This window comes from Heterocephalus glaber, unplaced genomic scaffold (genome assembly GCF_053883595.1).
Source record: "Heterocephalus glaber isolate CG9 unplaced genomic scaffold, H.glaber_assembly_v1.0 deba00001606, whole genome shotgun sequence".
Classification (NCBI taxonomy): Eukaryota; Metazoa; Chordata; class Mammalia; order Rodentia; family Bathyergidae; genus Heterocephalus; species Heterocephalus glaber.
In genome coordinates, this window is record NW_028258377.1 from 6,346,872 (window position 1) to 6,418,960 (window position 72,089).

A 72,089-nucleotide genomic window follows, 5' to 3' on the forward strand; every position below is an offset into this window, starting at 1 on the left:
TGAAGTTTTGTTCATAAAATCTTTTCCTACACTGATGTCTTCAAGGGTTCTACCTAACCTCTGTTCCAACTGGTTCAGAGTTTCTATTTCAATATTTAGATCTTTAATCTATTTTGATTTTAGTTTAGTGCATGGTGAGAGATACAGGTCTAGTTTTAATCTTTGGTAAGTTGAAGCCCAATTTTTCCAGCACCATTTATTAAAGAGACTATCTTTCCTCCAGTGAGGGTGCTTGGCTCCTTTATTGAAGATGAGATAGCTGAGTGTGTCTGGTGTTGTTTCTGCATCTTCTAATCTGTTCCACTGGTCCTCAGGTATGTTTCTTTGCCAGTACCATGCTGTTTTACCACAGTAGCTTTGTAGTAGAGTTGCAGGCTGGGGATTGTGATACCCCCTGCCATGTCTCTGTTACCTAGAATTGCTATGGCTATTCCGGGTCTCTTCTTGTTCCAAATGAATTTTTGGATTGTTTTCTCAAGGTCTATGAAGTATGCTGCTGGGATCTCAATTGGAATTGCATTAAATCTATATAGCAGTTTTGGAAGTATGGCCATTTTCACTATATTAATCCTTCCTACCCAGGAGCAGGGGATGTCTGTCCATTTTCTGATAGCATCTTCAATCTCTCTTTTCAGAGTGCCATAGTTTTCAGAGAAGAGGTATTTGATTTCTTTCATTAGGTTGATTCCTAGGTATTTCAGTTTTTTGGATGCTATTGTAAAAGGAATTACTTGCCCTATTTCTCTTTCAGTGAGTCTGTCATTCGTGTAGAGGAAAGCTATTGATTTTTGTGTGTTGACCTTGTAACCAGTTACTTGACTGAATTTGGTTATTAAGTCCAGAAGACTTTTGGTGGAGTTTTTGGGGTCTTCTATATAGAGTATCATGTCATCTGCAAAGAATGACAATTTGATTTCTTCATTTCCTATCTTTATTTCTTTTATTTACTTCTCTTTTCTAATTGTTGTGGCTAATGTTTCCAGAACTATATTGAACAAGAGTGGTGATCGTGGACATCCTTGTCTTTTTCCTGATTTTAGTGTGAAAGATTTCAGTTTTTGACCATTTAGTATGATATTGGCTGTTGGTTTTTCATAGATGGCTTCTATCAGTTTGAGGTAGAGACCATCTATTCCAATTTTTTATAGGGTTTTTATCATAAATGCATGTTGGATTTTGTCAAATGCTTTTTCTGCATCTATGGAGATAATCATATGGTTTTTGTCCTTGGCTCTATTGATATAGTGTATTACATTGATTGATTTGTGTATGTTGAACCATCCCTGCATCTCTGGGATGAATCCCACTTGATCAGGGTGTATGATCTTCTTGATGATTTTCTGCATTCTGTTTGCCAGTATCTTATTAAGGATTTTTGCATCTATGTTCATTAGTGAATTGGGCTATACTTCTCTTTTTCAGTTGGATCTTTCTCTGCTTTGGGGATCAAGGGGATGCTTGCTTCCGGGAATGAATTTGGGAGTATTGCTTCCCTTTCAATTTCATTGAAGAGTTTAAACAGTAGTGGCAGCAGTTCCTCTCTAAATGTTTTGTAGAATTCACCAGTGAAGCCATCAGGGCCTGGGCTTTTCTTAGCTGATAAGTTTTTAATTACATTTTCAATTTCATTGGTTGATATTGGGTTGTTCAGAATTTTTAGGTCTTCTTCGTTCAACTTTGGTAATTCATATGTATCTAGGAATCTGTCCATTTCTTCTGTGTTGTCCATCTTATTGGCGTATAGGTTCTGGAAGTAGGTATTGATGATCCTCTGGATTTCTGCTGGGTCTGTTGTAATTTCACCCTTTTCATTCCTAATTGCATGGATTTGGGCCTTTTGCTTCCTTTTTCTGACAAGGTTGGCTAAAGGTTTGTCAATTTTGTTGATTCTTTCAAAGAACCAACTCTTGGCTTCATTGATTTTTTTCTATCATTCTCTTAGTCTCCATTGCATTGATTTCTCCTCTGATCTTTATAATTTCCTCCCTTGTATGAGCTTTGGGGTTGTCCTGCTCTTCTTTTTCTAGAAGCTTGAGATTCAGCATCAGGTTGTTTAATTGGGCTCATTCTGTTTTCCTAATATGCATATTCACTGCTCTGAATTTCCCTCATAAGACTACTTTCATTGTGTCCCATAGATTCTGATATGTTGTATTGTCATTGTCGTTTAATTGAAGGAACTGTCTGATTTCTTCTTTAATTTCCTCTGTGACCCATTGGTTATTCAGAAGTGTGTTGTTCAATTTCCATGTGTTTATAACATTTTTTGAGTTTCTTTTGCTATGGATCTCCAATTTCATCACACTATGGTCTGATAATATACAGGGGATAACTTCAATTCCTTTGCACTTACTTAAACATGTTCTATGTGTGAGTATGTGGTCTATTTTTGAGAATGACCCATGTGCATCTGAGAAGAATGTGTATTATAATTTTGTGGGGTGGAAGACTCTGTAAACATCTGTGAAGTTCATTAGTTCAAGAGTTCGATTGAGTTCTAGTATTTCATTACTTATTTATAGTCTAGTTGATCTATCTATTTGTGACAATGGGGTGTTGAGGTCCCCCACTACAATTGTATTAGTGTGTACATGACTTTTCATGTCTGTTAGTATTTGTTTTATATAGTTGAGTGTACTAGTGTTTGGTGCATAGATATTTATGATTGTCAGCTCTTCCTCTTGGAATCTTCCCTTTACCAGGACCTAGTGTCCTTCTTTGTCTCTCTTAATCAGTGTTGGTTTGAAATCTACTTGATCTGCCAAGAGGATAGCTACTCCTGCTTTTTTTCGGGTTCCTGTCACATGGAGTATTGTTTTCCACCATTTAACTTTCAGTCTATGAGTTTCCTTTTGAATTAAGTGTGTTTCTTGTATGCAGCATATTGTTGGATTTTGCTTCTTGACCCATTCTGCCAGTCTATTTCTTTTGATTGGTGAATTGAGACCATTAACATTGATGGTTATAACTGAAACGTTACCATGACTTTTTCTTTTTGTTGGGTTCTTCCCCTTTACATTTCATTTCTTGTCATGCCAGATGGGTTCATTCTGCTTTGCTTCCTGGGGTTGTGATCCTCAATGTCTGTTCCTAGGATATTGTGTCAAATTCTTTGGAGTGCTGGTTTGGTATTCACGAAGTTCCTAAGGTGCTCTTTGTCATGAAAGTATCTTATTTCTCCATCCATTTTGAAAGATAGTTTTGCAGGGTATATCAATCTGTGTTCGAGGCTGTTTTCTTTTAGGGCTTGGAATATGTTACTCCAAGCTCTTCTTGCCTTGATGGTTTGTGTTGAGAAGTCTTCTTTGATTCTGATGGGCTTTCCTTTGTGTGTGATTTGTTTCTTTTCTCTAACTGCTTGTAGAACTTTGTTCTTCTGTTGAGTTTCTGGAATCTTAACAATTATATGCCTATGTGTAGATTTTTTTGATCAAGGCTATTTTGAGTCCTATATGCCTCACTTATTTGTATGTCAAGCTCTTTTCCCCTGCTTGGGAAGTTTCCTGCCATTATTTCTGTGAAGAGATTTTTTATGTCATCTGCACTCTCTCCTGTTTCTTCATTGAGCCCAATCAGTCTTATGTTATTCTTCTTCGCATCATCTAGCAGCTGCTGGATTGATTTCTCATGTTCCCTTATAATTTTGAAGCAATTTTTCTTTTCCTGGTCACTAATTGCAATCTTATCTTCTATATCTGAAATTCTGTCCTCACATTGGCTCATTCTGCTGTGTAGACATTCAATGGAGTTTTTCATGTCCTGAAAATCTATTTGCATCCGTTTTATGGATTCCATTTGTTTCCTATGTTGGGATTCCATCATGTTCCTCAGATCCTCTCTAGATTTATTAATCATGTCTTGCACTAGGGGCACAATTTCTCCTGTTATCTGAGAAATTATTTCTGATTTTATTTTTTTCAGATCCCCTTTTGTTGCCAGTTCAGTGGGTCCAGGTGGTTGAGTATCAGAGTGTTCCATCTCATTTCCCTTTGGGGTTGCTGTAGGTGATCTGGAAGTCTGGTTTTGAGACTTATTTATGTGTTTTCTCAGTTGGACTGGGCCAGGGGGCTGTTAGCGCCTGCACAGATTACCTCCTCTGAGCTGGGAGAGGTGGGACAGGGGCTGGGAGCAGCGGTAGTGATGGTGGCCCAAAAGCCCTTTCCTGTGGGCTGGGAGCAGCAGGAGGGATAGTGACCAGGAAGCCCCTTCTTCTGGACCAGGAACAGTAGGATGGCGGCTCAGAAGCCCCTACCTCTGGGCCGGCAGCAGCGGGACTCAGTACCTTGTTCTGGTGGTCTGGTGTCCTCTGCGTCTTTGTAGTGTGCAACCAGGTGGCTGCCTGTCTGCAGTGTGATGATTCAGCCTCTTCCGTGTGACTTGGGACCTTGGTACGGCATGGGCAGACCTGCCTGTCTGCAGCAGGGCATTAACATTTCTTACATATAAATTATTTGTTTTTAAACTTATTAAAACTTTAAAAGCTTTTTCTAAAGCACATGAATCCTCAAACATCACAAGGTTATTTTCTTATAAAAAATCCAGAAATGCAAAACATTCTTATAAGTGCTTGTCCAGACTTTATTAGCTTCAAAAGTTATAATTGTATAAACTGTATGTCTTATTTTAAAATGGGTAACAAATAATGTTTAGAAATGTATTATATTATTATGAAGTGTATTCTGATATTCTCAACAGCTCATTAAAAATCAGGCATGTTTTTTATGAGATCATTATTAAATGGCTTCTTATTAATTCTCTGGAGAGTCACATGAAGAGCTCTCACATAGGAGTCAGGAGAACGGATGCCCCTGTCCTCTATTGTTGCCTCAGCCCACAGACAAAGCCAGTGGAGTTCCCCACCCCACTGTACACACACATATCCACCCACACACCTAGGTCTATCCTTTAGAGACTTTCTCCTTGCAGACCACGCTTGATGTTCATCTTGGTCAGATTTTCTCTCCAGTGATGGAGGAAGAGTATGAATATGTCATGGGATTACACCAGCCCCACCATCCCTATAACTCTTGCCAAATTTCAACCCTATCAGCAACCTGAGATTTACAAATATATGTACTTGCTTGAGCATGGTAGACTAGAAAATACCTAAAATGGAATGTTTCAGTTTTTCCTAGCAGTCTGGTTGCTATTGAATGTATGGTCACTGTCATTCAGGTCCTTATCTTTGAAAGAAAACTGTCAGGCAAATAACAAACACTATGATGACACATGGACTCATGCAAATATGAGGAAGTTATTGAGGAGCCAATGCTCTATTTTAGGACTTAATGGGAGGTGCTAACAGAACCTCTGAACACACTGCTAGCTCACACACCTTAAAGATATGGACCTGCCCAGGGCCAGCTGTCCCTGTGAAGAGTTCTGAGTATACACACAGTGAGTCAGTAGATAAATATCATCCTGTGAGCAAGGTTAAAAGCTCCACCTCTTCTAGTGCTTCTTCTGGCTGCTGGGTAGCAGGAAGTAGTCTGAATAATGTTGATGCTTCCTAAGCATACTAGTTGGAAAAAATAAAGGTATCAGGTAGTCTAAGGCTTTTCTAAAAGTAAAAGATCCTACATAAAATGGTGCTGGATTTACAGGAAGTTTTGCTTTGGAGATTGAGGTGAAGTCTGATTTCTGCAGTCTAACTATAACTCAGCAAAGCAGGGGACTAAATCAAAGGAAGGCATACCTAGCTGTGCATCAAAGTCACAAGTGGAAAGCTGCTCTGTGCAAATTCACCTGGATGGATCGCAGCAGTGGCAGAGGAACCAGGTTGATGTCAGAACCTGGGCCAGGGCCCAGGGTAACTTTTCTAGGAAATGGCTACTATGCCAGCAACTTTTCAGGACCAAATGTAGGAACAGCTAATACACTGTCAAACTCCATCTGGGATATCTATATCTATATCTATATCTATATCTATATCTATATCTGTATCTATATCTATATCTATATCTAAGCTATCTATATCTGTATCTATATGATTGTTCTGTTATTGAAAAAAGAGAGATTTTCTTTCTTCACAGCAAGCAAGGGGAGGCTGCTGGATTCCTAAAGGTCCTCTAATAGAGTCTTAGAATTCTTCACATTCGTGTCTGTAGGACAGAGAAAAGTCAATGTACTGTATAGAAACTTTCAAAGCCATGATCCTCAACTTTCTAACTTTACCACATTCTATATATTTGCCTAGAAGTTAACTTCCTAGAGTATGCAATCTTTTCTTGAGCTGTTTTTAAGGTGAAATTTCAAGGACACCTTTATAAAATTGTTTTCTTTTCTTTTTTTTTTTTTTTTTTTGGTACTGGCGATAGAACTCCGGACCTTGCACTTGCAAGGCAGGCAGCGGAACCACTGAGCTAAATCCCCAGCCCTTATAAAATTGTTTTCTGTATTTCTTCCCATCTACTCAAAATCATTGAGTTGGATCCCAGCCTTGGAAACTGAAAACTGGGAGATGAGAGTAGAAACAGCAATATTGATTTTGGGGTTTTGGAAAATAGACCAATTTGTCCAAACATTCGTTCTTCCAAAATCAGTCTTAGAAATAACCACAAATGATTCTATCATATATCTTTTGCTGCATAATAAATTACCCCAAAGTTTGTGGTTTAAAATAACAGCTATTTATGTAGCTAACAATTTTGTGGCTCAGCAATTTGGACTGAACTTTACCTGGCAGTTCTTCTGGTTTTGGCTAGGCTCAGCCGTGAGTCTTCTAGGTTGACTGGGAACTGGAGGGGCCTCAACACTGTTGGCTTGTTGCCACTTCGCATGGTCTTCTCACCTTCTAGCAGGATGGCCTGGGGTTTTCCCAGGACTGGCTGGGCAGTGACCCTAAAGAAAGGGCCGAAGTATTCAAGGCCAGTCTTGGCACTGGTACCATATCATTTCTACCACTTCCCATTAGCCATGTCCAAGGCCAACCCAGATTCATGGCCAGCTTACCTCTTAATAGGAGGCATTGCAAAGTCATATTGCTAACGACATGAAAACAGAGAGTCAGTGTATTGTAGTCATCTTTACAGTCTGTCACACTGCAGTGAAAGGAAGGTGGATCTAAATAACTTTCTCACAGATAAATTTTCTACAGAAGAAAAATGGGTTAATAAATAAATTATATGGGTTTGTGTCTTATTTGAAGTAGTGATAGACATTTTTGGTAGTACTGATACCATGAAAGCAGTGAATATGGGGTAACTTCTCTATTTATTTTAATCTGTTTTCCTAGATTCTATCATAATAAATGAGATTCCCTCCACTTTATGCAGTAACTTTCATTTTGCAATAGTAGGTGCAGACCCATGGTAAATGCTGGGTTTTCTAGGAGGTAGACTCTGAGATGGAGTCTAGTGTGAAGCATTCTAATAGGGATTGTTCCTGGGATCAACACCTGTGGAAAAGAGAGAGAAGCAGAGTGGGGAGCTGAGTGGTCCACAAGTCCTCAGCCTTTAGAGGACTCCATGGGAACCCTGGAACCACCCTGGCCTATCAGAGTTGGATTGGATTGGGCCAGCATCACTGGTCCCCATAACCAACCCTTCTTCTATTGCCCACTGAAAGTGGGGCTCATCTCTGAAGAAGATAACAATGGGCCAGGTGGCTTTCTGCAGCTGAGCCAATACTTAAAGATGCTGACAGATGACAGCAATCTGTGACAGCAATTGTGGGGCTAAAGCCCTTCTTTCCAGATCCATCCCAATGCTAAGGAAGTTTTGGTGAGATACTAGCTGCATACAGCTGATTAATCTACAGAAGCCGTATGACACATACTGTGAATATATTTATTGGCTCTGTTGTTTTCCTCAGAGGGTTTCAAATAGCTTTATGAAGGGTATCTGACTCATAGCACTGTTAACTTCATTTTGCTACTGGAGCTGAGAAATAAGTAGTGAGCTCACTGAGGAAAATTAATTAGCTGTCTCTACAAGCCTGCTTTGTGCATATTTCAGGCTTCCTCTCCCTCTTCCTCTTCCTCCTTCCACTGATTACTGACATCCTATCCTCTGGCCAACAATTCCTGGCTTGGCAGATGTGAATGTGCAGACTCTTTTCTTTCTTCTGTCTGGATCATAAATTAGCTACATCATCAGAAACACGTGAGTTTGGGCTAAGGGGCAACAGGGCTCAGCAATTGAGCCCAACTCTTAAGTAATCATACATATTAAAATCTGTGTTTACCAAATAGACATGTTGTAACTGATTGCTTTGCTAGCACTTTTTTTTTTTCTCTTTGTCAAGGAATGAAACATGCTCTACTGGTGAATTTAGAATAGATTTGATTTTCAAAACTGTGATTTACATACAGTCTTTCAATCATCTGTTGCACTTGCAGCAGAATAGGAAAGGCTTAGTGGTACTTCTGGTCTGACTTTGGAACTACCTTAGAAAGGGCCTTAAGGTGGTCTTTGCACAAATTTGACCAAATATATGGGAGGCAGTGTTGTTTAGTGGAAAAGAGGCCAGGTAGTAAAGACCTGGATTGGAATCCTATACTTCATGATTTCTGTTTGGATAAATCAGTCAATTTTCCAAAGCCTCAATTTCTCATCTACACAGTGGAGATCAAAACAGATGCTCCTTTTGTAAGGATCCCAGGAGGTGATGCCACAAAGAGGGGCATAGGCCCCAGCTTGGTCTTTTCTTTGGGATGATGATAGCAGTGATGGTGAGGTCTTTGTTCTTTGTCACATCCCCATGAACACTTACTCTTCTTCATAGCCAAATTAACCTGCCAATTCTTAATTTTTCTGATGCAGGAGATCTGATCCAACAGGTGGTGGGTAAATGTAGAGGAATGTAGAGAAAAGAAATGCATTTTGGGGAATATGTCTTAAAAGAGATTCACTATTCCAAATAGCAAGCTGGCAAAGCATGGAAAACTTCAGAGGATTCTATTCTTAAAAGTTGCTGTTTTAGTGATGCCACAAGCAGACACCTAAGAGAAAAGAGGGAAGGGGTTCTAACAGAGTGCCAGCCACCTCAGGAAGGAGTTACTTGATCAGAAAGAGGAGCAGGGAATCAGCAAACAGAGCAGAGGCCCAAGGCTTGTGGACCTGTGGAACAGGCTTTCCTCTGCTAGATCCACAGGTGGTGGCCAGCAATAACTGAGCACAGTGAACAGATTCTAAATATACGGACTTTGGACATCATTCATGAAATCTCAGCTGTTCTATAAAAAGTTTTAACCTTCGTCCACTTTGGAACAAGACTTTGCAAGAGTTTAGTTTACTATTGCTTGGCCTCATGTCACAAGAGTTTGTCACAGTGAGGGATACCACAGAGTTTACAAATTATAAATATAAAGACATTTATTTTGAAAGCGTGGTTTAGGTATCAGCTGAGCCTTCTACAGTGGAAGAGAGATCAGTGTCTTTGGCTGAAGTGTTTTATTAATGCATGACTATATGTGGTGAACTCTTATTTAGCTGTCATGAGGAGGAAGTGGTGTGTTACCATCATTGTCTTATTGTGCTATGAATTGTGGTCATAGCCAGGTTACCAATTTTCAAAGAATTAAAATTCAACAAAATATATCAACAGCAATACTATTACAATTATTTTACCTTTTCTTTAGCAATTTAGAAGAACTATAGGATCTTTGGGATCATTGTATTTTTACTGTGCAGCTGTGCAGAAGCTGTCTCATGACCCTAGGGAGGGGAAATCCCCTTTGCCTGGGACTTCCAGACCCTCACACCATCTCTCTGGGCCTGATGTTTCAGTTTGGCTCTGATAGCTCAATAACAAAGTCATTCTGAAGAATTTCCTTTTAATCCCTCAAACAAAAGAAAATGTCAGTTGCTTTTCAGCTGAACAGTTCTTGACCACATATAAACATAAGCTATATGCTGTAAATTCCTTTGTTATCAAAATATTTTTGTTGTTTTTGTTCCAGCTGTCTTATTTCTCCTTAAAACTAAAAACAAAACAAAACAAAAAAAAACTACTGAGTTCTTAATCTTACAGTGTGTATAGTTTAACTCCAAAGTTACAAAACTGATTTTCTTAGATAGCTGTTAAATGGACTAATGTCAAATGAGAATCCTTAGAGGGTTCTGAGCAACATATAAAGTGTGCAGTTCTACCTTTACAAGGTGAGATTTGCTAAGGCAAGAGCATTAAAGGATTTCACCATCTATCCCTTGGCTGGGCACCCTTAGGCAGCTAGTCAGACTCTTTCCCAGCTAGACAGACAATGGGAGTATATGCCTCAGCTCCCGCCAGGGCGCCCATCTGGTCTTTGAGCATTGTATCTGCCCCATCTGCTGCTCCTCTCCCACCTTCCCTCCTTTCTTCTCTTCTTTCCTTCCTTCCTTTTCTTTCTTTCTTTCTTTCTTTCTTTCTTTCTTTCTTTCTTTCTTTCTTTCTTTCTTCTTTCTTTCTTTCTTTCTTTCTTTCTTCTTTCTTTCTTTCTTTTTCTTTCCTTCCCTTTCTATTTTTCTTTCCTTTCTATCCTTTTTTTCCCTTCTTTCCTTCCTTCCTTTTCTTTCTCTCTTCCTTTCTCTCTTCCTTACTCTCTTTTTCTTTCTTGTACCAGGGACTGAATGTAGGGCCTTTGCACTGAGCTCCATCTCCAGCCCATAATTTTTATTTTAAGACAAGGGCTCACTAAGTCACTAAAGTACCCAAGTCAGCCTCAAACTTTCAGTCCTCCTGCCTCAGCCTCCAAAATTGCTGGGATTATAGGTGTGCACTGTCATGCCTGTCCTCCTCTCCTAGTTCTTAATCTTCTTGGCACCTTAGCTTTTGCATTGCCTGAAGTCTCTGGCCCCAACTTTGCCTGTTAGTTTACTTCTAAGTGCTATTCCCATGATCTGCCCTTGCCACCACCTCCTCAAGGACTTTGTGCTTGTGCCCCTGGGTCACATCAGATCCCTGGCACAACTTCACCCAGCCTTTGCCCAAGGGCCAGTGTGTGTGTGTGTGGAGTACTCTTGACTCAAGAAAAAGATACTGGTAAACTTGTTTCATGACAAATACCTTTAAATGGGTCCAAAACAGCTCTTACTGATTCTGCAGTCAGTTTATTCTTAACTTAATAAGTCCAGCACTTTATGGATCAGTTGGCAAATATCTATTGAGACGTACTAGGTACATTGCTAGGCTTGACATTCAGAAGTTGCTTTATTCCCTTCAATCCTGAAGAGGATGTGCAGGTGGGCTGGCTGTAAGCACTGTCTCCCCACAGGTGGAAGAGCTGTCTGCCATTATCTCGAGGGCTGGCAGATAGACTATTTTCCCTCCCCAGCCCTGAAGCTGTCAAAACAGAGGCGCCTTCCGAAACAGACCATTTCCTCATAAAGTGTGTGCATATGTTTAATGTACTTATGCTCCTTGTGAAGAACTAATGAGAGAATGTAGTGTGTGTGTGCTAGCTTGCGTGCATGCATGAGTGTGTGAAACCTCTGGCTGAACACATGAGAACACTGGTTACGTCTGGACAGGAACTGGGTTTTAGGGAGTCAGAAGAAACATTTCACAGTATATCATTTTTCATCCTTTAAATTTTAAACCATGTAAATAAAATAGCGATTTAAAACATTAAATCTATTTCTAAATGTTAAATCCTCAAAAAGAGACAAGAAAGTGCTGGAATTGGACAAACTGTGACCTTGCTGTGACCTGTAAGCTTAAGAGAATTGATGAGAGAGCCAAGTGTAGGTATAGAAAGTGAATTCCTAAAAATTATAAGACAAAGAAGCAGATCTTGGCCTCAGGAATTATATGAAGGTTTTTTTTCCTGAGAAATTGTATCAGAATCCTGACATGGATGTATATTTGCCCAGTGCCTTTGGCCCACAGCCAACAAGCACAGCAGATGAGCAGACTGCTGACAGCTGGGCTGAAGTGCTGGGAAGGCACCTGGCGAGCCCTGGTGTGCAGAGGGGCTCAGCCCACGGAGAGCAGCCCCATCGGCTTCTGCATGATGGCGTGTGTGGGTTCTGTGAGGGCCACCCATCAGGGAGCTAAAACGCAGAGTGCTACATCTTTGGAGCCTTGTTTAATTTCAGGCAGAAAGATAATTAGGGTTTGTCGAAACTGTCACACTACCTTTCTAAATGAATCTGTTTTCTGAAAATAATAAAGTTGTGTTTTCCGTGCAAATCAACATATACAGAAAGCGCTTTTCAGTATTGGTCATGCCTATATCTATAGGCAGTTGCTGAGGCTCCTCTCACTTTCTCTGGGTGACAAATGAGCCTCATACTGCGAGGAATCTGCACCACAGGCCAGGCTGCTACGGAGGTTTGGTCCCAATTCACCAGATATCAGCTGATGTCAGGTGTCAAGTCAGCCACCACCACCAAAATCCTTCAAAAATAATCAAGAAAGGGTTAAAAATTAAAACATTTTTATTTCTAATGATACATAGTAATTGAACATATATATGGGGTACAGTGTGGCAGGTCAGTGCACAATGTGTAGTGTTGAATTTAGGGTAATTGGTTATCTGTAACTTCAGACATACATCATTTCTTTGTGTTGAAAGCAAATGTTAATCTTCTTAATTTACTTAATAAATAATTAGTGAATGGAGGCACTGAAGTAGCTTCTGTGTACAATTTTTAACATACAGGTTTTTGAGAAAATACAAGATGTGTTCTACTTGTCATTTTTTATTCCAACTCTAAACTGTGGGAAACTGGGGCAAAGGCAAATCTCTGTAGTGGGCATAACTCTCCAGTGAATTTTAACCAAATGAGCCACCTCTTCCAGGACCATAGGCCAAGGCCAGAGACAAGAGCCCTTCATTTTTTGTCTCTCCCTACACACAGGTTGAACCTATTGACTGCCACGTCATCTTAGGTTAACAACCTAAGCAGTTCACATGTATAGTGTCACTAAATTTCCACAACTATCACTGGGCTATAATTATTGTTTTATGGATGAAGAAGCTGAGAAATGGAGAAGATAAATCATAATTTCCAAACCTGTGTTCTGACTGCTGCTTTAAAGAAATATTCTGTCCAATGGGATCATTTTTATGAGTTATGCTTAATGGAAAAGTATTAACTTTCTACTTAAAGAATGTAAGAAAAGGGAACCATAGTATACTCAGCTGCCATGTACAGTTGTACAAATGAGTGCTGCCCAACCCTAGGGTCCTGTCCAAGTTACAGCCACAAAAAGGGCAGCTCTTCAGTCCGTGCAGGGCACAGCATACACCAGCGTGTGCCCTGGCCCCAATAACCCGAGGATTGATGAACTTTATCACAAGATACTGTATTGTTTCCTTAAAATCCTTATAAAGTTGAGAAAGTAGATTATAGAAAAAGAGAAGTAGGGGAGAGCAAGAGATCATATAAACTGTTAAAATTTGGCAGCTTTGTTTTTATCTGTATGCTTCAATTTAACAGACTGTATTAATTCTCTTTGCTATAGAAATGTTGTAGTTAGAATTATGACCTTCCATATCTCTTCCCACTACCTTCTGCTATTTGTTAGGCATACTTTATCTTTCCTTTTTTTTTTTCCTGTTAAATTCTTTTATTGGTACATTCTAGGTATACAACACAATTACATTTCTTAATGGGAATTGCACCTTTACATAATGCATCTTGGTTCTTGTTTTTTCCCCATTCCTAGCCCTCCCTTCACACCCTCCACCCTTCCCTATTTACAAAGACTTTATTTCCATTTTTTCCATTTCTCAGCATTTTTCCTTTCCCTTCTTTCCTTTCCCCTGCCCCTCCCACTACCCCTACCCCTTTGGACCTTTTCTTCTAGTTTTCATTATTGATTATTCATTCTAATCATTGGTACATTTTACGTATACAATATAATGATATTCATCATTGGAAATTTGCAACTTTACCTAATCTCTCTTGGTTCTTATTTTTAACCCTTGCCCAGCCCTCCCTTGAACCTCTCCATTCCTCCCTATTTACAAAGATTTTGTTCCTATTTTTCCATTTTCTCATATTAATCCCATTCATTTCTATCCTTTCACCTAGCCCTCCCACTTCCTTCCCCTTTGCCCCTTTTCTTCTTATTTCACATGACCTATTATACATTTAGTCCTTATTTACACTTTCAGTTTCTCACACCAGAGAAACTATTCAGTATTTATACATGTGTGTCCTATTTATTTCACTTAAGAGTATTGCCTCAATGTGCATCCACTTAGCTATAAATGTCTCTAATTTCTCATTTTTTATGGCTGAGTAATACTCCATTTTATTTTTTAAAAACCACATTTTCTTTATCCAGTCTCCATTTGATGGGCATTTGGGCTGTTTCCAAGTTTTAGCTATCGCAAACTGTGCTGCTATGAACATGGGCACACATATATCACTGTGGTATGATTCTTTTAATTCTTTGGGGAAGATCCCCAGCAGTGGAATCACTATTCAAAATGGGTCAAATGGGACTTCCAGTCCTAGTTCTTTGATGTATCTCCATACTGATTTCCACAGTGGTTCCACCAGTCTACACTCCTACCAGCAGTGGAGCAGGCTTCCTCTTTCCCCACAGCCCCACCAGCATTTCTTATTGGTTGATTTTATGATAGCAGCCATTCTTTCTGGAGTGAGGTGGAATCTCAGCGTTGTTTTCATTTGCGTCTCTCGAATGACCAGTGATGTTGAACATTTTTTCATGTATTTATTTGCTATTTCTACTTTGTCTGAGAAATGTCTGTTCATTTCAGATGCCCATTTATAGATTGGGTCTTTAAATTTGGAGGTCTGATCTTTTTAAGTTATTTATAGATTCTAGATAGTACAACTTTGTCTGAGGAAAACCAGGTGATGATTTTTTCCCACATTGTGGGTTGTCTCTTCACACTGCTGATGGTTTCTCTTGTTGTGCAGAAGCTTTTAATAAGAAGAGATCCCACTTGTTGATTGTTTGTGCTAGTTCATGGGCAACTGAGGTTTTGTTCATAAAATCTTTTCCTACACCAATGTCTTCAAGAGTTCTACCTAGCCTCTGTTCCAACTGGTTCAGAGTTTCTATTTTAATATTTAGATCTTTAATCCATTTTTATTTTAGTTTAGTGCATGGCACGAGATATAGGTCTAGTTTTAATCTTTGGCAAGTTGAAGCCCAATTTTTCCAGCATGATTTGTTAAAGAGGCTATCTTTCCTCCAGTGAGGGTATTTGGCTCCTTTATTGAAGATGAGATGGCTGAGTGTGTCTGGTGTTGTTTCTGCATCTTCTAATCTGTTCCACTGGTCCTCAGGTATGTTTTTTGCCAGTACCATGCTGTTTTTATCACAGTAGCTTTGTAGTATAGTTGCAGGCTGGGGATTGTGATACCCCCTGCCATGTCTCTGTTACCTAGAATTGCTTTTGCTATTCTGGGTCTCTTCTTGTTCCAAATGAATTTTTGGATTGTTTTCTCAAGGTCCGTGAAGTATGCTGCTTGGATCTCCATTGGAATTGCATTGAATCTATATAGCAGTTTTCGAAGTATGGACATTTTCACTATATTAATCTTTCCTACCCAGGAGCAGGGGATGTCTGTCCCTTTTCTGATATCATCTTTAATCTCTGTTTTTAGAGTGCCATAGTTTTCAGAGAAGAGGTCTTTGATTTCTTTCGTTAGGTTGATTCCTAGGTATTTCAGTTTTTTGGATGCTCTTGTGAAAGGAATTATTTGCCCTATTTCTCTGTCAGTGAGTCTGTCATTGGTGTAGAGGAAAGCTATTGATTTTGTGTGTTGACCTTGTCACCAGATACTTGACTGAATTTGGTTATTAAGTCCAGAAGACTTTTGGTGGAGTTCTTGGGGTCTTCTATATAGAGTATCATGTCATCTGCAAAGAATGACAATTTGACTTCTTCATTTCCTATCTTTATTCTTTTTATTTCTTTCTCTTGTCTAATTGCCATGGCTAATGTTTCCAGAACTATATTGAACAAGAGTGGTGATCGTGGACATCCTTGTCTTGTTCCTGATTTGAGTGTGAAGGATTTCAGTTTTTGACCATTTAGTATGATATTGGCTGTTGGCTTTTCATAGACAGCTTTTATCAGTTTGAGGTAGAGACCATCTATTCCAGTGTTGTGTAGGGTTTTTATCATAAATGCATGTTGGATTTTGTCAAATAATTTTTCTGCGTCTATGGAGATAATCATATGGTTTTTGTCCTTGGCTCTATGGATATAGTGTATTACATTGATTGATTTGCGTATGTTGAACCATCCTTGCATCCCTGGGATGAATCCCACTTGATCAGGGTGTATGATCTTCTTGGTGATCTTCTGCATTCTATTTGCCAGTACCTTATTAAGAATTTTTGCATCTATGTTCATTAGTGAGATTTAATATAGTTTCTTTTTCAGTTGGGTCCTTCTCTGCTTTGGGGATCAAGGGGATGCTTGCTTCCAGGAATGAATTTGGGAGTATTGCTTCCCTTTCAATTTCATTGAAGAGTTTAAACAGTAGTGGCAGCAGTTCCTCTCTAAATGTCTTGTAGAATTCAGCAGTGAAGCCATCAGGGCCCGGGCTTTTCTTAGTTGATAAGTTTTTAATTACATTTTCAATTTCATTGGTTGATATTGATTTGTTCAGAATTTTTAGGTCTTCTTCGTTCAACTTTGGTAATTCATATGTATCTAGGAATCTGTCCATTTCTTCTGTGTTGTCCATCTTATTGGTGTATAGGTTCTGAAAGTAGGTATTGATGATCCTCTGGACTTCTGCTGGGTGTGTTGTAATTTCACCCTTTTCATTCCTAATTGCATGGATTTGGGCCTTTTCTTTCCTTTTTCTGATAAGGTTGGCTAAGGGTTTGTCAATTTTGTTGATTCTTTCGAAGAACCAACTCTTGGCTTCATTGATTTTTTTCTATCATTCTCTTAGTTTCCATTGCATTGATTTCTCCTCTGATCTTTATAATTTCCTCCCTTGTATGAGCTTTGGGGTTGTCCTGCTCTTCTTTTTCTAGAAGCTTGAGGTGCATCATCAGGTGGTTTAATTGGGCTCTTTCTGTTTTCCTAATGTGTGTATTCACTGCTATGAATTTCCCTCGTAAGACTGTTTTCATTGTGTCCCATAGATTCTGATATGTCGTATTGTCATTGTCATTTAATTGAAGGAACTGTCTGATTTCTTCTTTAATTTCCTCTGTGACCCATTGGTTTTTCAGAAGTGCGTTGTTCAATTTCCACATGTTTATGACATTTTTTGAGTTTCTTTTGCTATGGATCTTCAATTTCATCACACTATTGTCTGATAATATACAGGAGATAACTTCAATTCCTTTCACTTACTTAAACATGTTCTATGTGTGAGTATGTGGTCTATTTTGGAGAATGACCCATGTGCAGCTTAGAAGAATGTGTATTCTGATTTTGTGGGTGGAACACTCTGTAAACATCTGTTAAGTCCATTTGTTCAAGAATTTGATTGAGTTCTAGTATTTCATTACTTATTTTTAGTCTAGTTGATCTATCTATTTGTGACAGTGGGGTGTTGAGCTTCCCCACTACAATTGTATTAGTGCACATATGACTTTTCACGTCCATTAGTATTTGTTTTATATAGTTGGGTGCACTAGTGTTTGGTGCATGGATATTTATGATTGTCATCTCTTCCTCTTGGATTCTTCCCTTTACCAGGACCTAGTGTCCTTCTTCATCTCTCTTAATCAGTGTTGGTTTGAAATCTACTTGATCTGCCAAGAGGATAGCTACTCCTGCTTTTTTTTTGGTTCCTGTCACATGGAAAATTGTTTTCCACCCTTTAACTTTCAGTCTATGAGTTTCCTTTTGAATTAAGTGTGTTTCTTGTGTGCAGCATATTGTTAGATTTTGCTTCTTGACCCATTCTGCCAGTCTATTTCTTTTGATTGGTGAATGGAGACCATTAACACTCATGGTTATAACTGAAACGTATTGACTTGTCATTGCCATGACTTTTTCTTTTTGTTGCATTCTCCCCCTTTACATTTAATTTCTTGTCGTGCCAGATGGGTTCATTCTGCTTTGCTTCCTGGGGTTGTGATCCTCAATATCTGTTCCTAGGATAGTGTGCAAAATTTTTTGGAGTGCTGGTTTGGTATTCATGAAGTTTCTGAGGTGCTCTTTTTCATGAAAGTATCTTATTTCTCCATCCATTTTGAAAGATAGTTTTACAGGGTACATCAATCTGGGTTGGAAGCTGTTTTCCTTTAGGCCTTGGAATATGTCACTCCAAGCTCTTCTTGCCTTGATGGTTTGTGTTGAGAAGTCTGCTGTGATTCTGATGGGTTTTCCTTTGTATGTGATTTGTTTCTTTTCTCTAACTGCTTGTAGAACTTTGTTCTTCTGTTGAGTTTTTGAAATCTTAACAATTATATGCCTATGTGTAGATTTTTTTTGATCAAGGCTATTTGGAGTCCTATATGCCTCACTTATCTGTATGTCAAGTTCTTTTTCCCTCCTTGGGAAGTTTTCTGCCATCACTTCTGTGAATATTATTTTTATGTCATCTCCACTCTCTCCTGTTTCTTCATTGACTCCTATCAGTCTTATGTTATTCTTCTTTGCATCATCTAGCAGCTGCTGGATTGATTTCTCGTGTTCCCTTATAATTGTGAAGCAATTTTTCTTTTCCTTGTCATTAATTTCAATCTTATCTTGTATATCTGAAATTCTGTCCTCATATTGGCTCATTCTGCTGCATAGACTTTCAGTGGAGTTTTTCATCTCCTGGAAATCTATTTGCATCTCTTTTATGGATTCCATTTGTTTCCTATTTTGGGATTCTATCATGTTCCTCAGCTCCTGTCTAGATTTACTAATCATGCCTTGCCCTATGAGCACAATTTCTCCTGTTTTCTGAGAAATTATATCTGATTTCATTTTTTCGAGATCCCCTTTTGTTGCCAGTTCAGTGGGTCCAGGTGGTTGAGTATCAGAGTGTTCCATCTCATTTCTCTTTGGGGTTGCTGTAGGTGTTCTGGAAGTCTGGTTTTCAGACTTACTTATGTGTTTTCTCATTTCGACTGGCGGGTGGGGAGTGCTATTCTATTGGTGCCTGTGAGGATCACCTGCTCTGAGCTGGGAGAGGTGGGACAGGGGCTGGGCGAGGCAGTAGGGATGGTGGCCTGGAAGCCCCTTCCTCTGTGCCAGGAGCGGTGGGACAGAAGGCCTCCCAAAAGCCTTTTCCTCTGGGCTGGGAGAAGTGGGAGGGATGGTGTCCCAGAAGCCCCTTGCTCTGTACCAGGAGCAGTGGGACAGTGGTTCAGAAGACCCTACCTCTGGGCCAGGAGTGGCGGGATGGATGGCAGCCTGGAAACCCCTTCTTCTGGGCTGGGTGCAGCAGGAGGGATGGTGACTGGGAAGCCCATTCCTCTGGACCTACTTTATCTTTCTTTACACAACCAGAATTTATGATATTTATAATCTATTAGGGATTGTAATTCTCACAGTTACTTATTCTCAATTCTACATCTAAATGGACCACCAGAACTTGTACCACAGCCTCTCCATTTTAAAATTCATATTAATTTCTTAATTTTTTCATATTAATTTTTCATGGAGTTCCAATAGTGTTGTGATTTTGTTCAAGTATTTCAGTGGAATGGATTCCAGGAACTTAGAGTTGATGGGTAATTGGATAAGATTTAAAAATTTCATAGGCATAGTCAAACTGGCCTTTAAAGGGGTTGAGTCAATTTATATATTCACTAACAGTCTATGAGACTTTATTTTTGTGTCCTCAGTAACTTTAAATATTATTACTTTAAAAATTTTTTGATTATGTGAGGAATTAAAGAATACCTTTACAGAAGGCTGGGGATTTAGCTCAGTGGTTCTGCCACCTGCCTCTCAAGTGCAAAGACCAGAATTCAATCCCTGGTACCAAAAAAAGAGACTATTCTTACACAGAACCCAAGTTGGAGATAATGACTGTTAATAACATATGCCATTTTGCTGACATACAAGCATAAAATATATAAACACATATTTTTTTGCACATATTATACAATCTGTTCTCCATCTTACTTTTTCCTGATTAATGATCTTATAAAAAATTCCATTATCAGCACATATTCATAAAATTTTTAAATACTGTGTAGCATATAGATGTTCCATTATATAGATCAGTGATGGTGAAACTTTTAGAGACTGAGCGCTCAAACTGCAACCCCAAACCCAATTATTTATTGCAAAGTACCAACACTACAATTAAACCTGAACACTGAGGTTTTAGTTTAGAAAAAGCAACTCCTACATTAACAGCTTTTGTCTTAAAAGAAAAACAAATAATACACATGCCATAGGTTTACCACCACTGATATAGTTCCAACATGTATTTAATGTTCTATTAATGGATCTGTAAACAATGCTACATTTAATATTTTATGTCCACATCTTTTCACAGATGCATGAATATAGCTATTAAGTAGACTTCTAGAAGTGAAATTTCTAGGTAGGAAAGTCTGTATATTTAACATTTTGATTGCCATTGCTGAAATGGTACTCCCGAGAGATTACATGATTTTTAGGCCTACCAGGAACACATGCAATTGTGTTTCCCTGTATCCTTTGCAAAATATTGTGCTGTCAGACTGCAGAACGTTTCCAAACTGGAAAGTACAAAATTATATCTCAGTTTAATTTTAATATCTACTTGTTCCATTATGGGTAACATTTGGCAAACTTTTTCATATATCTAAATGGCATGCTTATGCCTTTATCTATGAAATCTTTTTAATGTCTTTAACCCACTTTTCTGTTGTGTTTTCAATATCTACTTATTTATGATTTGTAATACTTATTTATGTATTGAAAGATACATAAGATTAGTCTTAGCCTTCTACTTTGTTAATATTAGTTTCCATTTTTAGTTTGTCCTTTATCTTTCTTTGAAGTACTTTTAGCCATAAAGAAATCATATTTCTTTCACATAAACAAAGGTACCCACAGCTTATACTGCTAAATATTTGTGTCTTTCTTAAAAAGGCCTTCTTCATTGTAAGATTGAATTGAAAACTTATTTCATATTTTTTTATATACTTTCACAGTTTCCTTTTTTATACTTAAGTATCTGACCTATCTGCTACTTATTTTGGAACAAGGTAAGCATCCAGTTTCTTTTTTGATTTACTTGTTATCGTATCAAATACTGAATTATCAAATATTATCAAATATTGAATTGATATTGAATTATCCTTCTTTTCTCCACCAGTTGCTATGCTAAGGAAGAATCTCGCTTAGTGGTTCCTATGTGTTGGTTCACAGATTCTCTGCATGTCATTTCAGGATTTCATGAGGACCTCACAAAAAATACAAATCTTTGTGCATGATGTTTAGACTCTAAGGGTCTCAGGTCTAGGTTGCTGTCTTTCTTTCTCTAGCTCTTTATTTAAAAACTTTAACACACCATAGGCATTTCATGAATAGTTCTATAAACAACTATATAAACTTTGCCTAGATTAACTCTTATTAAGAATTTCCTGGCCATACCACAGCCCCCAGGGCCCAGAAGCAGAGCTGCACCCAGCGCAGAGGAGATGAATCTTATAGGCAGCTGTACTGCTGCCCCAAGCCCCAAGGAGCAGAGCTGCCCCAGTGCCTAGAAGGTAAGGGGGGCGGGCACCAGCAGCAACAACCCACCCCCTGCCCCATTGAAATACTAAGACATGTAAACAAGTCTCAAAACTAGACTTCCAGATCACCTAAAGCAACCCCAAAGGGAAACAAGATGGAACAATCTAAAACTCAACCACCTGGACTCCCTGAAATGGCAATAAAGGAGGATATGGAAAAAATGAAATCAGAAATAATTACTTAGATTACAGCAGAGATTGTGCCCATGGTGCAAGACATGATTAATAAATCTAGAGCAGAGAAAGATAAAAAATTAAAGGAGCTGAGGAACATGATGGAATCCCAACATAGGAAACAAAGGGAATCCATAAAACAGATGCAAACAGATTTCCAGGAGATTAAAAACTATACTGAAAGTTTACACAGCAGAATGAGCCAGTGTGAGGACAGAATTTCAGATATAGAAGATAAGATCACAATTAGTGACCAGCAAAAAAAAATTTCTTTAAAATAGTAAGGGACCATGAGATGTCAATCGAGCAGCTGCTACACGATGCAAAGAAGAACATAAGACTGATTGGTGTCAATGAAGAAACAGGAGATAGTGCAGACTACATAAAAAACCTGTTCACAGAAGTGATGGCAGAAAACTTCCCAGGCAGGAGAAAAGAACTTGACATACAGATAAGTGAAGCATATAGGACTCCAAATAGCCTTGATCAAAAAAAATCTGCATATAGACATATAATAGTTAAGATTTCAGAAACTCAACAGAAGAACAAAGTTCTACAAGCACTTAGAGAAAAGAAACAAATCACATACAAAGGAAAGCCCATCAGAATCACAGTAGACTTCTCAATGCAAACACTCAAGGCAAGAAGAGCTTGGAGTGATGTATTGCAAGCCCTAAAGGAAAACAGTTTCCAACCCAAATTGAGGTACCCTGCAAAACTATCTTTCAAAATGGATGGAGAAATAAGATACTTTCATGACAAAGAGCACCTGAAGAACTGCACGAATACCAAACCAGTACTCTAAAAAATTTTAGATAATATCCTAGGAACAGACAACAAGGATCACAACCCAAGGAAGCCCCACAGAATGAATCCATTGGAGATGAGAAGAAATTAAACACAAAGGGGGAGAATCCAACAAAAAGAAAAAGGCATGACAGTGATAAGCCAATATGTTTCAGTTATAACCATGAGTGTTAATGGTCTCCATTCACCAATCAAAAGAAATAGATTGGCAGAATGGGTCAAGAAGCAAGATCCAGCAATATGCTCCATACAAGGAACCCACTTAATTCAGAAAGAAACTCATACCCTGAAAGTTAAAAGGTGGAAAACAACACTCCATGTGACAGGAACCCAAAGAAAAGCAGGAGTAGCTATCGTCTTTGCAGATCAAGTGTATTTTAAACCAACGCTGATTAAGAGACAAAGAAGGACATTACATCCTTATAAAGGGAAGACTCCAAGAGGAAGAGATGACAATCATAAACATATATGCCCCAAACACTAGTGCACCCAACTATATAAAATGAATACTAACAAACATGAAAAATCAAATAAGCACTAATACAATAGTAGTAGGGGACCTCAATACCCCACTGTCACAAATAGATCAATTAGACCAAAAAACCCAACAAAACACTAGAACTCAATCAAACTCTTGAACAAATTAACTTAACAGATGTGTACAGAGTGTTCCAACCCACAAAAGCAGAATACACTTTCTTTTCAGCTGCACACAGGTCCTTCTCCAAAATAGACCATATACTCACTCATAGAACATGTGTAAGTAAGTGCAAAGGAATCTAAGTTATCCCCTGTACATTATCAGACCATAGTGTGATGAAATTGAAGATCCGTAGCAAAAGAAACCACAAGAATTTTATAAACACATGGAAATTGAACAATACATTCCTGAATAACCAATGGGTCACAGAGGATGTATTAAAGAAGAAATCAGACAGTTCCTACAATTAAATGACAATGACAATACAATGTATCAGAATCTATGAGATACAATGAAAGCAGTCTTATGAGGGAAATTCATAGCAGTAAATAATCATATTATGAAAACAGAATGAGCTGAATTAAACAATATGATGCTGAACCTCAAGCTTCTAGAAAAAGAAGAGCAAGACAAACCCAAAGTTCATACAAGGGAGGAAATTATAAAGATCAGAGGAGAAATCAATGCAATGGAGAATAAGAGAATGATACAAAAAATCAATGAAGCAAAGAGTTGAGTCTTCGAAAGAATAAACAAAATTGACAAACCCTTAGCCAGTATCAGAAAAAGGAAATAAAAGACCCAAATCCATGCAATTAGAAGTGAAAATGATGAAATTACAACAGACCCACCAGAAATCCAGAGGATCATCAATACCTACTTCAAGAATCTATATGCCAATAAGATGGAAAACACAGAAGAATTGGACAGATTCCTACATACATATGAATATCCAAAGTTGAATGAGGAAGGCCTAAAAATTCTAAACAACCCAATATCAACCAATGAAATTGAAAATGTAATTAAAAACTTATCAACTATGAAAAGCCCAGGTCCTGATTGCTTCACTGCCAAATTCTACAAGACATTTAGAGAGGAACTACTGACACTACTGTTTGAATACTTCAATGAAATTGAAAGGGAAGCAATACTCCCAAATTCATTCCTGGAAGCAAGCATCACCTTGATCCCCAAAGCAGAAAAAGATCCAACCCAAGGGAGAACTATAGGCCAATCTCACTAATGAACATAGATGCAAAAATCCTTAATAAGATACTGGCCAATAGAATGCAAAAGATCATCAAGAATATCATCCACCCTGACCAAGTGGAATTCATCCCAGGAATGTAGGGATGGTTCAACATATGCAAATCAATAAATATAATGCACTGTATCAATAGAGCCAAGAACAAAAACCACATGATCATCTCAATTGATGCAAAAAAAAGCATTTGACAAAACCCAACATGCATTTATGATAAAAGCTCTACAAAAAATTGGAATAGATGATCTCTACCCCAATCTGATAAAAGTCATCAGGGCCGGGGATTGAGCTCAGTGGTTTCATCACCTGCTGCGCAGGAGCAAAGATCCAAGTTCAATCCCCATACCAAAAATAAAAATAAAAATAAAATAAAAGTCATCAATGAAAAGCCAATGGCCAATATCATACTAAATGGTCAAAAACTGAAATCCTTCACACTAAAATCAGGAACAAAACAAGGATGTCCACTGTCACCACTCTCATTCAATATACTCTTAGAAACATTAGCCATGGCAATTAGACAAGAGAAAGAAATAAAAGGAGTAAAGATAGGAAATGAAGAAGTCAAATTGTCATTATTTGCAGATGACATGATACTTTATGTAGAAGTCCGAAAGAACTCCACTGAAAGTCTTCTAGGCTTAATAACCAAATTCAGTCAAGTAGCTGGTTACAAGGTCAACACACAAAAATCAATAGCTTTAATCTGCATGAACAACAGACTCAAGGAGACAGAAATAGGGCAAATAATTCCTTTCACAATGGCATCCAAAACCTGAAATACCTAGGAATCAACCTAACAAAAGAAATAAAAAACCTCTTCTTTGAAAACTATAGCACTCTGAAAAGAGAGATTGAAGACAACAACAGAAAATGTAAAGACATCCCTTGCTCTGAGGTAGGAAGGATCAACAGAGTGAAAATGGCCATACTTCCAAAACTGTTATATAGATTCAATGCAATCCCAATTGAAATCCCAGCAGCATACTTCATGGACCTTGAGAAAACAATCCAAAAATTCATTTGGAACAAGAAGAGACCTAGAATAGCAAAAGCAATTCTAGGTAACAGAGACATGGCAGGGGTATTACAACCCCCAACTTGAAACTGTACTACAAACCTACTATGATAAAAACAGCACGATACTGGCAAAGAAACAGACCTGAGGACCAGTGGAACAGATTAGAAGGTGCAGAGAAAACTCTAGACACACTCAGCCACCTCATCTTTGACAAAGGAGCCAAACACCTTCACTGAAGGAAAGATAGCCTTTTTAATAAATGGTGCTGGAAAAATTGGGTTTCAACTTGCCAAAAATTAAGATTAGACCTATACCTCTCACCATGTACTAAACTAAAATCAAAATGGATTGAAGATCTAAATATTAAAACAGAAATGCTGTACCTGCTGGAAGAGAGGTTAGGTAGAACTCTTGAATACATTGGTATAGGAAAAGATTTTATGAACAAAACCTCAGTTGCCCATGAGCTCAGTTGCCCAAAGCAAGAGAAACCACCAACTGTGTGAAGAGACAATCAGACCTCTGAAATTGAAAGACCCAATCCAAAAATGGGCATCTGAAATGAACAGACATTTCTCAGACAAAGAAGTAGATATAGCAAATAAACATATGAAAAAATGTTCAACATCACTGGTCATTTGAGAGATGCAAATGAAAGCAACCCTGAGATTCCACCTCACTCCAGAAAGAATGGCTGCCATCATGAAATCAACCAATAACAAATGCTGGTGGGGCTGTGGGGAAAGAGGAACCCTGTTCCACTGCTGGTGGGAGTATAGACTGGGGCAACCACTGTGGAAATCAGTGTGGAGATTATCTCAAAGAACTAGGCTTAGAGGTCCCATTTGACCCAGCTATTCCCCTGCTAGGTATCTTCCCCAAAGAATTAAAAGAATCATACCACAGTGATATATGTGTACCCATATTCATAGCAGTACAATTTGTAATAGCTAAAACTTGGAAGCAGCCCAATTGCCCATCAACTGGAGACTGAATAAAGAAAATGTGTTGGGGTTTTTTTAAAAAATGAAGTACTACTCAGCCATAAAAATTAGGAATTAAAGACATTTATAGCTAAATGGATGCACATTGAGGTGATACTCTTAAGTGAAATAAATAGGACACACATGTGTAAATACTGAATAGTTTCTCTAGTGTGAGAAACTGAAAGCAAGTAAGGACTAAAAGCTATAATAGATAATGTGAAATAGGAAGAAAAGGGGCAAAGGGGAAGGGGAATTGTGAGGGGTAGGGGAAAAAAAAGAAGGGAATGGAATTAATATGAGAAAATGGAAACAAAGTCTTGGTAAATAGGGAGGGATGGAGGGGTTGAAGGTAGGGCAGGGGAATGGAGAAAAAATAAGAACCAAGAAAGATTATGTAAATGTGCAAATTTCCAATGATGAATGTCATTGTATTGTATACCTAAAATGTACCAATAAAATTAATTTAAAAAAAGTTTCCTATACTTGTTTTGTACCTATCTATATTTGTTGATCTAGACACATACACTTAAACATATATATGTGTATTTTTAAAGTTTTTGAAAATTAGTTGCAAAAATAATTTCACTAATTTTATGTTGCCCCAGCAATGATTTTAAACATGTTAGGCTTTCTCATACCAGAAGCAAGCCCCACCCACTTTGACACAGTTTTGAGTTCTCTACCCCCACTCCCTATTCCTAGATGTGGTCAGTCCAAGCATCTTCTTTGAACTACTGCTCCCTTTATCACTCACTATAGGACAGCTAAATGAAGCCTGTTTGACAGGTCCCTAGGCCCTCACACCAGGGATGGACTAAGCAGGTATATTACAGTGACCACCGTTCACTCACAGTATGACCTCCTGAAATTCATAACTTTTTGCTTTAAATCCACCTACAGTGAAAACTCCCTGTGGGAAGCTTGTTTGCATAATATCCTGAACCCAATGAAGTGTTAGCTTATGAGTCCCTCCATACTTGCCCCCACTCCTTGACCTCTAGGGTCTGGAAGTACTAAAAATTGAAATTTTCACATTATGCTGTGTCATTGAAGCCTTGCCAGCAATCCATTGCCTGATTTAGTAAAGAGGCCCAGAAGGGACCCATGCAGGTAGACTTCCTGCTGTGCCCTTCTAGCCAGGCCTTTGGTAGCAGCTGGAGATAGTTTCTTGTTAGAGGCACTAGAAGAGTTTCATTTAAACACAAGGCTATCCCCCTATTTAGTTCCTATATAATTATCACACTCGGGAGATTCAACATTATTACAATACTATTATCTAACTATCAGTTCACATTTAAACTTTCCCAGTTGTTTTAATAATATCCTTAATAGCTGGTTTTTCATTCAGAAGCGAGTCAAGAATATATAATACATTTAGTTTTCATACTCCTTTAGTAACCTCTAACTCAGGACTAATTCTAACCTTATCTTTTCTTTCTTTTTCTGTCTTTAATACCCTTGACAATTTTGCTGTTTCTACACAATGACCCACTGGATTTATTTGCTCAGGATGAGGTTCAGGTCGAACATTTTTGGCAAGAATCATGCAGATGACAATGGGCACCTCCTAGGAGACACAGGATGTCAGCTTGCCTCAATGATGTTAAGTAACAATTTCTGTGATTTTTTAGATGCTGCTCCTATGCAGAGACAAATTTGGGAATCACTAATTAGTCACATATACTGCTTAGAAATGGAAATCTTTTCTACAGTATCTTTGAAGGCTGAGTGTTTTTCAGGAACTCTGTTAGTTTAATAAGGAGAACTTACAGTCTTCAAGGATAGAACGATCTTTCACTTGGTTTAGTTAATTTAAAAACATTTCTTAATAGTAAAAGAAAAGTAGGGACTCAGATATTTGTACACAATGCAAGTGTCCATTTTTAGATGAAGAGATGCATAAATTGTGGAACATACATACAATTTAATATTATTCAGCCTTACAAAAAGAACTTCTAACATATGCTACAATATGGATGGACCTTGAAAATGCCATAATATTTGATGTTCTTTGGTTAGGGAAGCCAGAAACAAAAGATTATATACTATATGATCCCACTTACATGAGCTAAGTACCTAAAACATATAAATACACAGAGATAAACAATAGAATGGTGAAAACCAAAGGCTGGGGAGAGGGAGCATGAAGGAGTTATTGTTCAAAGTGCACAAAGTTTTGGTTTGGAAGAGCCAATCCATCTGAGACATATGATGATAGTTGTTGACGAATAAGAATGTACTTAACGCTACTAAATTGTATACTTAAAAATGGTAAATTTTATGTTATACATATTTCATCACATTAAAACACATTTCTGTTTATGTAAAGATAAGCTTTACCCCTTTGTAAGTTTCCCTGCTTGGTTTTGGCTTCGGAAACAGCACAGAATGCACCTTTTCTCCCTTGCCTCAGGTCCCTTTCACCCAGTCTCCAGATACACATGCAGTCTTCCTGTCTCACATCATCCCAGCTATGATGATGAAAAGGTAGAGTTGAATGTACATTTTATTTCTTATAAATTCAATGTTATCTTCTTTTAAAAGTCAGAACAGCTTAGTACTGCCTTGGGATTTTTTTCTTGAGAAAAGTAAAGCTAAATATTCTAGTACTAAAGCGGTCCACATTTTTGGAGCCCTGGGCTCTCTTCCCTGTTTTCCTCTGAGCCTACAATCCAGTCTCATGCCTGCAAAGGATCATGAGGCAGCTGCTTAAAAGCAGGATGTGCTGGTTTATATCAAGAAAGCTGCAGAGAATGCTGACGTCTTTTATCTCTTGGAGGCATCAGGACAGACAAAGGAGAACTTGGTCACCTGGAAACAGCTTGGCATTTCTTAATAGGCTCATGTAACAATTCAAGAGCAAAAAGATAGTTCAACAGCAGTAAATTCATTTCCCACATGAGGCTAGCTTTGGTACGGCTATCAGCTGCCCTCACAGCTCAGCATACCCTTGGCCTCCAGGCTGCAGGCTCACTGTGAGGTGCCCATGCTTCATACATCTGAAAATTCAGGCCAAATTAGCTCTTGAGTACTGCTCTGATTCCAGCAGGTAAGCTGTAGCCAAGGCCCAATCACATCAGTCACTGAACACATTGAACACATGGTGAGTCTACCTCATGTTTCTCCAGGGTGACACTCAGTTTTGAGGAGGCTGGAAAGGGCCTGATTGCCTAGACTCACTGGCACCCCAGCACACACCACCCACAACACCCAGCAGAACAGGCCCAGGGTGGGGAAGAGGTGCTCACTACTTGCTGCAGAACCCAGCCTCCTAACTCTTTCTCTAGAACCTGGGGTACCCACTCTCCAATTTCCTGTGAAGATAAAATGGCCTTGAATAAAGGGATGGTTGTGGTCAGTGAGGAAACAACCAAAAACTCCCAACCAAATAAACTAAAACTAGGGGAGAAGAAGGGGTAACCCACCATCCAGAAGGGAAGAGGAATGCTAAACCTTTAGCATTCTCTGGACCAGCCTTATCCTTCCAAGACCCAGGGCAAGGGTCCAGTTCAAGTGGGAGGTCAGACCTTCAATGGAGAGCTGCAGGCGTGGGGTTTAAAAGGGGGCTCAAGATCCTGACAGCAAGATTTTCCTCCTCCCAAACTCACCACCCTCTTTTCCACCAACATCCTAGGCTGAGGGTAGCCCTGGTAAGTTGGAAAGTTAAGCCTCCTTACAAAAGAGAAGGAAGACCACAAGACTGGAGAGAAATAGCACCTTGGACTGCAAAGGTGCATTATCCACTGGTCCATTTAAAATAGTTAAAGCTTCCCTGCCTCGTTCTCTTTACTTGCAGATCACTGTCTGCCCTGTAAGATAGTATTTCTCTTCTTGTGACAGCTTCCTACACATCACTCCCATCCAGGCAACCAGCATCCACTCATTTGAAGATTATTTTTGAGCCCAATACACTTGCTAGAAACTGCTGTACTTCAGTGTCTGCAGTGCAGATGGAAAGAAAAACAAAACAAAACAAAAAGTCCTCTGTCTTAATGATAAGGGTGAAGAATTAAAAGCAGCAGTATATGCACCTAACAGCATTCAGAGGTACAGGAAGAGGGGAAGAGGGAAGGGCAAAAGACCCAGGGTCTTGTGGCCAGGGCATGTTTCTTCCACTCAGAATTTTGTCTGGATTTGATCATGTTCCTGTGTACTAGCAATGGTGAACCTTTCAGAGATAAATGTCCAAAGTGCAACTCAGAACCCACTTATTCATTCCAAAGTTCAAACACTGCAATTAAACCTGAATACTGAAGTTTTAGTGTAGAAAAAAACCTATACTTTAACATCTTTTGTCTTAAAAGAAAAACAAATGACATGTGTGTCATAGGTTCGCCATCACTGCTATATAGTATATTGTACTCTGTCCTCTAGAAATTGGTTCAGTGACCCACACATGAAAAACACTATAAGCAAATAGGGTGACACTAATGAACTGTAAAAGTTATCTTTGCTGGTCAGTTATTGTCCAAGTAATCTCTAGAGATGTATTTTTTTTTTCAAAGAAAGAGAATTGTCACCATGAAAAATACAATAGTTTGAAATTTCCTGAAACTGAAAAATATAACAGAAATATTAGTCTTTATTATTAAGGAAATGAAATAAATGGAAAGGAAAAGGCCACTATGCATTGAAGAAGAAACTTCGAAGCTCCCTAGTATAAACTAGAAAATATGCAATACTGTCTCTGAACATAGGAGCATATGACCATAAGATTCTCCATACAGAAGCACATTCATGGCTTGCAAAGTGTAGAATAGAAAGCATCCTGAGAGTGAAATGTACAGTCATCTCTGAGGACCTCTCTCAGTTATTGTTGTCCCAGTAAATACTATGTTGTACTTAAACATCATCCCTCCAGTGACACTGCCCATCATCTTGGACCACTGAAAGCCATGCCTGTGGGAAGAGCAGAAAGAGCTAGAAAGTCACATTCCAAAATGGGAGCTCTCCAGCCCCAGAGAACTCCCACTGCCCTGAGCTGATTGACGTCAACACCCCCACACTGCACTCTGCTGAGGCAATGGGGAGAAAAGAGGGGGTGACACTGGCAATGAGAGAAACTGGTTTCAGCCCTGTGGTGTTTATCTTGGGATGCAGGAGCCCTGCCTGAATGGTCATCAGTGGATGAAACCAAAAGATAAAAGGTAGATAAGAAATTGCACCAAGGATCAAGATGGTCCTACCTAAACCCACTGAGGAACTCGGCACCTCTTAAGTTGGACAGTGAGGCATGGCAGAACACACCTGAAATTCTAGCACTTGATAGGCTGAGGCAGGAGGATCATGAGTTTGAGGCCTTTCTGGTGTGTATAGCAAGACCCTATCTCAACAAAACTAAACACACAAACAAAAAGGCAAGACAGACACCTATTTAGGCTCCATAAAAAATGGCTGACATTAAATACCAGTCTTTAGTGTTCAGTTTGAAGATTAAAATATAGAAGCACATATCTCTTTAAGAGTTGATACATTGCAGCAACAGAACCCAGTTGTTCACATTTTGAGACTGCTCTGGTCATTAAACACTGTATAGGGCCCAGAGAAAGGGGCTTCCAGGCCGCCATTCCACTGCTCCCAGCACAGAGGAGGGGAGCTGCATGGGCACCAATGGCAACCCCCCCGTCGAAATGAGAAGACATGTAAACAAGTCTCAGAACCAGGCTTCCAGATCACCTACAGCAACCCCAAAGGGAAAGGAGATGGAACACTCTGATACTCAACCACTTGGACTCCCTGAACTGGCAACAAAAGAGGATCTCGAAAAAATGAAATCAGAAATAATTTCACAGAAAACAGCAGAGATTCTGCCCATACTGCAAGACATGATTAATAAATCTAGAGAGGACACAGATTTTAAAAATACGGGAGCTGAGGAACATGATGGAATCCCAACATAGGAAACAAATGAAATACAGCAAACAGATTCCCAGGAGATTAAAAACTCCATTGAAAGTCTATGCAGCAGAATGAGCCAATGTGAGGACAGAATTTTAGATATAGAAGATAAGATTGCAACTACTGACCAGCAAAAAAAAATTTTTCTTTACAATAGTAAGGGACCATGAGAAATCAATCCAGCAGATGCTAGATGATGCAAAGAAGAATAACATAAGACTGATCAGAGTCAATGAAGGAACAGGAGAGAGTGCAGTTGACATAAAGAAACTATTCACAAAAATGATGGCAGAAAACTTACCAAGCAGGGGAAAATAACTTGACATTCAGGTAAGTAAGGCATATAGGACTCCAAATAGCCTTGATCAAAAAAATCTGCACATAGGCATGTAATTGTTAAGATTCCAGAAATCCAACAGAAGAACAAAGTTCTACAAGCAGTGAGAGAAAAGAAACAAATCACATACAAAGGAAAGCCCATCAGAATCACAGCAGACTTCTCAATGCAAACACTCAAGGCAAGAAGAGCTTGGAGTGATGTATTCCAAGCCCTAAAGGAAAACAGCCTCCAACCCAGATTGATGTACCCTGCAAAACTATCTTTCAAAATGGATGGAGAAATAAGATACTTTCATGAGAAAGAGCACCTTAGGAACTTCATGAATACCAAACCAGCACTCCAAAAAATTTTAGATAATATCCTAGGAGCAGACAATGAGGATCACAACCCAAGGAAGCCCAGCAGAATGAATCCATTGGGTGCAACAAGAAATTAAATGCAAAGGGGGAGAATCCAACAAAAAGAAAAAGTCATGGCAATGACAAGTCAATACGTTTCAGTTATAACCATCAATGTTAATGGTCTCAATTCACTAATCAAAAGAAATAGACTGGCAGAATGGGTCAAGAAGCAAAATCCAACAATATGCTACGTACAAGAAACACACTTAATTAAAAAAGAAACTCATAGATTGAAAGTTAAAGGGTGGAAAACAATACTCCATGTGACAGGAACCCAAAAAAAAGCAGGAGTAGCTATTCTCTTTGCAGATTAAGTGGATTTCAAACCAACATTGATTAAGAGAGACAAAGAAGGACACTACATCCTTGTAAAGGGAACCATCCAACAGGAAGAGATTACAATCATGAATATCTATGCACCAGACCCCCCATATTCAAAGACCCAATTCAAAAATGGGCATCTGAAATGAACAGACATTTCTCAGACAAAGAAGTAAAAGCAGCAAATAAATTTATGAAAAAAAATGTTCAACATAGCTGGTTATTCAAGAGATGGAGATGAAAACAACACTGAGATTCCACCTCACCCCAGAAAGAATGGCTGCTATTAAGAAATCATCTAATAACAAATGCTGGTGGGGGTGTGGGGAGAAAGGAACTCTTCTCCATTGTTGGTGGGAGTGCAGACTGGTGCAACCACTGTGGAAATCAGTATGGAGATACCTCAAAGAATTAGGCTTAGAGGTCCCATTTGATCCAGCTATCCCCTTGCTGGGTATCTTCATAAAAGAATTAAAAGAATCTTACCAGAGCGATATATGTGCACCCATGTTTATAGCTGCACAGTTCGTAAAAGCGAAAGATGGAAAACAGCCCAAGTGCCCATCGACTGGAGACTGGATAAAGAAGATGTGGTTTTTTTAATAAAATGGAGTACTACTCATTCATAAAGAATGAGAAACTAGAGACATTTATTCCTAAGTGGACGCATATTGAGGCCATCCTCTTAAGTGAAATAAATAGGACACACATGTGTAAATACCAAATACTTTTGCTAGCGTGAAAAACTAAAAGTGTAATTAAGGATACACATGGATGAAATGGCCTAATAACATATTTCTCAGATTGTGTTTTCATCAGGTGTCATATGACTGTATTGAAATTTAAATTAGGGAGAAGTTTGGCTTACGTGGAGTCTGCTAACTAACTGGAGTGGTTTTTTTTCCAGATCATTATTTGTTCAATGTTGGTTTTGGGGACCTTTCTGAAACAAATCACATTCTCTGGTGCCTTGTTGGTGCTTGAGATGCTTTTTTAAATTATATGGAAAAATGTTGAAGTGCTTTTCAGTTTTGTTTTGGTTGAGTTCTACTGTATTTGAATATTATTGTAGATTTTTTCCCCTTGCATTGTTCTTCTTTGAGTGGTTTTAATTTTTTGTACATATGTGTGTTTGATAATAAAGTTATTTAATAAAAGAAAATCTATGCACCAAACACTAGTGCACCCAACTACATAAAACAAATACTAACAGACATGAAAAGTCATATATGCACTAATACAATAGTAGTAGGGGACCTCAATACCCCGCTGTCACAAATAGATAGATCAACTAGACAAAAAAATAAGTAATGAAATACTAGAACTCAATCAAATTCTTGAACTAAACAGATGTTCACAGAGTCTTCCACCCACAAAATCAGAATATACATTCTTCTCAGCTGCACATGGGTCATTCTCAAAAATAGACCACATACTCACACATAGAACATTAAGTACAAAGGAATCTAAGTTACCCCCTGTATATTATCAGACCATAGTGTGATGAAATTGGAGATTTATAGCAAAAGAAACTGGAAAAATGTCATAAACATGTGGAAATTGAGCAACACATTTCTGAATAACCAATGGGTCACAGAGGAAATTAAAGAAGAAATCAGACAGTTCTTTCAATTAAATGACAATGACAATACAACATATCAGAATCTATGGGACACAATGAAAGCAGCCTTATGAGGGAAATTCAGAGCAGTGAATACACAAATTGGGAAAACAGAACAAGCCCAATTAAACCACCTGATGCTGCACCTCAAGCTTCTAGAAAAAGAAGAGCAGGACAACCCCAAAGCTCATACAAGGGAGGAAATTATAAAGATCAGAGGAGAAATCAATGCAATGGAGACTAAGAGAATGATAGAAAAAAATCAATGAAGCCAAGAGTTGGTTCTTCGAAAGAATCAACAAAATTGACAAACCCTTAGCCAACCTTATCAGAAAAAGGAAAGAAAAGGCCCAAATCCATGCAATTAGGAATGAAAAGGGTGAAATTACAACACACCCAGCAGAAGTCCAGAGGATCATCAATACCTACTTCCAGAACCTATACACCAATAAGATGGACAACACAGAAGAAATGGACAGATTCCTAGATACATATGAATTACCAAAGTTGAACGAAGAAGACCTAAAAATTCTGAACAACCCAATATCAACCAATGAAATTGAAAATGTAAAACTTACCAACTAAGAAAAGCCCAGTTCCTAATGGCTTCACTGCTGAATTCTACAAGACATTTAGAAAGGAACTGCTACCACTACTATTTAAATTCTTCAATGAAATTGAAAGGGAAGCAATACTCCCAAATTCATTCCTGGAAGCAAGAATCACCTTGATCCCCAAAGCAGAGAAAGACCCAACCCAAAAAGAGAAGTATAGGCCAATCTCACTAATGAACATAGATACAAAAATTCTTAATAAGATACTGGCAAATAGAACCCAGAAGATCATCAAGAATATCACACACCCAGACCAAGTGGGATTCATCCCAGGGATGCAGGGATGGTTTAGCATACACAAATCAATCAATGTAATACATTATATCAATAGAGCCAAGGACAAAACCCATATGATTATTTCCATAGACGCAGAAAAAGCATTTGACAAAATCCAACACGCATTTATGACAAAAACCCTACAAAAAATTGGAATAGATGGTCTCTACCTCAAACTGATAAAAGCCATCTAGGAAAAACCTACAGCCAATATTATACTAAATGGTCAAACACTGAAATCCTTTACACTGACATCAGGAACAAGACAAGGATGTCCACGATCACCACTCTTGTTCAATATAGTTCTGGAAACATTAGCCACAGCAATTAGACAAGAGGAAGAAATAAAAGGAATAAAGATAGAAAATGAAGAAATCAAATTGTCATTATGATAAGACATGATAGTCTTCTAGACTTAATAACCAAATTCAGTGTAGTAGCTGGATACAAGGTCAACACACAAAAATCAATAGCTTTCCTTTCCTCTACATGAACAACAGACTCACTGATTTAGAAATAGGACAAATAATTCCTTTCACAATAGCATCCAAAACCCTGAAATACCTAGGAATCAACCTAACGAAAGAAATCAAAGACCTCTTCTCTGAAAACTATAGTATTCTGAAAAGAGAGATTGAAGACAACATCAGAAAATGTAAAGACATCCCTTATTCCTGGGTAGGAAGGATCAACAGAGTGAAAATGGCCATAGTTACAAAACTGCTATATAGATTCAATGCAATCCCAATTGAAATCCCAGCAGCATACTTCATGGACCTTGAGAAAACAATCCAAAAATTCATTTGGAACAAGAAGAGACCCAGAATAGCAAAAGCAATTCTAGGTAACAGAGACATGGCAGGGGGTATCATAATCCCCAACTTGAAACTAAACTACAAAGCTACTGATAACAACAGCATGGTACTGGCAAAGAAACAGACCTGAGGACCAGTGGAAAAGATGAGAAAGAAGATGCAGAAACAACTCCAGACACACTCAGCCATCTCATCTTCGATAAAGGAGCCAAACACCCTCACTGGAGGAAAAATAGCCTCTTTAATAAATGGTGCTGGAAAAATTGGGTTTCAACTTGCCAAAGATTAAAACTAGACCTATATCTCTCACCATGCATTAAACTAAAATCAAAATGGATTAAGGATCTAAATATTAAAATAGAAACGCTGAATCACCTAGAAGAGAGGTTAGGCAGAACTCTTGAAGACAATGGTGTAGGGAAAGATTTTATGAACAAAACCTCAGTTGCCCATGAACTAGCACAAACAATCAACAAGTGGGATCTCTTCTTATTAAAAGGCTTCTGCACAGCAAGAGAAACCACCAGCAGTGTGAAGAGACAACCCACAATGTGGGAAAAAATTTTCACCTGCTCTTCCTCAGACAAAGGCCTACTATCTCAAATTTATAAAGAGCTTAAAAAAATAAGACCTCCCAAATTGAAAGACCCAATCCAAAAATGGGCATCTGAAATGAACAGACATTTCTCACACATAGAAGTAGAAATAGCAAATAAACATATGAAAAAATGTTCAACATCACTGGCCATTAGAGAGATGAAAATGAAAACAACACTGAGATTCCACCTTACTCCAGAAAGAGTGGCTGCTATCATGAAATCAACCAATAATAAATGCTGGCAGGGCTGTGGGGAAAGAGAAACCCTGCTCCCCTGCTGGTGGCAGTGTAGACTGGTGCAACCACTGTGGAAATCAGTATGGAGATCCCTCAAAGAACTAGGCTTAGAGGTCCCATTTGACCCAGCTATTCCCCTGCTGGGTATCTTCTCCAAAGAATTAAAAGAATCATACCACAGTGATATATGTGCACCCATATTCATAGCAGCACAATTTGTAATAGCTAAAACTTGGAAACAGCCCAAATGCTCATCAACTGGAGACTGGATAAAGAAAATGTGGTTTTTTAGTAATATAGAGTACTACTCAGCCATAGAAAATGAGAAATTAGAGACATTTATAGCTAAGTGGATGCACATTGAGGTGATACTCTTAAGTGAAATAAATAGGACACACATGTAAATACTGAATAGTTTCTCTAGTGTGAGAAAGTGAAAGTGTAAAGGACAAAAAGGTATAATAGATAATGTGAAATAGGAAGAAAAGGGGCAAAGGGGAAGGAAGTGGGAGGGGTAGGGGAAAGGATAGAAGGGAATGGGAATAATATGAGAAAATGGAAAAATGGAAACAAAGTGTTTTTAAATAGGGAGGGAGGGCAGGGGAAGCGGGAAAAATAAGAACCAAGAAAGATTATGTAAATGTGCAAATTTCCAATCATGAATGTCATTTTATTGTATACCTAAAATGTGCCAATAAAGAGGTTTTAAAAATTAAAAAAAAAATACTGAAAAAAAAAGGGCAGGACAACGAGACATGGCTTTCCTAGTATGGTATAGGGTAACCTACTAGATGTTATTAATAAAAAAAGTTCAATCTAAATTTAATCAATCCTGTCAATCTAATGGCAGTCTATAGGAAATAAATCGGTAAGGGACACCATTAAACAATCCCTCCAGGAAACAAAACCAGACCATGGATCATTGAATGAGAGAGCAGGCCTTGTTTTGCCAATGTTTCAGCTGGATAAAAACTAAGAAAAAAGGGAGCAGTGTGAAGACACCTGGGCCAAAACTGTGGACCTCTCCCTCCCTACTCTAGCAACTGCATCCTGCTGCCATAACCTCCATGCTGCAGAGAAAGGCCAAAGGGCTTGCTAAAGAAGATAAAGCCAAGTTGAAAGAAAAGCCACAGAGAAAATTTTCAAGTTTGTCTGCTAAACCTTTTCCTCCAAAGCCAGAGCACAGGCCTTAAAATGCCCTTGCAAAGAAAGGAAAGAAGGTACTCAAAAGGAAAGTGGGGAAAGCTGATGCCAGCAAAGATGGAGCTAGCTCTGCAGAAAATGGAGATGACAATACAGACTGAGTGCAGAAATTTCAAAGTGCTGAAGATGCCACGTGAAATGTGTGTATTTTTGATAACTGTGTACTTCCAGTGGCTGTACGGTTTGAAATGCTATTTTTTGTCAAGTTTTATAAAAATGGAGAATTTTATTTTATTTTTAAAAAGCTATAGTTACACACAGAACACTTCATTGTTATTTTTTGGCAAAGTAATAGATTCACTAATATAATGCCTCTAAAGTTGGACTGATGTGGGCAGAATATATTTCCTTGCAAGTTTTGAGACTTCCTCTTGGCTCTCAGAAGGAGGAATTCCCTGATGTTGACACACACAGCCACCTTGGCATAAACACCCTGTGGTGTGGGAAAACTCAAAGTCCTTTTCATGTTCTCCCTCTCTCCCTCTCTGCCATCGACATAGACTTAACTCCCTTAGCCCAAAGAGTTGATGGGAACCTGACTCCCAAAACTTGGTTTGACTGATATGTCATACAATCTGGATACTGAGATTGTGATAATCTGCTACTGCCAGTGACACTGAGACAGTGTCCCGCAACAGAGCAGTGCTTCCTTTTCCAGATTGTGGATCTTCAGAAAATGAGATGATTTAAAAGACAATTCTGCTATTTTAACTTTACTTCCTAAAAGTCAGAGTCATCTTGTGAAAAATTGTTCATCAACATGCTAAATGTGAAATGTCAACCCTCACTCTAAACTTTTCCTATTCAGAACATCAGATGAAGGCTTTCTTGGATTTTACAGTGGATTTCTGATTTTTGGTAGTCCATCCAAGATGGGAGTTTGGAAGTTGTTATATACTATTAAGTGTATGCCCGTGTCCTGCCTGAAATACTATCATTGTTTATGAAAAGTGTCTTTAATAAAGCTGGATACTGTTTGGCTTGGAATTAAATAAAAGACTAAGAAAAAGGAAGAAAAAGAAAAGAAAAAAAAGAGATAAAATAGAAGGATCTACTTTGTATTAAAAGATACATAAGAGACAAGTAGTCAAGTGCAGTGCATGGACCTTATTTGGACCTGATTACTATGATTACTAGTAGTACTGAGCAGGGTGGGGATCAGATGGAGGCAATCAAGGAAGTTGGTACATGGCCTGCTATTATATGATACCAAAAATATTGTTATCTTTGTTAATTATGATATTGGCATTGCAGTTATGTAAGAAAATGTTCATTTAAAAGATACATGCTAAAGTTTGCAGAGATGAATTAATAAAATGTCTGATATTTGCTTTCAATAGTTTAGAGAAAAAAGCAAAAGGCAAAAGTACTGTTTGGAATCTTTATTGTAGATATTCTATTAGTGATTTTATAAATATACTGGGCATCAGTAAAACAAATGTCCTCTGAGAAACACACACATACACACAAACACTTGAAAACAGGTTTGGCCTATTTGCTCTCACTTAAGCAGAGTTCCTGTTTTTCTAACTGGAAGTAGATCTGTTCTTTGTAACCCAAAGAACTTCTTTAGGCTAGGGACAGGCAATTCACACATAAATAAACAATATGACTTTTGAAAAATATTTATTTGAAAATCCACTGATTTTGAATGTTAAGAAATATTGACCTCAGATTTGCCACATGAAACAAACTAGGGCTGGATTTTCCTTGTGCCCAGGATTTCTCCTAGGATAACAGTGCTCAAGGCACCACCTGAACACTTTCAGAAATGCAAAGTCTCCTGGCCTACCCCAGACCTACAGAATCAGAAAGTCTTGCAAGGCTGGCCAGCAATCTTGCTCCAACAAGCTCTTCTGGTGAACCTGCACGGTCAGGATGAGCTACACTCCAAAACAGGAAAATTAAGTGTTAAGAAGTCACATAAGTTCCACAGACCTCTGACAGGATTACTCAGTGCCAGGCAGAAGTAATGCACTAAATGAGTCAATGCCTATGTTTGCTAAACAGTAGGGGTTTGTCCAGTGATAATGCCTTATTCGTTTCCATGAATGCACCTCAACTTCCCAGCTTTGTAGAGAAGTATAGTGAACAATTATATCTTAATACAGACCTGGCCAGAAGTTAAGTTTCCAAAATCTGGTTGCCAACTTATGTCCAGTGTCATGGAGCCATTATTCATAATGCACGCCACAGTCCCTGACCATCATCCTCTGAGTGCTTCTCTTATCAGCTGCAAAGTATTTGATGGTCTCCTCCAGCCTCAGAAGACTGAATTTAACTCACTGCTTGGCAGGCCTTCTCATAGGCATTTCTATATATGTATTCAACCTCAGTCATACCTTAGTACTCCACTGTTTTGAAACTTAAATTTGGTACTTGAGGCATTCTAATTTAAAAATTGTGTCCTTGTACTTGTTTGTTTGGTACTTCTAAAACCTGGCTGTAGGGCAGGTCATGTAGCCCAGAATTAAAGTGCTTACCTAGCATATGGGAGGCCTCAATTTAATTAGCACCACCGTATTAATTTTTTTAAAAAAGCTTCACAGCAAGAGAAACCACCATCAGAGTGAAGAGACAACCCACAATGTGCGAAAAATTTTTACCTCTGTTCCTCAGACAAAGGTCTACTATCTAGAATATATAAAGAATTTTAAAAAATCAGACCTCCCAAATTTAAAGACCCAATTCAAAGATGGGCATCGGAAATGAACAGACATTTCTGAGACAGAGAAGTAGAAATAGCAAATAAACATATGAAAAAATGTTCAACATCACTGGTCATTTGAGAGATGCAAATGAAAACAATGCTGGGATTGCACATCACTCCAGAAAGAATGGCTGCTATCAAGAAATCAACCAATGACATGGGGTGGGTATTTAGCTCAGTGGTTCCACCACCTGCCTCCCAAATGCAAGGTCCCAAGTTCGATCCCCGGTACCAAAAAGAAAAAATAAAAACAAAGAAATCAACCAATAACAAATGCTGGTGGGGTTGTGGGGAGAAAGGAACCCTTCTCCACTGTTGGTGGGAGTGTAGACTGGTGCAACCACTGTGGAAATCATTGTGAAGATTCCTCAAAACACTAGGATTAGAGGTTCCTGTTTACCCAGCCATTCCTCTGCTGGGTATCTTCCTGAAAGAATTAGAAGCATCATGTCACAGCAATATATATGCACCCATGTTTATAGCAAAACAGTGTGTAGTAGCTAAAACTTGGAATCAGCCCAACTGGCCATCAACTGGAGACTGGATAAAGAAGATGTGGTTTTTAAAAAAATAAAATGGAGTACTACTCAGCCATAAAGAATGAGAAACTAGAGACATTAATAGCTAAATGGATGCACATTGAGGCCATAGTCTTAAGTGAAATAAAGAGGACACACATGTGTAAATACCAAATAGTTTCTCTGGTGTTCTGAGAAACTGAAAGTATAAATAAAGATCAAAATGTATAATAGATAATGTGAAATAGGAAGAAAAGGTCTAAAGGGGTAGGGTGAAGTGGGAGGGGCAGGGGAAAGGAAAGAAGGGAAAGGAAAAACTATGAGATGAGGAAAAAATGGAAACAAAGTCTTTGTAATAGGGAGGGATGGAGGGGTTGAAGGGAGAGCAGGGGAATGGGGAAAAAATAAGAACCAAGATACATCATGTAAAGGTACAAGTTCCCATTGATGAATGTAACTGTATTGTATGTCTAAAATATACCAATAAACTTAATGAAAAAAATGTATAATAGCTAATGTGAAATAGGAAAAAAGGTCCAAAGGGGATGGGGGTGGTGTTAGGGGAAAGGAAAGAAGGGAAAGAAAATATATGAGAAAAGAAGAAAAAAACAAACAAAGTTTTTGTAAATAGAAGAGGTGTAAGAGAGGGAAGGGGAGTGGGAAAAAACAAGAAACAAGATATATCATGTGCAGGTACACATTCCCAATGAGGAATGTGATCATAATGTATGCCTAAAATGTACCAATAAACTTAATGAATAAAAAAAAATTTTTTAATTTAAAAGCCTAAGTGTGTAAGCTTCAAACCTCAGTTTAATACTTATTTCAATTTCAACTGGGCCATATTTCTTATTCTCTAAGCTTGTTTCCTAACTTATGAAATGACAACTTATGTAATAACACAATTTGCAAAGGTTTGTCAAATCATACACACAAACATAGGTTGTGTTCTGTCACAATACTATTTTTGTGAACATTACTTCGCTCTTCTGTGATTGGTAGATAGTGAGTTATGTCAGTCTGATCTGGAAATCCTGTTGAGCTTCACCAGCCTATTAATAGCTTCCTTCCTGCTAATAGCAGCCAGCCGCCAGGTGTACCTCCACAGTGGCACATGGCAGGCACGAGGGACGCAGTACTCACCACTGTGTCCAGTCACTCCTTTTCTTTCTTTTCAGCTCAGCTGCTCTGTCCACAGAGAGTTTAACACACTGTTTTTCCCAACTGTGTGGATTTTGTCCTTACCACTATAATTCAGCAGGCTCATGATCCCTTCCACCACAGAATATTCATTTTTTAAAATTAATTTTATTGGTACATTTTAGCTATACTATATAATGACATTCATCATTGGAGATTTGTACCTTTACATGATATATCTTGATACTTATTTTTTCCCCATTCCCCTGCCCTGCCTTCAACCCCTCCACCCCTCTCTATTTACAAAGACTTTGTTTCCATTTTTTCATTTTCTCATGTTAATTCCATTCCCTTCTTTTCTTTCCCCCACCACACCCGCTTCCCCTTCCCCTTTGCATTTTTTAAGTAAAACTTTTAAATTTGCTTTTGTGTTTCTATTTTTCTTTTTATTGTGCTACTTTTATTGACAGTTACTATTTTTGTTGATGCCCTGGTTACAAATTTGCATAGATTTTAAGAGATATACTCTCAATACTTTTCTTATAAACCCTATTTATTATTGTGTGAATATTAATTATAGCATTAATTTTGTAGAATGTTAGGTTTATTGGAAAGATACTATGATGATGCAGAACTGGCAAAATACTGATAATTATTCATTAATATATAAAGATGTGTGTATATATGCATGAACATAATAAAGCTTTGATTCCTGGTAGCAGTGGTGGACTTCTGCCATTCATTTTGGTTCCTCAACTTCTAAATCTTTGTAGTAGTCACCCCTATGAATTCTGACTTTGGTGAGGACAAAGATTACCTCTCAACAGAAAGTCTAAAAAAATGTCATATGCTCATTTCCCCTGCTCCTCTTGCAGCCAGGGTAGGGGCCTATGCCACGGGATCTGCCTCAGAGGATCTTCTGCACACTGTCTGGTGCAGGAGATAGTGATGTAGACCACAGGTCAGAGAGTTTCCTGTCATTTATTTGGCACATGTCAGCCCTTTACTCTCTAAAATGGTTTTGAGTGCTTTCCTACTTTGTCTAGAGCTCAATCTTCAGGCCTTATAACAATTCATAAGCTATTCTCCATCCTTTTCTTTTTAATGGTACTGGGAATTGAGTCGAAGGCCTTTGTATTAAGCTAGAACACTAGCCCTTTTGTTTTATTTTATTTTGAGACAGGATTGGGCCAAGTCATTAAGTTACCCAGGGTATAGGCATGCATCAACACACCTAGCTTCTCTGTCCTTTCAAGAAATTTTTTGTTTCACTCAGCCAGAATCAATTTCTGTTGCTTAATATAAAGAGCCCTGGTCTATATTGTGGGTAACTAATAAATTCAGTATTTTTAATATGTTTACCATGTCTACTACACTTTAAGGAACATTCAGATTGGCAAATTATCTGTCTGTTCCAAGTATCCATTGCTGCACCTAACAAAATCATTCCTAAATCTTAGTAGCTTAAAACAATAATCCATTATTGTACTCTATGTTTCTGGGGGTTGTGTGAGCCCACCAGGGTGTTCCCATCTTAGGATCTCTGAGGCAGTTGTGGTCAGACAGTGGCTGGCTCTGGATCCATGTGAAAACTAGACTCAGCTGATTATCCAAATAGTTCCTTCACTTATATTTCTGGTTTCTCTCCCTCCCTCCCTCCTTCCCTTTTTCTCTACCTCCCTCTACCTCTCTCTCCCTTTCTCCTTCCCTCCTCTCTCTCCTTACACTTGGTGTCTCAGCCCCCAGGAATTCTCTGTGTGACCTAGGGCTTTTAACAACATTGTGAACTCATGGTATACAAAGCAGCTAGATTTCCAGGGCCAAGAAATTAATACTTAGGTCTACACCTGGAACTGACATAGTGGAACTTATGTGTTTCTTTGGTCAAGGCAGTCACAGCTCCTGCCTAGGAACAAGGGTGTGGGAAACAAAGAAAGAGACTGTAGTTCTTGAAGTAAGAGCAGTAAGTTCAAACTGCCACAGCCAGAGATAGTGCTGTGGCCATCTTTGGAATACAGTCTGCATACTACCCCTTAAGGAGACAGGCACCTTCCAGAGAATTACTGTATATAGAAAATAATCAGTACTACAGTTTTTTTCCATTAAGTTTATTGGTACATTTTAGGTATACAATATGATGACATTCATCACTAGGAATTTGTACCTTTACATGATACATGTTGGCTTTATTTTTCTTCCCCATTCCCCTGCCATCCCTTCCACCCCTCCACCGCTCCCTATTTACAAAGACTTTGTTTATGTTTTTTCCTTTTCTCATATTTATTCCTTTCTCTTTTTTCCTTTCCCCAAAGCTTCCCATTTCACCTTCCCTTTTAGACATTTTCTTCCTATTTCACATTAGCCACTATACATTTTGATCTTTATTTACACTTTCAGTTTCTCACAACAGAAAAACTAATCAGTATTTACATGTGTGTCCTATTTATTTCACTTAAGAGTATGGCCTCAATATGCATCCATTTAGCTATTAATGTCTCTAGTTTTTTGTTCTTTATGGCTGAATAGTAGTCCATTTTATTAAAAAAAAAAAAAAAACACATCTTCTTTATCTAGTCTCCAGTTGATGGCCAATTGGGTTGTTTCCAAGTTTTAGCTATTGCAAACTGTGTTGCTATGAATATAGGTGTACATATATTGTTGTGGTACGATTTTTTGATTCTTTTGGGAAGATACCCAGCAGGAGAATAGCTGGGTCAAATGGGACCTCTAATCCTAGTGTTTTGAGGAATCTCCACAATGATTTCCACAGTGGTTACACCAGTCTATACTCCCACCAACACTGGAGAAGGGTTCCTTTGTCCCCACAACCCCACCAGCATTTTTAATCGCTGATTTCTTGATAGCAGCCATTCTTTCTGGACTGAGGTACAATCCCAGCATTGTTTTCATTTGCATCTCTCAAATGACCAGTGATGTTGAACATTTTTTCATATGTTTATTTTTTATTTCTACTTCTTTGTCTGAGAAATCTCTTCACTTCAGATGCCCATTTTTGGATTGGGTCTTTAAATTTGGGAGGTCTGATTTTTTAAAGTTCTTTATATAGTCTAGATAGTAGACCTTTGTCTGAGGAACAGGGATAAAAGTTTTTTGCACATTGTGGGTTGTCTCTTCACCCTGTTGTTAGTTTCTCTGGCTGTGCAGAAGCTTTTTAATATGATGAGATCCCAGTTGTTGATTCTTTGTGCTAGTTCACAAGCAACTGAGGTTGTATTCATGAAATCTTCCTATGCCAACATCTTCAAGATTTCTACCTAACTTCTCTTCCAGCCAGTTTAGTGTTTCAGTTTTAATATTTAGACATTTAATCCATTTCTATTTTAGTTTAGTGCATGGTGAGAGATATATGTGTAGTTTTAATCTTTGGCAAGTTGAAACCCAATTTTTCCAGCACCATTTATTAAAGAGACTATCTTTTCTCCAGTGAGGGTGTTTGGCTTCTTTGTCAAAGATAAAGTAGCCAGGTATGTTTGGAGTTGTTTCTGTATCTTCTAATCTGTTCCACTGGTCCTTGGGTCCATTTCTTTGCCAGTATCATGCTGGTATTCTTTACCCCATTAAGTTTATTGGCATATTTTAGGTATAAAATATAGTTACATATATCATTGGGATCTTGTACCATTACATGAGTATCTTGGATCTTATTTTTTCCCCTTCTCCTGCCCTCCCTTCATTCCCTACACCCTTCCCTATTTGCAAAGTCTTTGTTTCCATTTTTTTCCTTTTCACATATTTTTTCTTTTCCCTTCTTTCCTTTTCCCTACCCCTCCCACTTCTCCTGCTACTTTACACCTTTACTTCCTAGTACACAATATAAATTATACATTTTTTAAATTACAATATCAAGATATGAGACATTATCACAGATTTTACAGAATTTAAAGGATACAGAAAGCATATTACAAAAATCTGTTTTGAAATAAATTTGACAACTTCTAAGAAGTACCTTGGAAGACAAATTAATGAAACTAACTCTGGAGGAAATATTAAATTTCAATAGCACCTATTAAAGAAAGTATATTCCTAGCTTGAAAACGTACCTATATGACAACAGGGTCATATATATTTTAACTGATAAATTATATCAAACAGTTAAAGCAGAAAAAAAAGGAAGCCTTCTCCCCTCATTTTAGGAAATCAACATTGTGCTAATCCTAAAACTGGATAAAGATAATAGAAGAAAAAAGTATGAACATAGATAGAAATTTGTTTAACAAAACAAACTATTAGAAGTCAGACCTGGCAGGATGTGGAAAGTGGTTTTGTTATAGGGATGGCAGTGTTGGTTCAGCATTGGAAGATCCAACCCCAAAAGTCATCATTTTAACAGAGGAAAGGAAAAGGCCATATAATCCTGTCACTAGTTGGATAAAAAGTATCACACTAAATTCTACAGCTGTTTCATGGTAGAAGCTATCAGGAGACTAGAAGTAGAACAGAACCTTCTCAACAAATTAAAGACATGTACTCCATACTTCCAGCAAAAACACCTTATATGAATGGAGAAAATACAATGCTTTCTCCCTAAGGTGGGGAACAAGGGCAAATATGCTTACTCTTCATCTGTCCATTAAACTTTGAAACATAGGCCTAAACCAAAATAGTCTGGCAATAAAAAGACACAATTAACACAGGATTGGCAAGGTAGAAGCAAAATCTTTATATGTAGATGAAATGATCTTCTACAGAGAAAATACTAAGAAATTTCTAGGATCCCCTGGAACTTGCATTTGAATTTAGCAGGATCAGAAAACACAAGGTATATATAAAAATTCAGTTCTATGTATACTTGCTATAAATGAAGAATTGGATATTGAAATTTAAAAGTTATGTAGAAGTACAAATGACCTTGAAAACTAAAAAGAAAAAGAAAAAAAAGTGTTGGAAGATGTTTAGTACCTAATTTGAAGACTTCCTGTAAAGCTACAATAATCAAAGCAGTATTGGTGTAAGGAAAGACACATAGATGATTAGAATAAAACAGAAAATCTAGAAATAGAACCACACATATATGTTCCACTGAGTTTTGAAAGATTATTTAACATTAACTTTTTATAGAATATAAACTCAGTTCAATAGCAGAGGAAAAGATAGTGTTTTCAGCAAATTGTAAAAGAACACCTGGTATCCGTATATAAAAAATTAACCTCAACCCTTTATTTCCATACATGAAAATAATTTGAAAGGATCTATGAACCTAAATATGAAAGCCTAAATGTATAAAACTTTAAGAAGAAAATATAAGGGAAAATGTTTATGAATTTAAGGTAGGCAAGAACTTCCTAGGATACAAAAAACATGACGTATGAAAGAAAACAATTGATAAATGAGATTCCATCAAAATGTAGAACTTTAAATAACATTGTTAAAATGACAAATAGTCCTTAAACAGACCATATTTACAATGTATATAACCTATGACCAGAATATATAGAGAGCTCTTACAGCTCATTAATATACAACCCAATTAAAAAGTAGACACAACTACTATCTCAAATCTATAAAGAACTTAAAAAGATCAGACCTCCCAAATTTAAAGACTCAATCCAAAAGTGGGCATCTGAAATGAACAGACATTTCTCAGACAAAGAAGTAGAAATAGCAAATAAATGCATGAAAAAATGTTCCACATCACTGGTCATTCGAGAGATGCAAATGAAAACAACACTGAGATTCTACTTCACTCCAGAAAGAATGGCTGCTATCATGAAATCTTCCAATAACAAATGCTGGTGGGGCTGTGGGGAAAGAGGAACCCTGCCCCACTGCTGGTGGGAGTGTAGACTGGTGCAACCACTGTGGAAATCAGTATGGAGATACCTCAAAAAACTAGGACTGGAAGTCCCATTTGACCCCGCTATTCCACTGCTGGGGATCTTCCCCAAAGACTAAAAAGAATCATACCATAGTGTTATATGTGCACCCATGTTCATAGCAGCACAGTTTGTGATAGCTAAAACTTGGAAACAGCCCAAATGCCCATCAACTGGAGACTGGATAAAGAAAATGTGTTTTTTTAATAAAATGGAGTACTACTCAGCCATAAAAAATGAGAAATTAGAGACATTTATAGCTAAGTGGATACACACTGAGGCAATACTCTTAAGTGAAATAAATAGGACACACATGTGTAAATACCAAATAGTTTCTCTGGTGTGAGAAACTGAAAGTGTAAATAAGGACTAAATGTATAATAGGTAATGTGAAATAGGAAGAAAAGGGGCAAAGGGGAAGGAAGTGGGAGGGCTAGGGGAAAGGATAGAAGGGAATGGGATTAATATGAGAAAATGGAAAAACAGGAACAAAATCTTTGTAAATAGGGAGAAATGGAGGGGTTGAAGGGAGGGCTGGGCAAGGGTGAAAATAAGAACCAAGAGAGACTATGTAAAGATGGAAATTTCCAATGATGAATGTCATTATATTGTATACCTAAAATGTACCAATGATTAGAATGAATAATCGATAATGTAAAACAGGGTGAAAAGGTCCAAAGGGGTAGGGGTAGTGGGAGGGGCAGGGGAAAGGAAAGAAGGGAAAGGAAAAAATGATGAGAAATGGAAAAAATGGAAATAAAGACTTTGTAAATAGGGAAGGGTGGAGGGCGTGAAGGGAAGGCTAGGAATGGGGGGAAAAAAACATAATAAAAAAATTAAAAAAAAATAAAAAGTAGACACAAGATGATAAATAGCCAGTACAGCACAAGGAAAGGTGTGCAACAATAGAATCAGAAAAATACTAATCAGTATAATAACAAGATTGAATTATACACTCATTAGGGAGATGAAGTCAAAAGTTTTAAAAGCCTTGTCATGGCTTTTTTTGTTGTTGGATTTTCCCCCTTTGTGTTTAATTTGTCATGCCCAATGGATTCATTCTGCTGGGCTTCCTGAGATTGTGATCCTCATTGTCTTTTCCTAGGATATTGTCTAAAATTTTTTGGAGTGTTGATTTGGTATTCATGAAGTTCCTAAAGTTCTCTTTATCATGAAAGTATCTTATTTCTCCATCAATTTTGAAAGATAGTTTTGCAGGGTACATCAGTCTGGGTTGGAGGCTGCTTTCCTTTAGGGCTTGAAATACATCACTCCAAGCTCTTCTTGCCTTGAGGGTTTGCATTGAGAAGTCTGCTGTGATCCTGATGGGCTTTCCTTTGTATGTGATTTGTTTCTTTTCTTTCACTGCTTGTAGAATTTTATTCTTCTGTTGGATTTCTGGAATCCTAACTATAATATGCCTATGTGCAGATTTTTTTTGATCAAGGCTAGTTGGAGTCCTATATGCCTCACTTATCTGTATGTCAAGTTCCTTTCCCCTGCTTGGGAAATTTTCTGCCATAACTTCTGTGAAGAGTTTTTTTATGTCATCTGCACTCTGTCCTGTTTCTTCATTGAGCCCAATCAGTCTTATGTTATTCTTCTTTTCATCATCTAGGAGCTGCTGGATTGTTTTCTTGTGGTTCCTTACAATTTTAAAGCAATTTTTCTTTTCCTGGTCACTAATTTGCAACCTTATCTTGTATATCTGAAATTCTGTCCTCATACTGGTTCATTCTGCTGCATAGACTTTCAATGGAGTTTTTAATCTCCTGGAAATCTGTTTGCATCTGTTTTATGGATTCCATTTGTTTCCTATGTTGGGATTCCATCATGTTCCTCAGATCCTCTATTTTTTTATCTTTGTCCTCTCTAGATTTATTAATCATGTCTTGCACTATGGTCACAATCTTTGCTGTTATCTGAGAAATTATTTCTGATTTCATTTTTTCCAGATCCTCTTTTGTTGCCAGTTTAGAGTGTCCATGTGGTTGAGTATCAGATTATTCCATCTTGCTTCCCTTTGGGGTTGCTGTAGGTGATCTGGAAGTTTGTTTTTGAGGCTTGTTTATGTGTCTTCTCATTTCAATTGGGGGGGGCGTGATGCTGAATGTATACAGCAGTTTGGAAGTATGGCCTTTTCACTATAGTGGTTCTTCCTACCCAAGGAGCAAGGGATATTTTTCCATTTTCTGATATCTTCTTCAATCTCTTTTTTCAGAGTGCTATAGTTTTCAGAGTACAGGTGTTTGATTTCTTTGGTTAGGTTGATTCTTAGGTATTTCATTTTTTAGATGCTATTTTAAAGGAGCTGTTTCTCCACTTCCTCTCTCAGTGAATCAGTTCATGTACAGGAATGCTATTGAGTTTTGTGTGTTGATCTTGTTTGTATCCAGCTACTCTAGTAAATTTGCAATATTAAGTCTAAAAGACTTTTGGTGGTGTTCTTGGGGTCTTCTAAATAGAGTTACAGTATCATGTCATCTGCAAATAATGACAATTTGACTTCTTCATTTCCTATCTTTATTCCTTTTATTTCTTTCTCTTGTCTAATTGCCATGGCTAATGTTTCTAAGACTATATTGAACAGGAGTGGTGATAGTGGATATCCTTGTCTTGTTCCTGATTTTAGTGTGAAGAATTTCAGTTTTTGACCATTTAGTATGATGTTAACTGTTGGGTTTTCACACACAGCCCTTATCAGGTTGAGATAAAATACATGTATCCCAATTTTCTGTAGGGTTTTTATCATGAATGAGTGTTGGATTTTGTCAAATGCTTTCCCTGTATCTATTGAGATGATCATATGGATTTTGTCTTTGGCTCTGTAATTTAGTGTATTACATTTATTGATTTGCATATGTTGAACCATCCCTGCATCCCTGAGATAAATCCTACTCGGTCAGGGTGTATGATCTTCTTGATTCTCTTCTGCATTCTATTTGCCAGTATCTCATTAAGGATTTTTCCATCTATGTTCATTAGTGAGATTGGCCTATAGTTCTCTTTTTGGGTTGGGTCTTTCTCTTCTTGGGGATCAAGGTGATGCTTGCTTCCAGGAATGAATTTGGGAGTATTGCTTTCTTTTCAATTTCATGGAAGAGTTTAAAGAGGAGTGACAATAGTTCTTCTCTAAATGTCATGTAGAATTCATCAGTGAACACATCAGGACCCAGGTTTTTCTTCATTGGTAAGTTTTTAGTTAAATTTTCAATTTCATTGATTGATATTGGGTTGTTTAGAATTTTTAGGTCTTCTTTGTTTGACTTTGGTAATTCATATGTATCTAGAAATCTGTCCACTTCTTCTGTGGTTGCCATCTTAGTGGCATATAGGTTCTCAAGGTAGGTATTGATGATCCTCTGGATTTCTGCTGGGTCCATTGTAAGTTCACCCTTTTCATTCCTAATTGCATGGATTTGGGCATTTTCTTTTCTTTTTTGATAAGGTTGGCTAAGGGTTTGCCAATTTTGTTTATTCCTTTGAAGAACCAACTCTTGGCTTCATTGATTTTTTATATCATTCACTTAATCTCCATTGCATTGATTTCTGCTCTGATCTTTATAATTTTCTCCCTTGTGTGAACTTTGGGTTTTTCCTGGTCTTCTTTATCTAGAAGCTTGAGGTTCAGCATCAGGTTGTTTAATTGGGCTCACTGTGTTTTCCTAATATGACAATTCATTGCTATGAATTTTCTTTGTAAGACTGCTTTCATTGTGTCCCATAAATTCCAATATGTTGTATTGGGATTGTCATTTAATTGTTGAAACTGTCTGATTTCTTCTTTAATTTCCTCTGTGACTCATTGGTTGTTCAGGAGTGTATTGTTCAATTTCTATGTGTTTATAAAATTCTTGTGGTTTCTTTTGTTATTGAACTCCAATTTCATCACACTGTGATCTGATAATATACAGAGGATGACTTCAGTTCCTTTACATTTACTTCAACATGTTCTGTGAAAAAGTATGTGGTCTATTTTGGAGAATGATCCATGTACAGCTGAAAAGAATGTATATTCTGATTTTGTGGAGTAGAATACTCTGTAAACATCTGTTAAGTCCATTTGTTAAAGAGTTAATTTGCTGATATTGTTGATTTTTTTGTCTAGTTGATCTATCTATTTGTGACAGTGGTGTATTGAGGTTCTCCACTACTATTGTATTCGTGCTTATATGATTTTTTATGCCCGTTAGTATTTGTTTTATATAGTTGGTCCCACTAGTATTTGGTGCACAGATATTTATCATTGTCATCTCTTCCTGTTGGATTGTTCCCTTTCCAAAGTTGTAGTGTTCTTCCTTGTCTCTCTTAATCAGTGTTACTTTGAAATCCACTTCATAGGCAAAGAAGATAGCTACTCCTGCTTCTTTTGGGGTTCCTGTTGCATGGAGTATTGTTTTCCACCCTTTAACTTTCAGTCTATGGGTTTCTTTTTGAATTAAGTGTGTTTCTTATATGCAGCAAATTGTTGGATCCTGCTTTTTGACCCATTCTGCCAGTCTATTTCTTTTGATTGCTGTGTTGAGACCATTAATATTGATGGTTATAACTCATACGTACTAAATTATCATTGTCAAGACTTTGTCTTTTTGTTGGATTCTCCCCCTTTGTGTTTAATTTCTTGTCATGCCCAATGGATTCGTTCTGCTGGGCTTCCTGGGGTTGTGATCCTCATTGTCTTTTCCTAGGACATTGTCTAAAATTTTTTGGAGTGCTGGTTTGGTATTCATGAAGTTCTTCAGGTGCTCTTTGTCATGAAAGTATCTTATTTCACCATCAATTTTGAAAGATAGTTTTGCACGGTACCTCAATTTGGGTTGGAGGCTGTTTTCCTTTAGGGCTTGGAATACCTCACTCCAAGCTCTTCTTGACTTGAGGGTTTGCATTGAGAAGTCTGCTGTGATTCTGATGGGCTTTCCTTTGTATGTGATTTGTTTCTTTTCTCTCACTGTTTGTAGAATTTTGTTCTTCTGTTGAGTTTCAGGAATCTTAACAATTATATGCCTATGTGTACCTTTTTTTTTTTATCAAGGCTAGTTAGACTCCTATATGCCTCACTTCTCTGTATGTCAAGTTCTTTCCCCCTCCTTGGGAAGTTTTCTGCCACCACTTCTGTGAACAGTTTTTTTATGTCATCTGAACTCTCTCCTGTTTCTTCACTGACTCCGATCAGTGTTATGTTATTCTTCTTTGCATCATCTAACAACTGCAATTTTAAGGCAATTTTTCTTTTCCTGGTCACTAATTGCAATCGCATCATCTGTGTCTGAAATTCTGTCCTCACATTGGCTCATTCTGCTGGGTAGACATTCAGTCAAATTTTAATCTGGAAATCTGTTTGCATCTGTTTTATGGATTCCATTTGTTTCTTATGTTGGGATTCCATCATGTTGCTCAGCTCCTCTATTTTTTATCTGTGTTCTCTTTAGATTTATTAATCATGTCTTGCAGTATGGGCACAATCTCTGCTGTTATGTGAGAAGTTATTACTGATTTCACTTTTTCCAGATCCTCTTTTTGTTCAGGGAGTCCAGGTGGTTGAGTATCATATTATTCCATCTTGTTTCCCTTTGGGTTGCTGTAGGTGATCTGGAAGTCTGTTTCTGAGGCTTGTTTATGTGTCTTTTCATTTCAATGTGTGTGGGGGGGTGTTGCTGTTGGTGCCCACGTGGCTCACCTCCTCTGTGGTGGGAGCAGTGGTAGGTTGGTCCAGAAGCCTCCTCCTCTGAGCTGGGAACTATGACACCTCGACCCAGAAGCCTCCTCTGGGCTTGGAGTGGTGGTAGTTTGCCCCAGAAGCCTCCTATTCTGCACTGGGAGCTGTGGCATATCAACCCAGAGGCCTCTTCCTTTGATCTGGGAGCTGTGGCATGTCCTGTAGCCCCTTTTATATGTAGCTTTATTATTATGGCATTATTTTATACCTCTTTTGATTATTCTTTTCTGCTGGATCTTTAAGACCAAATTAAACTGAGACCTGTGTCAATCAATATGAACCTCTTGCTGTCTATCAAGGTCAGTTAAGTCTCCTCAGGCATTACTTTGGAACCATGCATACAGACTCAACTCCTCTGTCAGTGTCAGCCATCAGGATGGGTCACAGCCTTGCTTGACCATGTTGCTTTCAGTGAAGACATGGGAGATTTTTCCCTCTTTATGACCTTTGTTTGGCATGTGGTACATTTGTCTTCTGGTGCCCAGCAATCTCCCTGATCAGGAGGTTGAATGACTTACCTAAGATGTAGGATCTTCTAGAAAAGTTTCCCTCATGTCCTGGATTCTTTGTTGATCTTTAGGGGCCAGGGCCAAGATATTGGCTGTCCTCTTAGTCCAGTTACCTTTCTAGTTTTGGTCTCCAAACTTTAGTTGTTGAACACCCAGAAGAGAACATCAGTGACACAAGTATTTCAGTAGAAGCAGTGAGCTTAACTATTATAATAGTTAAAACATCAAGCACTTTTGAAGTATAAAGCAGTTAGAGGGCTGTTATTTTTTAACCAACCATGGTTGTTTTAGTAGTTGAATCTCTGTAGAATGTTAATAGACAACAGTTATATATTATAGAGAAACTTAAGATCAAGAGCTACACATAGCATTTTACAATGACAATAATGACATTTTCTTTGTAACACTTATGTGTCCATCTTGGTATGGAATAGTCTTTTAGTCAAACACCTCCATCTGATCACAAGACACTAAATGACATAAAGAAAACTCTTATTTGTTATCCTTTAGTAGGATCCCATCTAAAATGAACATACATATAGGCCTATAAAGGTACCTTATGAGTTCATAATGTTTAGCCTTTAATTTTAGTGTGTGAGATTGTTTCAACAGTTTGGTGACTGGACATCCCTAAGTGTGGTGACACATATACATCACATAAGTTTTTAAGAAAACTATTATTTTACTGGTTTTCTCATGCTGGCTTGACATGTACCTTTTATCACAAGTACAAGAGAAAGGCAGATACCTCATTCAAAAAAGATCATTACCATAAACAATATCCTAGAAGACTTGTGCACCCAGAAGACATGAATATATATATATATACCATGAAATAGCAATGAATATCAGTTACATGAAACCCTTTGTCCCTTAATTTTGTTTTGTACCAAGAACATTTTAAATAAAACCTTATTGTTTTCCCACAGAAAACTTAGACCATGACCAATGTATACATATCACAATAATATGTTTAGTGATGTATTTCCCATGAGGCTATGGAAATTATTGGGGTCCCCTTTCTGAACAAAGCTTGGAATAAATTTTTCCCAGGCAGTACCTCCTTTATTTACCAAGGGGAGTCCTGTCCAGTAGCTTTCCTAAGCCAAAGAGTCTTTATGTAATTATCTTCACAAATTTTTAGATAACCTGTTACAGCCAGATCATAATTAATACATTTTTGACCAATTAAAGATTCCCAAGATATTATATATAGACAACAATATGGAATGTATTGGTAAAACCAGTTGACATTATTTGTATAATCTGGCAACATGGCAGAAGTATGTCTTTAGTGACATTTATCTATAGTTACAGGCAAATATCTTAAAAAATCCAAAATGCAAAGAGAAAATAGTTCAAACAAAACAACTGTACATGCTATAACAAATTGAACAGACAGACACACACACATACACACATAAGACAACTTGTTTATAAAGCAGAGTGCACTCAGATGTATTTGACCAAGTTGAATTATGATAACTCTTATAATTTTTAGTTTTACAATTATAAAAAAGACTAGTCAGAACTTTGTAGATCAATTAGTAGAGATCTCTTGTAACAAGAATCAAAAGGAATAAAAATCACCTGCACTTGTGAAACAAAAGATGTTTTTAAGACAAGCCTTATGCTGACAGCTTATCTGATTGCAATACCCAGCTACACAGGCTTCTCATGGTTGCTGATAGCCACATATAACTGTTATCTCTAAAGGGACAAACTGTTAAAAGTAATTTTAAATATTTCCAGTGGGGATCTGCTCAAGCCAGGTTTGCATGTAGAAGAGACTAGGTGGCAACCATGGAGCTAAGTATGAATACCAAGGAGTAAGGGAAGAAGATCTGTCAAGGCTCCAATCTGCTGTGCTGCAGATGTCTACCTATGACAGCTTTTTTATTTTGAAAAAAAAAGGAAAAGAAGCCATCCCCATCTATCTTTCTTTCTTTCTTTTTTAAAATTCTTTTATTTTTACATTTTAGGTATACAACATGTTTAAATTTATCATTGGGTGCTTGTACCTGTACATGATGAATCTTGGTTCTTATTTATTTCTCCATTACCTGTGTGCCCTTCACCCCCTCCACCATTCCATATTTACATATATTTTTGCATCCATTTTTTTCCTTTTCTTATGATTTGTCCTTTCGCTTCTTTCCTTTCCCCTTCCCCTCCCACCACCCCTACATCTTTGGACCTTTTCCTATTTCAAATTATCAATTGTTCATTTTAATCATTTTCATCCTTATTTACACTTTCAGTTTCACTAGAGAAACTATTCAGTATTTACACATGTGTGTCCTATTTATTTCACTTAAGAGTAGGGCCTCAATATGCATTGATTTAGCTATAAATGTCAAGTTTCTCATTCTTTATGGCTGAGTAGTACTCCATTTTATTAAAAAAGCACATCTTCTTTATCCAGTTTCCAGTTGATGGGCACTCGGGCTGTTTCCAAGCTTTAGCTATTACAAACTGTGTCACTATAAACATGGGTGCACATATATCACTGTGTTATGATTCTTTTAATTCTTTTGGGAAGATGCCCAGCAGGGGAATAGCTGGGTCAAATGGGACTTCTAGCCCTACTTCTTTGAGGCATCTCCATACTGATTTCCACAGTGGTTGCACCAGGCTGCACTCCCACCAACAATGTAGAAGAGTTCCTTTCTCCCCACACCCCAGCCAGCATTTGTTGATTGATTTCATGATAGCAGCCATTCTTTCTGGGGTGAGGTGGAATCTCAGGGGTTTTTTCATCTGCATCTCTCAAATAACCAGTGATGTTGAACGTATTTTCATATATTTATTTGCTGTTTTTACTTCTTTGTCTGAGAAATGTCTGTTCATTTCAGATTCCCATTTTTGAATTGGGTCTTTGAATTGGAGGGGGGTTGATTTTTTTTCAATACTTTATATATTCTCAATAGTAGACCTTTGTCTGAGGTACAGCTGCTAAAAATTTTTTCCCACATCGTAGGTTGTCTCTTAGCTCTGTTGGTGGTTTCTCTTGCAGTGCAGAAGCTTTTTAATAAGATGAGATCCCAGTTGTTGATTTTTTTGCTAGTTCCCATGATACTGAGGTTTTGTTCATAAAGTCTTTTCCTATGCCAATGTCTTCAAGAGTTCTACCTAACTTATCTTCCAGCAAGTCTAGTGTTTCTGTCTTAATATTTAGATCTTTAATCCACTTTGATCTTAGTTTAGTGCATGGTGATAGGTATGACTCTAGTTTTAATCTTTGGTGGGTTGAAATCCAATTTTTCCAAAACCATTTATTAAATAGGCTATATTTCCTCCAATGAGGGTGGTTTGCTCCTTTGTCAAAGATGAGGTGACTGAGTATATCTGAAGTTGTTTCTGCATCTTCTAATCTATTCCACTGATCCTCAGGTCTGTTTCTTTGGCAGTACCATGCTGTTTTTATCACAGTAGCTTTGTAGTATAGCTTCAAGTTGGGGATTGTGATACCCCCAGCCATGTCTCTGTTCCCTAGAATTGCTTTTGCTAGTCTAGGTCTCTTCTGGTTCCAAATGAATTTTTGGATTGTTTTCTCTAGTTCTGTGAAGTATATTGTTGGAATTTCAATCAGAATTGCTTTAAATCTATATAGTAGTTTTGAAAGTATGGCCATTTTCACTCTTTTGGTTCTTTCTAACCAGGAAGAAGGGATGTTTTTCCATTTTCTTATATCCTCCTCGATCTCCTTTTTCCGAGTGCTGTAGTTTTCAGTGTAGAGGTCTCTTGCTTCCTTTATTAGGTTGATTCCTAGATATTTCTCCTTTTTTTGATGCTATTGTAAAAGGAATTGTTTCTCAAATTTATCTACCGTGAGTCTGCTATTTGTGTATAAGAAGGCTACTGTTTTTTGAGTGTTGACCTTGTATCCAGCTACTCTACTGAATCAGTCAATTAGGTCTAGAAGTCTTTTGGCCGAGTTTTTTTGGGTCTTCTATGTAAAGTATCATATCATCAGCAAATAATGACAGTTTCACTTCTTCCTTTCCTATCTTTATTCTTTTTATTTCTTTCTCTTTTCTAATTGCTGTGGCTAGTGTTTCCAGAACTATATTGAACAGGAATGGTGATAGTGGGCATCCTTGTCTTGTTCCTGATTTTAGCATGAAAGTTTTCAGTTTTTGACCATTTAGTATGATGTTGGCTGTTGATTTTTCATAGATAGCCTTAATCAGGTTGAGATAAAGACCTTCTGTTCCAATTTTCTGTAGCATTTTTATCATTAATGGGTGTTGGATTTTGTCAAATGCTTTTTCTGCATCTATTGAGATGATCATGTGGTTTTTGTCTTTGACTCTGTTAATAGAGTTTATTACATTTATTGATTTATGTATGTTGAATCATCCTTGCATCCCTGGGATAAATCAAACTTGGTAAGGGTGTATGATCTTGATGACCCTTTGTATTCTGTTTGCTAGTATCTTGTTGAGGATTTTTGCATCTATGTTTATTAGGGAGATTGGCCTGTAGTTCCCTTTTTGGGTTGGGCCTTTCCTTGGTTTTGGAATCAATGTAACACTTGCTTCCAGGAATGAATTTGGAAGCCTTGCTTCCCTTTCAATTTCCTTGATGAGTTTAAAGAGTAATGGCAATAATTCTTCTTTAAATGTCTTGTAGAATTCAGCATGGAAGGCATCAGTACCTGGGCTTTTTTCTCTGTTGGCAAATTTTTTATCCCATTTTCAATTTCACTCATTGTAATTGAGGGTGTTTAGATTTTCTATATCTTCTTCATTTAACTTTGGCAATTCATATGTATCTAGAAATCTGTCCATTTCTTCTGTGTTTTCCATTTTATTAGAGTACAGGTTCTCAAAGTAGGTATTAATGATCCTCTGGATATCTGCTGGGTCTGCTGTGACTTCACCTTTTTCATTCTTAATTGCATGGATTTGAGCATTTTCTTTCCTTTTTTTGATAAGGTTGGTTAAAGATTTATCGATTTTATTTATTCTTTCAAAAAACCAACTCTTTGATTCATTAATTTTTTGTATCATTCTCTTAGTCTCCATTGCATTGATTTCTGTTCTGATCTTTATAATTTCCTCTCTTGTAGGAAATTGGGTTTGTTATGCTCTTTTTTTTCTAGGAGCTTGAGGTTCTGCATTAGGTTAATTATCTGAGTTCTCTCTGTTTTCCAAATATGGTCATTCACTGCTGTGAATTTTCCACATAGAACTGCTTTCATTGTGTCCAATAGATTCCTGTATGTTGTACTGGCATTATCATTTACTTGTAGAAACTGTCTAATTTCTTTAATTTCCTCTGTCATCCATTGGTTGTTCAGGAATGTTTTATTCAATTTCCATGTGTTTGAGTTTCTCAGTTTCTTATGTTATTGACCTCTAATCTTATTACACTAAGGTCTGCTAATATTCAGGGGGTAACTTCAATTCTTTTACATTTACTTAGACATGTCCTATGAGCTAGTGTGTGGTCTATTTTGGAAAATGACCTGTGTTCATCCAAAAAGAATGTGTATTCTGATTTTGTGGGGTGGAACACTCTGTAAACATCTATTAAGTCCATTTGTTCAATAGCTTGGTTCAGTTCTAGAATTTAATATATTGTCTACATGATCTATTTGTGATAGTGGGGTATTAAAGTCCCCCGCTACAATTATATTAGTGCTTATTTGGCTTTTCATGTCCATTAATATTTGTTTTGTATAGTTGGGGGCATTTGTATTTGGTGCCTATATATGTAGGATTATCATCTCTTCCTCTTGGATTGTTCCCTTCACAAGGATGTAGTAATCATCCTTGTCTCTCTTAATTAGTTTTGGTTTGAAATCTACTTTATCTGCAAATAAGATTGCTACCTCTGCTTTTTCCTGGGTTCCTGTCATGTGGAGAACTGTTTTCCATCCTTTTACTTTCAGTCTATGAATTTCTTTTTGAGTTAGGTGTGTTTCTTGTATACAGCATATTTCTGGATTTTGCTTCTTAATCCATTCTGTCAGTCTATTTCTTTTGATTGGTGAATTGAGGCCATTAACATTGAGAGTTATAATCAATAGATATTGACTCATCCTTGTATGATGTTTTGCTGTTGTTGGCTCTTTTATTTCTTACTTTTTTCCCCCTTTCCCTTTAAAGTCTTACCTTGCCTGCTGGATTCCCTCTGTTGGGCCTCATGGAGTTGTGACCTTCATTATTTTTTTCTAGGATATTTCTTAGAATTGTTTGGAGTCCTGGTTTGGTGTTCATGAAATTTCTCAGGTGTTCTTTTCCATGGAAGTATTTAATTTCCCTATCAATTTTAAAGATAATTTTTCAGGATACAACAGTCTAGGCTGGAAGTTATTTTCTTTTAGGGCTTGAAATACTTCACTCCAGGCTCTACTTGATTTGAGGGTTTGTGTTGAGAAGTCTGCCATGATTCTGATGGGCTTTCCTTTGTAGGTGATTTGTTTCTTCTCACTAACTGCTTGTAGGATTTTGTTCTTCTGTTGGGTTTCTGGGATCTTGAGTACTATATGTCTATGTGTAGACTTTTTTTGATCATGGCTTGTTGGAGTTCTATATGCCTCACTTATCTGTATGTCCAATTCTCCACCTCTGTCTGGGAAGTTTTCTAGTATTACTTCTTGAACAATTTTTTTATGTCAATTGTACTTTCTCCTGTTTTTTTGTGAACTCCTATCAGTCTTATGCTATTCTTCTTTACATCATCTAGCAGCTGCTGGATTGATTTCTCTTGTTCCCTTACTATGTTGAAGAGATCTGTTTTCATTGTCCTTAACCACAATCCTGTCTTCTATATCTGATATTCTATCTTCAGATTCCCTTAATCTGTTCTGCATGCTTTCAATGGAGTTTTTAATCTCCTGAATATCTGTTTGAATCTGTTTCAGGGATTCCATTTCTTTCTTATGTTGGGCAATCATGGTTTCCATTTCTTTCTTATGTTGGGCATTCCTGGCTTCCAGCATGGTTGTGAGCTCATCTATTTTTTTTTATTTGTTTCTGTTCTGGAGCCTCTAATCATGTCTTTCACTCTGCTCACCATCTCTGTAGATATCTGGGAGATTATTTCTGTTTTGAATTTTTCTAGAGCCTCATTCATCTGTTTTGTTACTTCCTGTGCTATCAGTTCAGGGTGTCCAAGTGGTTGATTATCAGACTTTTCCACCTCATTTCCCCCAGAATTTGCCTTTTGTGGGGTGGAAGTCTGAGTTTGTGCCTTACTTAAATGTCTTCTCATTTTTGTTTTTGGTACTGTCCTTGGTTTAGTTCCCAGGTTAATACTTTGAAGTTTTTTATTGTAAGTATCTTTTTTGATGTATTTAGAACACTTATGGAATGGTTGCTTCTCAAAGGTATCTTCCAGATATACCTGGTCTAATGGCCCTGAGGCTGTCTCATTTTCATTATACCAGGAAGGACAGCTGATTAGATCAATCACAACACCTTAACCAAAGTGATACAATCAGCAACACAATAGCATCAAATACCTCTTAGAAAATGACAATTTGTGGTAGTTATTAATCTATCATCTTTTACTGTGTGAATTAAATCAAAATCAAGGACCAACCCAACATATTTTTATAGTGAATAAACTCTTCAATATAGCAATTTTATCCTTTGGGATGGGGAGTTAGAAGGCATTGGGGAGGGAGGAATAGGCAAGTAGAAGGGTAGGGGAAGGTTATCAGTGAGGCCATAGGGCACAAGCAAGAGAAGGAAAGAGAACAAAGAAAGATAAAGAAGAAATATGAATTAGAGGCAGAACAGGAACACAAAGGGAGATGAAGAACAATGTGGGACAGCAAGGGAGTGAGGCAGAGAGAGAGATAGAGATAGAGAGAGGAAGAGAAGAGAGAAGAGAAAAGAAAGAAAAAAGAGAAAAATAAAAATTTTAAAAGAGTAGCAAATTAGAAAAAAATTAAAAATAAGAACAAAACAATAGTGGTAATTTTGAAAATAGCAAATAAAAGATAAAAATGAAGGGCCTCCTTCAGGGTCTGTCTCTTCTGTCACAATAGACAACATGGGCAGCAGTGTGCAGTTATAAGTCAATGAGTCTCAGTAAGCCAGTCACAGACTCATGAGATTCTGGCAGATTTCTGGCTGCAAGTCCCAAGTTGAGCTCCCTTACCTCCTGCAGGGTTGAACTCTGCCAGGTTCTACTGCAAGTTCCAGCTGCCTTTCCCCTGAAGATAGTCCAGGTTCTGGTGGGACGTAATGATCCCTCCAACTTAACAAGCACAATGGTCTGGTGTGCCCTTATTGCTGAGATTCTCTTCACTTTTCCAGTGGGCTTCAGTTTTCATCAGGGAGCCTGAGAGAGGCCCTCTCTCTGTTGTTCATTTCTGCAGCTCAGGACAATGGCCTTTATGCAACCTTGTGTCTCTGTAGTATGGATCCAAGTAGCTGTCCAGTCAATATGTCCACATCTCTCAAAGTTCCTTGTCTTTGTCAGCTATTGCTCAAGAGTCTTGCCCAGTTTCAGAGGTTTCAGTCCACTTTACTGGGCTGCGATGCTCCTGTGCTTTTGTTTAGGCAGAATCTCCATCTATCTTTCTTGTTCTATGCCCAAGTCTAAGGTGTCCCTTAGACTTTAAACTGTCCAGTGCCTGTGGTGGCAGACTAGAGGTGGTGCAAAGAAGTGGCCAGAGCCAGGTTAACTGTTCTTACCATTCTCTATTTTTGCCTGAGGGCTAAAAGACAGATAAATCTGTACTAAAACATTTATATTTATTTTTTTGAGAGTTTCAGGATTAAACCTAGAGGAGTTTTCTATATAGCCCAGAGATAAGTGAAGATCAGCTTTACTCTGGAAGGATGCCAGGGAGGGGAAACTTACCATTCTGGAAGCTTTGTAGCCATCTCAGGTGTAGAAGGACAATTAAGATCAGGAGCTTTTCCAGAGTGGATCTGTAATCCTTAGCAAAACATATCTCCAGAGACAAAAGCTATGATTGACTCCCTTTGCATTGCCAGGCAGAAAAATCAAACCAATAATCTTGAAAGAGAATAAGTGTATCAAATCAGGATCCAGGGATGTTTTCAGCTTTTTGGGGGGTAACATAGTTGATAATTTAAAATAAATGAAGGATTCAGTTCTTATCTTTCTTAGATCTTCAAGAATACAGGCCTAAAAATGTCTTCTATTTTAATCTCCTATCTGATTGGCAGGCCAGTAGGGGTCTTGTATAGGAACTGTATGTGTTTTAGTAGGAACCAGTTGTTCCCCTAGCTGGCTGTCTTTTGAGCTTCTAAAATTAAGATATTTGTCTTTATATGTAGTAGCAGCTTGTAATACTACTTGTCTCTCATTAGAAATCAATGTTTGATTTAAGAGCAACATTATATCTTTTTAATCTAGTCTGTGGGTCTGAGTAAGTCCTCTAAAGACCTCAATGTTTATATCATGCTCATCTGAAAACTTTCTTAGGTCTCATTTGATCTGTCTAAGATTACTGAGAGAAAAAGACACATGAACACAGGTAGTCCCATATTTGCCATTTGCTTCCTGGAAGGGATATTGCCTTTGAGGGACCTCAACAACTTAGCTAAGGATGGATATAGCCTTATAGAGATTAATTATGGCTGGCTAGAAACTCTACCCTCAGCACCTGGTGGTTAGGGTGAGGAGCAGCCTCAGGCTTAGAGGTACTGAATGTCTTAAGGGTGAGGTGTCTCTTATTTTTCTATGTCCCACATTTACCTTTGAACACAAGCAAGAATTAATTCTTAATGTAAAGAAAATCTCAATATAAGATGATTTTGACCATTTCCTCTCTTTTACAGTAAAATTGTAATTGTGAGATAGCATCATAGTACTTTTGTCTGTGTACTTGGCTTCAGGAGGTAGGCACACTACTCATGGGTGTAGAGAAATACTAAATTCCTCCTTAATATGCTCCAAAGGAGTAAGAGGTTCAGATATGGAGCTGAAATAACAGAAAAAAATATGCCATCCCATAAGTCTCTGCTTGATTCCTTTGCCCCCTGGTGTATCCCCAGGGTGTCTCCCAAGGTTTTTACTCCCAAGGATAGTTAGCTGCTGTCTGTAGAGAGAACCAGAAAATAAAACTGGACTGGACTATCTACCCTTTACCAGAGCTCGATCTCATCTTCCTCAGAGAACTCATATCCTACTATAGTAGGTACTCTTATAGCACAAGTTACAATTGACTTTACCCATAACAATCATGTTTAGAGAAGGAAGTATTGCTAGCAAACCAAGAGATTTAAACCGCTGCTATCTAGTTCCTTGAAAGAGAAGAAAAGAAGTCAACAGTCAAATTAGGGCACTTTTCCTGCAAAAGGGATCACTTCCAGAGATGGTAAGTCAGAGATTCTGAAAGCTCTGAGAAATTTGTTGTCTATCCAGTCATTTAGGCAACTTTTATTAGCAGCAATACAAGGCTACTCCTTTAAGATCCATTTTAAATTCACTAAATATTTAAAACTCATAGGTGGTCCTAGCAGCCACAATCTACATAGTAAAGGCACTCTTATCAACTTCCTATGCATGCATGAATGAAGAGAAAGGGTGGCTAAAATAGTTCCATATTCAAGTTAGCATGTAAAAACACAAATGCAAGTTACTGATTGTTATTTTCCCTAGTACAAGACAAAACAGTTGTTGCAAGTTGCCTCAGCCTGACTTTCTGGAAGGAGGAGCAGTCTGACTACAAGGGTTCTCAAATGAACTCCCAACAAGTTGGAGAAAAGTTTAAGGGGAGTTTTTAACTCACTAGCAGAGAGAAAAAGTCCAAATAAAGCTCAAACTCGTTAAACAGCCAAAAATCATCATATAGCATTTTATGTTCACAGTCAATGTTCCAAAGCCCATAACCTATTGGAAAAGGCATTTTTCCCCTACACACATAAATGATGAAGACCATTCCTGGGTGAGAGAAAAGGTTCAGGTAGCTTTTAATCTATCAAAGATACATTTTCTACATTTGTCTAGAGGTCTTACTAGTAGTAGAGAAAGCAGTCCAAACCTGTACCTTAACTCTTAAGGGATGCTTAAGAAAGGGCTCTGATGGCATCATTTCAGAGCACTCTGAGATAGAGGATATCTGCTGATCACTGACAGAGTTCCCCTTTCACCTCACTGAGGAGTCCAGATAGGGACAATGTGGAGATTTTTCTGCTGATTACTTGGATGGGCTGTTCAGAGCTAATTTCTTCTGAGGGACCTTCGGGTATCTGCCAGAGAGTAGCCCTGGCCATGACCCCTCAGTTGTCACCTGTTTCTGCTAGTTCCATGCAATCAGAGATCTGTCTCTGAAAGGAACCCAATTACCTATCTGGTCAACATTCCACCCGCCATTGGTGTCAATGGGAGTGGGGATTCACCAGAGGGCAACTGAAGAAACCTGTCCTCTGCTTTGAGAGTGGCAGCTGCCCTAAAGGTAATTACTAGCTGGCAGAGTAACCACTGTTTGGCATTCTATAAGGGACAAATAAAAGCCTGAACTGCCTTTACCTGAGATGACTTCAAAAGAGAATCATTTTATAACATTTTTAACCAACTAAGTCCAACTGCAACATATACAAACCAAGAATAAAATGTAATTTTAACAAAAGACAATGCATAAGAAAAACAAGAAATTTGCAAACATTTAAAACACACAACCTAAAATTAAGACATTTTGAAACAAAAGCCAAAACAAAGGCCAGAATTTATGAAACAAAAACCAGAATCTATGAAACAAATGTTGAGAGTCTATGAAACAAAAGTTACAATCTATGAAGCAAAAAGACCAAAGTTAGAACCTATGAAAGAAGACTCTTACCTCTGACCAGTAATCTCGATGGAAGACCTCCAAAATGATATAGGGGAAGAGATGTAACTCCCAAACCTGCTAGATATCCAAAACATGAGTTCATGTTCTCTAAAATCGAAGAATGATATCTAGGAACAGCAGGGGTTAAGAGTGGGAAAAATTTATTGGGAGAAAGAAAGCTTCTACCTAAGAGAGACAGAAGGGGGGCCAGAAAGTGGATTGCCCCACATTTTCTTTAACTTTAGAAAGAAATAACCACTGGATCCTCCCAGGTTTGAAGGAGAGAAAGCCTTTTCTCAGTACTGATGGAATCCTGCTTTCTCTGAGGAACACAACAGCTCCCTAATGTGAGCCCCAAATGGCAATACAGTCAGCTTCAGCCACGGCCCTCTCCTCATCTTTGGACTCTTTAAGTCCACATAGGGAAGGGCTGGTACTTTCCCATTGGACAGCATCTGTGGGCCCCTCACCTTGAAGCCTGTAAGTCCCCACAGTTCAGTGAAGAGAGCCAGTGAGTCTCTTGGAGAAGCATCTTCCCTATCACCTCCTTCCTGCCCTTCCAGCCCTTCCTCCCTCCATTTAGTAAGATGCTAGACATGAATAATGGCTTCCTTATTGCTACTTCTTGTTCTTTGGTTATGAGGTAACTGAAAAGATTCCTTTCATGTATTTATCTTCAATGCTATGGAGAATGAGAGCTATGGAGAAACATAGAGAGCCATGGAGTCTTCTGACAAATTCACAGGTAGTATCAGAACTACCAATGGTGCTTACTCTGCACAGCCCTGGCTCCAAGCATCAGAGAATCCAGAAACTATATAAAAGTCAGATGTACCATAATGCCACCATCAAGATGCAGCCAAGGAAGGGTTAGAAGGATCTTCTTCTCTAGCCTATTAATCCACAGAAGAGCCCTTCCAATCCCAATGCACACACCAGAGATGAGTTGGACACTTGGAGTTAACCTAACACTTTTTGGATATCTCTGCTTCCTTGGAGAGAATTTCCAAGAGGAAGAGATAGAGATGGGAGGAAATGCAAAACTTGTTTCTGCAGCCTCACTCTGATTTTACAATACACTGAGAAAAAAAAAATCTATCATCAGTTAATTTTGTGTACATTATCTCCCCTGTCTCTATTGACTGATTCCCTGAGATAATTTATCAAAACCTGGTATTCAAAGCACTTGATCAATCACAGTTATGCTGTGAGATTTTTGACTCAGTGAAGGCAATTTGGTGAGCAATTTCTCAAAGCTGATTTTTCATTATAAAGAAGATGGGAAGTTGGGGATTAAGTGGGAACAAAACAAACTGGCAAGAATATGTATTACAACTGCTAAATCAAACAGTGAGTCATCTGGTCTCACCACAGCCCTTCTCTGTGAGGCTGCCTGTGGACTTTGCTGACTTTTTGTATCTACAAAGAGTAAATAGGTTTAAAAATATTCTGATAAACAGTGGATTTACTTTATTCCTATTCCCAGTACTAAGGTCTGGCCTCCAGGTTGGACTTGGGGGTGGATTTATTCATAAAACTGATCAAACATTCTATAGTTAAAATATTTATTCAATTCTCCTTTCTTTTTAATTAAAAGTAAACTGGCCTATTTCACCTAGCCCTAGACAAGGAAGAGACAAAATTTACTTTCTGTTCATTGGGATTAATGTGAAATATTACTTCTTCACAAAATAAACTCAGAGGGCAATTTGAGATGGAGGTCCAATAACATTACCAAGTAGATAAGTGACAGTCCCTTTTTATCACCTCTGTATTCTTTTTCTTCAGCCTTCAGTTTTCTTTAAAGGGGAAAAAGGTAACATAGGAAAAAAAGAACTGACTAGTATGAAAATATGTAAAACTTTCCTTGACCAAACTCCTGCTGGCCGTATGTCTGCGTAGAAATTAGAACACTTATTCCTTCATTAATTCAGTGAATATTTCCTAAATACCCAGCATGCACCAGCTACAGGACAGATGCAAGCAGAATGACTTGGGAAGGTCACAAATCAAACATTCAGATAGCTGTAAGACTTAAGCAAGTTATGAATATGTGAATGTGGCTGAGGCAATCCCACAACGTAGGCAGACAGGAGGATATTCCTCCAGCCAAAGTGTTCATACATGTGTAATTTTTTAAACTTCAAAGGCCTACCATGAGCTTCCAGTTTTCCATCTCTGGAACATAAAGAAGTGTGGCCCAGCTGTGTCCCAAACCCTACACTGGGGCACTGCCTGTAGCTGGCCCACCCAGATGGCCTTGTTCTAGGACCTAGACTCACTACTTTGTTCTCCCTGGGGGAGGGGGGACATGGATAGGGTAGATGAGGATGAATGACAAAGTGACACAGTCAGCTCAACCTGTGGGCAGCCAAGGGGCTAGTACCTCTAGCAGGCAGAGGAGCCCTGAGACTTTGACTTACCTCACTTTTATTCAACCAAATACCAGCACAAGCAATCAAAGACACAAGAGTCATCTGCTTTCCAATATCCATTAGTACATTCTCTGGTAAACAACTTAACCTCAGCTGTCTTAAGTTTTCCCTGCAATATGCAATCATCTCTGAGTTCAGCCTTTCTCCTTTGTGTTCACAGAGGAGACTGCTTAGGCCTCAGTTCTCCTCTCTGACAGAGAAGGAAATCAACTCTTATGGAAGAGTGAACCTGGAAGAACAAACAGGAGTTCAATAAAAGAAGAAAGACTAGGAAAGGACTTCATTAACCTGAGGAAGCTTCACAGCCAGAAGCCTAGAAAGTGGGGAGGGAAACACCTGTGTGCTTTAAGGATGAGATGGTAAGCCTTTCTTTAGTACATGCAGAACAGAATTCTGTATCCCTTCTCACTCACTCCTGTCCTAGGGAACCCCAGCCCACTCCCTAATGCTCCTCTGCCCAAAACCTAGGAAACATCATTCTCTGCTCTCTTTTTCTTTCACACCCAGGAAGACTTAGTTTTTTGGGGTTTTTTTAGTTGTATATGTTAATGGAGTTCTCTTGAAGAAAAAAGACTACAAAACTAGATGCAAAAATGAATATTTATTTTGGATAAGCTGGTAAAAGTGGCAGGCCCTGAAGCATGAGCTTCATGGAAACCCACCTTGGAAGACCTGCATCAAAGCCATCATTAGAATCTATTGTCTCTACCATCAAAAATTCATCCAGAATCCTTTTTCCTCCTGACATGTACCTCTGTCACTCTAGATCGGTGATAGAAAATCTTTTAGAGCTTACAATAGTAACAAACAGCTAGCTGAGGCACATGTGCCATAGGTTTGCTACCACTGCCCAAGCCATCACCCAGTGTGGCACAGATTCCTGAAATTCTGGCCCCCTAACCAGTCTCTTTAGACCTATAGTCAAAACTATCAGGCAGAATGATCACATCATCCCTTTCCTCAGAATCCTTCAATGGTTATTTATTGTACAGAGAATGGAATCTAAAGTCCTTCCCCTGGCCTCTGGACACCCTAACAGCCCCTGTTTACATCTCAGTCATTTTTGGCCACTCTCCAACAGACCCCTCCACTGGGACTACATTGGTTGGCTTCCTTGCTCCTTTAAAAAGGTCTTAGGGCCTTTGCATTTCTCTTCCCTCCTACCTAAAATACCTTTTTCCTAAATATTTTCATATCTCCTCCCCTTCATGTATTTACTCATAGTTCAAAGGTCACTTTCCGAACACTGCATCTAAATCCACTAACAAGGAATGGGGATGTGACTCAATGGTAGAGCACCTGCCCAGAATGCCTGACTTCCATCCCCAGCACTGCCAAAGAAAAAAAAAGAGTAAATGCACTAACTAGCTTTAACCTCGGTTTCCTTATTGTTCAGATTTTTCTGTATATCATTTATCATTATTTATTATTTACTCACTTGTTATTGTCCATTGCCTCCACTAGAACATAAACTACACAAAGGTGAGGTTTTCTGTGTTTTGTTCACTTGTGTTTTTCCAAACCCTGGCCTTGTATCTGACGTAAAGAATAATGAGCATCCTGCTCTGCAGAAATTTGGCCTCTCCAAGGCATTTATAATTTTTTAGATTAGGTGTAATTTTGCCAGGTTTCAGATTTTTACTAAATAATGCTGCCTGTGTTCAATATAGTTTAAAAATACTTCCTTTAAGTTCTCTTCAGATCTATCAATGGATTTAGCCATATTAAAAACAGACTCGTTATTGATTACTTCTGTTTTTATAATGTCAAAAATTATTCAACAAGATCTGTATCCCACCCCGTCCTTTATTCACAACATTTGACACTGTGTGAGTTTTGCAGATTTCCAGAAAGCAAAATAAGCACTTAAGTGATGATGGCTTGCTAACATTCCAGATCCTTTTACACTGGTCTGCCTTCCCTGGTTGGCATCCCTATGTCTCAGGGTTCTGACATATAAAATAAGAGAGTTTGAATTAGAAGTTTCCAAGGACTCTCCAACTCATCATTTTATGAGTGGGTGAGCTCCAAATATGTACACATATTCTATTTTAGTGGTGTATTATAACAGATTACCAGAAAACACTGTAAAGGTTGTCAGGCAAAGCAGATGCAAATGTGTAGCCATTTAGTTGCATTAGTTCTTGGTTGAGCAAAGAAAGATACAGCATTGAATTAAGGGTGGCTATGGGATGGAAGTTCTCCCTATGCAGGCTTCCAGGGGTGTGTATTGTGATAATGTGAAAATGCTGGTGGCTGGGGGCAGAAATCCCTGGGATGAATCCAGAACTTGATCGTGTGTGCTCTCAAGATGTTGTAAATGTGAGAGACCTTTCCTTGAACGGCTCTGTGGCCATTTAATCTGACTTCAGCTGTCAGATCTATCATTCATCTTAGTAAATAATTTGAACATCAGATATTTTCCATTATATTTTTCTTCCCCTATATTAATATCATTATTAAGCTAAATGAGTACATTTCTAGTAGGAGTAAGGAGAACTCTCAATTTGTATACAAAAAGGTAACACCGGCCTTTTTGCATTTTTTTTCTTGAAATAATTAGTCTCTTTATTTATTATTTCTAGTATAATTATAACCACAATTTGAAAACAGCTTTTTCAGTTTGCAAATAATGTTTTTCGTGTCCATTTGGTACTTGACAATACTGTGATGCATTACAAAAATCAAGGACATTTAAGCCAGACAGATCTGACTTTTATTCTACTGTGGCTATTTACTTGCTCTAAGTCCTTGGAACAGTTACTTTATGCTTTAGTGGATGTTTTTCCCTGTAAGTGAAGTCCAGACCCAAACTAGCTTAAATGAAAAGGCAATTTGTAGTCTATTAACT

General features: G+C 38.0%; 1 pseudogene; it reads left to right on the forward strand.

The window, feature by feature from the left end:
* Positions 1-11,772: 11,772 nt before the first annotated feature.
* LOC147822906 (non-histone chromosomal protein HMG-17 pseudogene) lies at positions 11,773-38,746 on the forward strand (annotated as a pseudogene).
* The last annotated feature ends 33,343 nt before the right edge of the window (positions 38,747-72,089 follow it).